The sequence below is a fragment of the Phyllobates terribilis genome, unplaced genomic scaffold (genome assembly GCF_046119375.1).
Source record: "Phyllobates terribilis strain yellow unplaced genomic scaffold, ASM4611937v1 Scaffold_10__3_contigs__length_209671492, whole genome shotgun sequence".
Taxonomy (NCBI): Eukaryota; Metazoa; Chordata; class Amphibia; order Anura; family Dendrobatidae; genus Phyllobates; species Phyllobates terribilis.
Genome location: NW_027362770.1, coordinates 22081061 through 22152663, shown reverse-complemented (window position 1 = coordinate 22152663; position 71603 = coordinate 22081061).

Sequence of the window (71603 nt, the reverse complement as noted above, 5' to 3'; positions counted from 1 at the left end):
GGTAACCCTAGTTGTCCTGACGCTAACCCTAGTTGTCCTGACGCTAACCCTAGTTGTCCTGACGCTAACCCTAGTTGTCGTGACGCTAACCCTAGTTGTCGTGACGCTAACCCGAGTTGTCCTGACGCTAACCCGAGTTGTCCTGACGCTAACCCTAGTTGTCCTGACGCTAACCCTAGTTGTCGTGACGCTAACCCTAGTTGTCCTGACGCTAACCCTAGTTGTCCTGACGCTAACCCTAGTTGTCGTGACGCTAACCCTTGTTGTCGTGACGCTAACCCTAGTTGTCCTGACGCTAACCCTAGTTGTCCTGACGCTAACCCTAGTTGTCCTGACGCTAACCCTAGTTGTCCTGACGCTAACCCTAGTTGTCCTGACGCTAACCCTAGTTGTCCTGACGCTAACCCTAGTTGTCGTGACGCTAACCCTAGTTGTCGTGACGCTAACCCTAGTTGTCGTGACGCTAACCCGAGTTGTCCTGACGCTAACCCTAGTTGTCCTGACGCTAACCCTAGTTGTCCTGACGCTAACCCTAGTTGTCGTGACGCTAACCCTAGTTGTCCTGACGCTAACCCTAGTTGTCCTGACGCTAACCCTAGTTGTCGTGACGCTAACCCTTGTTGTCGTGACGCTAACCCTAGTTGTCCTGACGCTAACCCTAGTTGTCCTGACGCTAACCCTAGTTGTCCTGACGCTAACCCTAGTTGTCCTGACGCTAACCCTAGTTGTCCTGACGCTAACCCTACTTGTCTTGACGCTAACCCTACTTGTCCTGACGCTAACCCTACTTGTCCTGACGCTAACCCTAGTTGTCCTGACGCTAACCCTAGTTGTCCTGACGCTAATCCTAGTTGTCCTGACGCTAACCCTAGTTGTCCTGACGCTAACCCTAGTTGCCCTGACGCTAACCCTAGTTGTCCTGACGCTAACCCTAGTTGTCCTGACGCTAACCCTAGTTGTCCTGACGCTAACCCTAGTTGTCGTGACGCTAACCCGAGTTGTCCTGACGCTAACCCTAGTTGTCCTGACGCTAACCCTAGTTGTCCTGACGCTAACCCTAGTTGTCGTGACGCTAACCCTAGTTGTCCTGACGCTAACCCTAGTTGTCCTGACGCTAAACCTAGTTGTCCTGACGCTAACCCTAGTTGTCGTGACGCTAACCCTAGTTGTTCTAACGCTAACCCTAGTTGTCGTGACGCTAATCCTAGTTGTCCTGACGCTAACCCTAGTTGTCCTGACGCTAACCCTAGTTGCCCTGACGCTAACCCTAGTTGTCCTGACGCTAACCCTAGTTTTTCTGACGCTAACCCTAGTTGTCCTGACGCTAACCCTAGTTGTCCTGACGCTAACCCTAGTTGTCCTGACGCTAACCCTAGTTGTCCTGACTCTAACCCTAGTTGTCCTGACGGTAACTCTAGTTGTCCTGACGCTAACCCTAGTTGTCCTGACGCTAACCCTAGTTGTCCTGACGCTAACCCTAGTTGTCGTGACGCTAACCCTAGTTGTCGTGACGCTAACCCTAGTTGTCGTGACGCTAACCCGAGTTGTCCTGACGCTAACCCTAGTTGTCCTGACGCTAACCCTAGTTGTCCTGACGCTAACCCTAGTTGTCGTGACGCTAACCCTAGTTGTCCTGACGCTAACCCTAGTTGTCCTGACGCTAACCCTAGTTGTCGTGACGCTAACCCTTGTTGTCGTGACGCTAACCCTAGTTGTCCTGACGCTAACCCTAGTTGTCCTGACGCTAACCCTAGTTGTCCTGACGCTAACCCTAGTTGTCCTGATGCTAACCCTAGTTGTCCTGACGCTAACCCTACTTGTCTTGACGCTAACCCTACTTGTCCTGACGCTAACCCTACTTGTCCTGACGCTAACCCTAGTTGTCCTGACGCTAACCCTAGTTGTCCTGACGCTAATCCTAGTTGTCCTGACGCTAACCCTAGTTGTCCTGACGCTAACCCTAGTTGCCCTGACGCTAACCCTAGTTGTCCTGACGCTAACCCTAGTTGTCCTGACGCTAACCCTAGTTGTCCTGACGCTAACCCTAGTTGTCGTGACGCTAACCCGAGTTGTCCTGACGCTAACCCTAGTTGTCCTGACGCTAACCCTAGTTGTCCTGACGCTAACCCTAGTTGTCGTGACGCTAACCCTAGTTGTCCTGACGCTAACCCTAGTTGTCCTGACGCTAAACCTAGTTGTCCTGACGCTAACCCTAGTTGTCGTGACGCTAACCCTAGTTGTTCTAACGCTAACCCTAGTTGTCGTGACGCTAACCCTAGGTGTCCTGACGCTAACCCTAGTTGTCGTGACGCTAACCCTAGTTGTCCTGACGCTAACCCTAGTTGTCCTGACGCTAACCCTAGTTGTCCTGACGCTAACCCTAGTTGTCGTGACGCTAACCCTAGTTGTCGTGACGCTAACCCTAGTTGTCCTGACGCTAACCCTAGTTGTCCTGACGCTAACCCTAGTTGTCCTGACGCAAACCCTAGTTGTCCTGACGCTAACCCTAGTTGTCCTGACTCTAACCCTAGTTGTCCTGACGGTAACCCTAGTTGTCCTGACGCTAACCCTAGTTGTCCTGACGCTAACCCTAGTTGTCCTGACGCTAACCCTAGTTGTCGTGACGCTAACCCTTGTTGTCGTGACGCTAACCCTAGTTGTCCTGACGCTAACCCTAGTTGTCCTGACGCTAACCCTAGTTGTCCTGACGCTAACCCTAGTTGTCCTGACGCTAACCCTAGTTGTCCTGACGCTAACCCTACTTGTCTTGACGCTAACCCTACTTGTCCTGACGCTAACCCTAGTTGTCCTGACGCTAACCCTAGTTGTCCTGACGCTAACCCTAGTTGTCCTGACGCTAATCCTAGTTGTCCTGACGCTAACCCTAGTTGTCCTGACGCTAACCCTAGTTGCCCTGACGCTAACCCTAGTTGTCCTGACGCTAACCCTAGTTGTCCTGACGCTAACCCTAGTTGTCCTGACGCTAACCCTAGTTGTCCTGACGCTAACCCTAGTTGTCCTGACGCTAACCCTAGTTGTCCTGACGCTAACCCTAGTTGTCCTGACTCTAACCCTAGTTGTCCTGACGGTAACCCTAGTTGTCCTGACGCTAACCCTAGTTGTCCTGACGCTAACCCTAGTTGTCCTGACGCTAACCCTAGTTGTCCTGACGCTAACCCTAGTTGTCGTGACGCTAACCCTAGTTGTCGTGACGCTAACCCTAGTTGTCCTGACGCTAACCCGAGTTGTCCTGACGCTAACCCTAGTTGTCCTGACGCTAACCCTAGTTGTCGTGACGCTAACCCTAGTTGTCCTGACGCTAACCCTAGTTGTCCTGACGCTAACCCTAGTTGTCGTGACGCTAACCCTTGTTGTCGTGACGCTAACCCTAGTTGTCCTGACGCTAACCCTAGTTGTCCTGACGCTAACCCTAGTTGTCCTGACGCTAACCCTAGTTGTCCTGACGCTAACCCTACTTGTCTTGACGCTAACCCTACTTGTCCTGACGCTAACCCTACTTGTCCTGACGCTAACCCTAGTTGTCCTGACGCTAACCCTAGTTGTCCTGACGCTAACCCTAGTTGTAATGACGCTAATCCTAGTTGTCCTGACGCTAACCCTAGTTGTCCTGACGCTAACCCTAGTTGCCCTGACGCTAACCCTAGTTGTCCTGACGCTAACCCTAGTTGTCCTGACGCTAACCCTAGTTGTCCTGACGCTAACCCTAGTTGTCCTGACTCTAACCCTAGTTGTCCTGACGGTAACCCTAGTTGTCCTGACGCTAACCCTAGTTGTCCTGACGCTAACCCTAGTTGTCCTGACGCTAACCCTAGTTGTCGTGACGCTAACCCTAGTTGTCGTGACGCTAACCCGAGTTGTCCTGACGCTAACCCGAGTTGTCCTGACGCTAACCCTAGTTGTCCTGACGCTAACCCTAGTTGTCGTGACGCTAACCCTAGTTGTCCTGACGCTAACCCTAGTTGTCCTGACGCTAACCCTAGCTGTCGTGACGCTAACCCTAGTTGTCCTGACGCTAACCCGAGTTGTCCTGACGCTAACCCTAGTTGTCCTGACGCTAACCCTAGTTGTCCTGACGCTAACCCTAGTTGTCCTGACGCTAACCCTAGTTGTCGTGACGCTAACCCTAGTTGTCCTGACGCTAACCCTACTTGTCCTGACGCTAACCCTAGTTGTCCTGACGCTAACCCTAGTTGTCCTGACGCTAACCCTACTTGTCCTGACGCTAACCCTAGTTGTCCTGACGCTAACCCTAGATGTCCTGACGCTAACCCTACTTGTCCTGACGCTAACCCTAGTTGTCCTGACGCTAACCTTACTTGTCCTGACGCTAACCCTAGTTGTCCTGACGCTAACCCTAGATGTCCTGACGCTAACCCTAGTTGTCCTGACGCTAACCCGAGTTGTCCTGACGCTAACCCGAGTTGTCCTGACGCTAACCCGAGTTGTCCTGACGCTAACCCTAGTTGTCCTGACGCTAACCCGAGTTGTCCTGACGCTAACCCGAGTTGTCCTGACGCTAACCCTAGTTGTCCTGACGCTAACCCTAGTTGTCCTGATGCTAACCCTAGTTGTCCTGACGCTAACCCTAGTTGTCCTGACGCTAATCCTAGTTTGTCCTGACGCTAACCCTACTTGTCCTGACGCTAACCCTAGTTGTCCTGACGCTAACCCTAGTTGTCCTGACGCTAACCCTACTTGTCCTGACACTAACCCTAGTTGTCCTGACGCTAACCCTAGTTGTCCTGACGCTAACCCTACTTGTCCTGACGCTAACCCTAGTTGTCCTGACGCTAACCCTAGATGTCCTGACGCTAACCCTACTTGTCCTGACGCTAACCCTAGTTGTCCTGACGCTAACCCGAGTTGTCCTGACGCTAACCCTAGTTGTCCTGACGCTAACCCTAGTTGTCCTGACGCTAACCCTAGTTGTCCTGAATCTAACCCGATTTGTCCTGACGCTAACCGGAGTTGTCCTGACGCTAACCCTAGTTGTCCTGACGCTAACCCGAGTTGTCCTGACGCTATCCCGAGTTGTCCTGACGCTAAACCTAGTTGTCCTGACGCTAACCCTAGTTGTCGTGACGCTAACCCTAGTTGTTCTGACGCTAACCCTAGTTGTCGTGACGCTAACCCTAGGTGTCCTGACGCTAACCCTAGTTGTCGTGACGCTAACCCTAGTTGTCCTGACGCTAACCCTAGTTGTCCTGACGCTAACCCTAGTTGTCCTGACGCTAACCCTAGTTGTCGTGACGCTAACCCTAGTTGTCCTGACGCTAACCCTAGTTGTCCTGACGCTAACCCTAGTTGTCCTGACGCTAACCCTAGTTGTCCTGACTCTAACCCTAGTTGTCCTGACGGTAACCCTAGTTGTCCTGACGCTAACCCTAGTTGTCCTGACGCTAACCCTAGTTGTCCTGACGCTAACCCTAGTTGTCGTGACGCTAACCCTAGTTGTCGTGACGCTAACCCTAGTTGTCCTGACGCTAACCCTAGTTGTCCTGACGCTAACCCTAGTTGTCCTGACGCTAACCCTAGTTGTCCTGACGCTAACCCTAGTTGTCCTGACGCTAACCCTACTTGTCTTGACGCTAACCCTACTTGTCCTGACGCTAACCCTACTTGTCCTGACGCTAACCCTAGTTGTACTGACGCTAACCCTAGTTGTCCTGACGCTAACCCGAGTTGTCCTGACGCTAACCCTAGTTGTCCTGACGCTAACCCTAGTTGTCCTGACGCTAACCCTAGTTGTCGTGACGCTAACCCTAGTTGTCCTGACGCTAACCCTAGTTGTCCTGACGCTAACCCTAGTTGTCCTGACGCTAACCCTAGTTGTCCTGACTCTACCCCTAGTTGTCCTGACGGTAACCCTAGTTGTCCTGACGCTAACCCTAGTTGTCCTGACGCTAACCATAGTTGTCGTGACGCTAACCCTAGTTGTCGTGACGCTAACCCGAGTTGTCCTGACGCTAACCCTAGTTGTCCTGACGCTAACCCTAGTTGTCCTGACGCTAACCCTAGTTGTCGTGACGCTAACCCTAGTTGTCCTGACGCTAACCCTAGTTGTCCTGACGCTAAACCTAGTTGTCCTGACGCTAACCCTAGTTGTCGTGACGCTAACCCTAGGTGTCCTGACGCTAACCCTAGTTGTCGTGACGCTAACCCTAGTTGTCGTGACGCTAACCCGAGTTGTCCTGACGCTAACCCTAGTTGTCCTGACGCTAACCCTAGTTGTCCTGAGGCTAACCCGAGTTGTCCTGACGCTAACCCTAGTTGTCCTGACGCTAACCCTAGTTGTCCTGACGCTAACCCTAGTTGTCGTGACGCTAACCCTCGTTGTCCTGACGCTAACCCTAGTTGTCCTGACGCTAACCCTAGTTGTCCTGACGCTAACCCTAGTTGTCCTGACTCTAACCCTAGTTGTCCTGACGGTAACCCTAGTTGTCCTGACGCTAACCCTAGTTGTCCTGACGCTAACCCTAGTTGTCCTGACGCTAACCCTAGTTGTCCTGATGCTAAACCTAGTTGTCCTGACGCTAACCCTAGTTGTCGTGACGCTAACCTTAGTTGTTCTGACGCTAACCCTAGTTGTCGTGACGCTAACCCTAGGTGTCCTGACGCTAACCCTAGTTGTCGTGACGCTAACCCTAGTTGTCGTGACGCTAACCCGAGTTGTCCTGACGCTAACCCTAGTTGTCCTGATGCTAACCCTAGTTGTCCTGACGCTAACCCTAGTTGTCCTGACTCTAACCCTAGTTGTCCTGACGGTAATCCTAGTTGTCCTGACGCTAACCCTAGTTGTCCTGACGCTAACCCTAGTTGTCCTGACGCTAACCCTAGTTGTCCTGACTCTAACCCTAGTTGTCCTGACGGTAACCCTAGTTGTCCTGACGCTAACCCTAGTTGTCCTGACGCTAACCCTAGTTGTCCTGACGCTAACCCTAGTTGTCGTGACGCTAACCCTAGTTGTCCTGACGCTAACCCTACTTGTCCTGACGCTAACCCTAGTTGTCCTGACGCTAACCCTAGTTGTCCTGACGCTAACCCTACTTGTCCTGACGCTAACCCTAGTTGTCCTGACGCTAACCCTAGATGTCCTGACGCTAACCCTACTTGTCCTGACGCTAACCCTAGTTGTCCTGACACTAACCTTACTTGTCCTGACGCTAACCCTAGTTGTCCTGACGCTAACCCTAGATGTCCTGACGCTAACCCTAGTTGTCCTGACGCTAACCCGAGTTGTCCTGACGCTAACCCGAGTTGTCCTGACGCTAACCCGAGTTGTCCTGACGCTAACCCTAGTTGTCCTGACGCTAACCCGAGTTGTCCTGACGCTAACCCTAGTTGTCCTGACGCTAACCCTAGTTGTCCTGACGCTAACCCTAGTTGTCCTGACGCTAATCCTAGTTGTCCTGACGCTAACCCTACTTGTCCTGACGCTAACCCTAGTTGTCCTGACGCTAACCCTAGTTGTCCTGACGCTAACCCTACTTGTCCTGACACTAACCCTAGTTGTCCTGACGCTAACCCTAGTTGTCCTGACGCTAACCCTACTTGTCCTGACGCTAACCCTAGTTGTCCTGATGCTAACCCTAGATGTCCTGACGCTAACCCTACTTGTCCTGACGCTAACCCTAGTTGTCCTGACGCTAACCCGAGTTGTCCTGACGCTAACCCTAGTTGTCCTGACGCTAACCCTAGTTGTCCTGACGCTAACCCTAGTTGTCCTGAATCTAACCCGATTTGTCCTGACGCTAACCGGAGTTGTCCTGACGCTAACCCTAGTTGTCCTGACGCTAACCCGAGTTGTCCTGACGCTATCCCGAGTTGTCCTGACGCTAAACCTAGTTGTCCTGACGCTAACCCTAGTTGTCGTGACGCTAACCCTAGTTGTTCTGACGCTAACCCTAGTTGTCGTGACGCTAACCCTAGGTGTCCTGACGCTAACCCTAGTTGTCGTGACGCTAACCCTAGTTGTCCTGACGCTAACCCTAGTTGTCCTGACGCTAACCCTAGTTGTCGTGACGCTAACCCTAGTTGTCCTGACGCTAACCCTAGTTGTCCTGATGCTAACCCTAGTTGTCCTGACGCTAACCCTAGTTGTCCTGACTCTAACCCTAGTTGTCCTGACGCTAACCCTAGTTGTCCTGACGCTAACCCTAGTTGTCCTGAATCTAACCCGATTTGTCCTGACGCTAACCCTAGTTGTCCTGACGCTAACCCGAGTTGTCCTGACGCTATCCCGAGTTGTCCTGACGCTAAACCTAGTTGTCCTGACGCTAACCCTAGTTGTCGTGACGCTAACCCTAGTTGTTCTGACGCTAACCCTAGTTGTCGTGACGCTAACCCTAGGTGTCCTGACGCTAACCCTAGTTGTCGTGACGCTAACCCTAGTTGTCCTGACGCTAACCCTAGTTGTCCTGACGCTAACCCTAGTTGTCCTGACGCTAACCCTAGTTGTCCTGACGCTAACCCTAGTTGTCCTGACGCTAACCCTAGTTGTCCTGATGCTAACCCTAGTTGTCCTGACGCTAACCCTAGTTGTCCTGACGCTAACCCTAGTTGTCCTGACTCTAACCCTAGTTGTCCTGACGCTAACCCTAGTTGTCCTGACGCTAACCCTAGTTGTCCTGACGCTAACCCTAGTTGTCGTGACGCTAACCCTAGTTGTCGTGACGCTAACCCTAGTTGTCCTGACGCTAACCCTAGTTGTCCTGACGCTAACCCTAGTTGTCCTGACGCTAACCCTAGTTGTCCTGACGCTAACCCTACTTGTCTTGACTCTAACCCTACTTGTCCTGACGCTAACCCTACTTGTCCTGACGCTAACCCTAGTTGTCCTGACGCTAACCCTAGTTGTCCTGACGCTAACCCTAGTTATCCTGACGCTAACCTGAGTTGTCCTGACGCTAACCCTAGTTGTCCTGACGCTAACCCTAGTTGTCCTGACGCTAACCCTAGTTGTCGTGACGCTAACCCTAGTTGTCCTGACGCTAACCCTAGTTGTCCTGACGCTAACCCTAGTTGTCCTGACGCTAACCCTAGTTGTCCTGACTCTAACCCTAGTTGTCCTGACGGTAACCCTAGTTGTCCTGACGCTAACCCTAGTTGTCTTCACGCTAACCCTAGTTGTCGTGACGCTAACCCTAGTTGTCGTGACGCTAACCCGAGTTATCCTGACGCTAACCCTAGTTGTCCTGACGCTAACCCTAGTTGTCCTGACGCTAACCCTAGTTGTCGTGACGCTAACCCTAGTTGTCCTGACGCTAACCCTAGTTGTCCTGACGCTAAACCTAGTTGTCCTGACGCTAACCCTAGTTGTCGTGACGCTAACCCTAGTTGTTCTGACGCTAACCCTAGTTGTCGTGACGCTAACCCTAGGTGTCCTGACGCTAACCCTAGTTGTCGTGACGCTAACCCTAGTTGTCGTGACGCTAACCCGAGTTGTCCTGACGCTAACCCTAGTTGTCCTGACGCTAACCCTAGTTGTCCTGACGCTAACCCGAGTTGTCCTGACGCTAACCCTAGTTGTCCTGACGCTAACCCTAGTTGTCCTGACGCTAACCCTAGTTGTCCTGACGCTAACCCTAGTTGTCGTGACGCTAACCCTAGTTGTCCTGACGCTAACCCTAGTTGTCCTGACGCTAACCCTAGTTGTCCTGACGCTAACCCTAGTTGTCGTGACGCTAACCCTAGGTGTCCTGACGCTAACCCTAGTTGTCGTGACGCTAACCCTAGTTGTCGTGACGCTAACCCGAGTTGTCCTGACGCTAACCCTAGTTGTCCTGACGCTAACCCTAGTTGTCCTGACGCTAACCCGAGTTGTCCTGACGCTAACCCTAGTTGTCCTGACGCTAACCCTAGTTGTCCTGACGCTAACCCTAGTTGTCCTGACGCTAACCCTAGTTGTCGTGACGCTAACCCTAGTTGTCCTGACGCTAACCCTAGTTGTCCTGACGCTAACCCTAGTTGTCCTGACGCTAACCCTAGTTGTCCTGACGCTAACCCTAGTTGTCCTGACGCTAACCCTAGTTGTCCTGACGCTAACCCTACTTGTCCTGACTCTAACCCTACTTGTCCTGACGCTAACCCTACTTGTCCTGACGCTAACCCTAGTTGTCCTGACGCTAACCCTAGTTGTCCTGACGCTAACCCTAGTTGTCCTGACGCTAACCTGAGTTGTCCTGACGCTAACCCTAGTTGTCCTGACGCTAACCCTAGTTGTCCTGACGCTAACCCTAGTTGTCGTGACGCTAACCCTAGTTGTCCTGACGCTAACCCTAGTTGTCCTGACGCTAACCCTAGTTGTCCTGACTGTAACCCTAGTTGTCCTGACGGTAACCCTAGTTGTCCTGACGCTAACCCTAGTTGTCTTGACGCTAACCCTAGTTGTCGTGACGCTAACCCTAGTTGTCGTGACGCTAACCCGAGTTATCCTGACGCTAACCCTAGTTGTCCTGACGCTAACCCTAGTTGTCCTGACGCTAACCCTAGTTGTCGTGACGCTAACCCTAGTTGTCCTGACGCTAACCCTAGTTGTCCTGACGCTAAACCTAGTTGTCCTGACGCTAACCCTAGTTGTCGTGACGCTAACCCTAGTTGTTCTGACGCTAACCCTAGTTGTCGTGACGCTAACCCTAGGTGTCCTGACGCTAACCCTAGTTGTCGTGACGCTAACCCTAGTTGTCGTGACGCTAACCCGAGTTGTCCTGACGCTAACCCTAGTTGTCCTGACGCTAACCCTAGTTGTCCTGACGCTAACCCGAGTTGTCCTGACGCTAACCCTAGTTGTCCTGACGCTAACCCTAGTTGTCCTGACGCTAACCCTAGTTGTCCTGACGCTAACCCTAGTTGTCGTGACGCTAACCCTAGTTGTCCTGACGCTAACCCTAGTTGTCCTGACGCTAACCCTAGTTGTCCTGACGCTAACCCTAGTTGTCGTGACGCTAACCCTAGGTGTCCTGACGCTAACCCTAGTTGTCGTGACGCTAACCCTAGTTGTCGTGACGCTAACCCGAGTTGTCCTGACGCTAACCCTAGTTGTCCTGACGCTAACCCGAGTTGTCCTGACGCTAACCCTAGTTGTCCTGACGCTAACCCTAGTTGTCCTGACGCTAACCCTAGTTGTCCTGACGCTAACCCTAGTTGTCGTGACGCTAACCCTAGTTGTCCTGACGCTAACCCTAGTTGTCCTGACGCTAACCCTAGTTGTCCTGACGCTAACCCTAGTTGTCCTGACGCTAACCCTAGTTGTCCTGACTCTAACCCTAGTTGTCCTGACGGTAACCCTAGTTGTCCTGACGCTAACCCTAGTTGTCCTGACGCTAACCCTAGTTGTCCTGACGCTAACCCTAGTTGTCGTGACGCTAACCCTAGTTGTCCTGACGCTAACCCTACTTGTCCTGACGCTAACCCTAGTTGTCCTGACGCTAACCCTAGTTGTCCTGACGCTAACCCTACTTGTCCTGACGCTATCCCTAGTTGTCCTGACGCTAACCCTAGATGTCCTGACGCTAACCCTACTTGTCCTGACGCTAACCCTAGTTGTCCTGACGCTAACCTTACTTGTCCTGACGCTAACCCTAGTTGTCCTGACGCTAACCCTAGATGTCCTGACGCTAACCCTAGTTGTCCTGACGCTAACCCGAGTTGTCCTGACGCTAACCCGAGTTGTCCTGACGCTTACCCGAGTTGTCCTGACGCTAACCCTAGTTGTCCTGACGCTAACCCGAGTTGTCCTGACGCTAACCCTAGTTGTCCTGACGCTAACCCTAGTTGTCCTGACGCTAACCCTAGTTGTCCTGACGCTAACCCTAGTTGTCCTGACGCTAACCCTACTTGTCCTGACGCTAACCCTAGTTGTCCTGACGCTAACCCTAGTTGTCCTGACGCTAACCCTACTTGTCCTGACGCTAACCCTAGTTGTCCTGACGCTAACCCTAGTTGTCCTGACGCTAACCCTACTTGTCCTGACGTTAACCCTAGTTGTCCTGACGCTAACCCTAGATGTCCTGACGCTAACCCTACTTGTCCTGACGCTAACCCTAGTTGTCCTGACGCTAACCCGAGTTGTCCTGACGCTAACCCTAGTTGTCCTGACGCTAACCCTAGTTGTCCTGACGCTAACCCTAGTTGTCCTGAATCTAACCCGATTTGTCCTGACGCTAACCGGAGTTGTCCTGACGCTAACCCTAGTTGTCCTGACGCTAACCCGAGTTGTCCTGACGCTATCCCGAGTTGTCCTGACGCTAAACCTAGTTGTCCTGACGCTAACCCTAGTTGTCGTGACGCTAACCCTAGTTGTTCTGACGCTAACCCTAGTTGTCGTGACGCTAACCCTAGGTGTCCTGACGCTAACCCTAGTTGTCGTGACGCTAACCCTAGTTGTCCTGACGCTAACCCTAGTTGTCCTGACGCTAACCCTAGTTGTCCTGACGCTAACCCTAGTTGTCGTGACGCTAACCCTAGTTGTCCTGACGCTAACCCTAGTTGTCCTGACGCTAACCCTAGTTGTCCTGACGCTAACCCTAGTTGTCCTGACTCTAACCCTAGTTGTCCTGACGGTAACCCTAGTTGTCCTGACGCTAACCCTAGTTGTCCTGACGCTAACCCTAGTTGTCCTGACGCTAACCCTAGTTGTCGTGACGCTAACCCTAGTTGTCGTGACGCTAACCCTAGTTGTCCTGACGCTAACCCTAGTTGTCCTGACGCTAACCCTAGTTGTCCTGACGCTAACCCTAGTTGTCCTGACGCTAACCCTACTTGTCTTGACGCTAACCCTACTTGTCCTGACGCTAACCCTAGTTGTCCTGACGCTAACCCTAGTTGTCCTGACGCTAACCCGAGTTGTCCTGACGCTAACCCTAGTTGTCCTGACGCTAACCCTAGTTGTCCTGACGCTAACCCTACTTGTCTTGACGCTAACCCTACTTGTCCTGACGCTAACCCTAGTTGTCCTGACGCTAACCCTAGTTGTCCTGACGCTAACCCGAGTTGTCCTGACGCTAACCCTAGTTGTCCTGACGCTAACCCTAGTTGTCCTGACGCTAACCCTAGTTGTCGTGACGCTAACCCTAGTTGTCCTGACGCTAACCCTAGTTGTCCTGACGCTAACCCTAGTTGTCCTGACGCTAACCCTAGTTGTCCTGACTCTAACCCTAGTTGTCCTGACGGTAACCCTAGTTGTCCTGACGCTAACCCTAGTTGTCCTGACGCTAACCCTAGTTGTCGTAACGCTAACCCTAGTTGTCGTGACGCTAACCCGAGTTGTCCTGACGCTAACCCTAGTTGTCCTGACGCTAACCCTAGTTGTCCTGACGCTAACCCTAGTTGTCGTGACGCTAACCCTAGTTGTCCTGACGCTAACCCTAGTTGTCCTGACGCTAAACCTAGTTGTCCTGACGCTAACCCTAGTTGTCGTGACGCTAACCCTAGTTGTTCTGACGCTAACCCTAGTTGTCGTGACGCTAACCCTAGGTGTCCTGACGCTAACCCTAGTTGTCGTGACGCTAACCCTAGTTGTCGTGACGCTAACCCGAGTTGTCCTGACGCTAACCCTAGTTGTCCTGACGCTAACCCTAGTTGTCCTGACGCTAACCCGAGTTGTCCTGACGCTAACCCTAGTTGTCCTGACGCTAACCCTAGTTGTCCTGACGCTAACCCTAGTTGTCCTGACGCTAACCCTAGTTGTCGTGACGCTAACCCTAGTTGTCCTGACGCTAACCCTAGTTGTCCTGACGCTAACCCTAGTTGTCCTGACGCTAACCCTAGTTGTCCTGACTCTAACCCTAGTTGTCCTGACGGTAACCCTAGTTGTCCTGACGCTAACCCTAGTTGTCCTGACGCTAACCCTAGTTGTCATGACGCTAACCCTAGTTGTCGTGACGCTAACCCTAGTTGTCGTGACGCTAACCCGAGTTGTCCTGATGCTAACCCTAGTTGTCCTGACGCTAACCCTAGTTGTCCTGACGCTAACCCTAGTTGTCGTGACGCTAACCCTAGTTGTCCTGACGCTAACCCTAGTTGTCCTGATGCTAAAGCTAGTTGTCCTGACGCTAACCCTAGTTGTCGTGACGCTAACCTTAGTTGTTCTGACGCTAACCCTAGTTGTCGTGACGCTAACCCTAGGTGTCCTGACGCTAACCCTAGTTGTCGTGACGCTAACCCTAGTTGTCGTGACGCTAACCCGAGTTGTCCTGACGCTAACCCTAGTTGTCCTGACGCTAACCCTAGTTGTCCTGACGCTAACCCTAGTTGTCCTGACTCTAACCCTAGTTGTCCTGACGGTAACCCTAGTTGTCCTGACGCTAACCCTAGTTGTCCTGACGCTAACCCTAGTTGTCCTGACGCTAACCCTAGTTGTCCTGACGCTAACCCTAGTTGTCCTGACTCTAACCCTAGTTGTCGTGACGCTAACCCTAGTTGTCCTGACGCTAACCCTAGTTGTCCTGACGCTAAACCTAGTTGTCCTGACGCTAACCCTAGTTGTCGTGACGCTAACCCTAGTTGTTCTAACGCTAACCCTAGTTGTCGTGACGCTAACCCTAGGTGTCCTGACGCTAACCCTAGTTGTCGTGACGCTAACCCTAGTTGTCCTGACGCTAACCCTAGTTGTCCTGACGCTAACCCTAGTTGTCGTGACGCTAACCCTAGTTGTCCTGACGCTAACCCTAGTTGTCCTGACGCTAACCCTAGTTGTCCTGACGCTAACCCTAGTTGTCCTGATGCTAACCCTAGTTGTCCTGACGCTAACCCTAGTTGTCCTGACGCAAACCCTAGTTGTCCTGACGCTAACCCTAGTTGTCCTGACTCTAACCCTAGTTGTCCTGACGGTAACCCTAGTTGTCCTGACGCTAACCCTAGTTGTCCTGACGCTAACCCTAGTTGTCCTGACGCTAACCCTAGTTGTCGTGACGCTAACCCTTGTTGTCGTGACGCTAACCCTAGTTGTCCTGACGCTAACCCTAGTTGTCCTGACGCTAACCCTAGTTGTCCTGACGCTAACCCTAGTTGTCCTGACGCTAACCCTAGTTGTCCTGACGCTAACCCTACTTGTCTTGACGCTAACCCTACTTGTCCTGACGCTAACCCTACTTGTCCTGACGCTAACCCTAGTTGTCCTGACGCTAACCCTAGTTGTCCTGACTCTAACCCTAGTTGTCCTGACGCTAATCCTAGTTGTCCTGACGCTAACCCTAGTTGTCCTGACGCTAACCCTAGTTGCCCTGACGCTAACCCTAGTTGTCCTGACGCTAACCCGAGTTGTCCTGACGCTAACCCTAGTTGTCCTGACGCTAACCCTAGTTGTCCTGACGCTAACCCTAGTTGTCCTGACGCTAACCCTAGTTGTCCTGACGCTAACCCTAGTTGTCCTGACTCTAACCCTAGTTGTCCTGACGGTAACCCTGGTTGTCCTGACGCTAACCCTAGATGTCCTGACGCTAACCCTAGTTATCCTGACGCTAACCCTAGTTGTCGTGACGCTAACCCGAGTTGTCCTGACGCTAACCCTAGTTGTCCTGACGCTAACCCTAGTTGTCCTGACGCTAACCCTAGTTGTCCTGACTCTAACCCTAGTTGTCCTGACGGTAACCCTAGTTGTCCTGACGCTAACCCTAGTTGTCCTGACGCTAACCCTAGTTGTCCTGACGCTAACCCTAGTTGTCCTGACGCTAACCCTAGTTGTCCTGACTCTAACCCTAGTTGTCGTGACGCTAACCCTAGTTGTCCTGACGCTAACCCTAGTTGTCCTGACGCTAAACCTAGTTGTCCTGACGCTAACCCTAGTTGTCGTGACGCTAACCCTAGTTGTTCTAACGCTAACCCTAGTTGTCGTGACGCTAACCCTAGGTGTCCTGACGCTAACCCTAGTTGTCGTGACGCTAACCCTAGTTGTCCTGACGCTAACCCTAGTTGTCCTGACGCTAACCCTAGTTGTCGTGACGCTAACCCTAGTTGTCCTGACGCTAACCCTAGTTGTCCTGACGCTAACCCTAGTTGTCCTGACGCTAACCCTAGTTGTCCTGACGCTAACCCTAGTTGTCCTGACGCAAACCCTAGTCGTCCTGACGCTAACCCTAGTCGTCCTGACTCTAACCCTAGTTGTCCTGACGGTAACCCTAGTTGTCCTGACGCTAACCCTAGTTGTCCTGACGCTAACCCTAGTTGTCCTGACGCTAACCCTAGTTGTCGTGACGCTAACCCTTGTTGTCGTGACGCTAACCCTAGTTGTCCTGACGCTAACCCTAGTTGTCCTGACGCTAACCCTAGTTGTCCTGACGCTAACCCTAGTTGTCCTGACGCTAACCCTAGTTGTCCTGACGCTAACCCTACTTGTCTTGACGCTAACCCTACTTGTCCTGACGCTAACCCTACTTGTCCTGACGCTAACCCTAGTTGTCCTGACGCTAACCCTAGTTGTCCTGACGCTAACCCTAGTTGTCCTGACGCTAATCCTAGTTGTCCTGACGCTAAACCTAGTTGTCCTGACGCTAACCCTAGTTGCCCTGACGCTAACCCTAGTTGTCCTGACGCTAACCCGAGTTGTCCTGACGCTAACCCTAGTTGTCCTGACGCTAACCCTAGTTGTCCTGACGCTAACCCTAGTTGTCCTGACGCTAACCCTAGTTGTCCTGACGCTAACCCTAGTTGTCCTGACTCTAACCCTAGTTGTCCTGACGGTAACCCTAGTTGTCCTGACGCTAACCCTAGTTGTCCTGACGCTAACCCTAGTTATCCTGACGCTAACCCTAGTTGTCGTGACGCTAACCCTAGTTGTCGTGACGCTAACCCTAGTTGTCGTGACGCTAACCCGAGTTGTCCTGACGCTAACCCTAGTTGTCCTGACGCTAACCCTAGTTGTCCTGACGCTAACCCTAGTTGTCGTGACGCTAACCCTAGTTGTCCTGACGCTAACCCTAGTTGTCCTGACGCTAACCCTAGTTGTCCTGACGCTAACCCTAGTTGTCGTGACGCTAACCCTAGTTGTCCTGACGCTAACCCGAGTTGTCCTGACGCTAACCCTAGTTGTCCTGACGCTAACCCTAGTTGTCCTGACGCTAACCCTAGTTGTCGTGACGCTAACCCTAGTTGTCCTGACTCTAACCCTAGTTGTCCTGACGCTAACCATAGTTGTCCTGACGCTAACCCTAGTTGTCCTGACTCTAACCCTAGTTGTCGTGACGCTAACCCTAGTTGTTCTGACGCTAACCCTAGTTGTCGTGACGCTAACCCTAGGTGTCCTGACGCTAACCCTAGTTGTCGTGACACTAACCCTAGTTGTCCTGATGCTAACCCTAGTTGTCTTGACGCTAACCCTTGTTGTCCTGACGCTAACCCTAGTTGTCGTGACGCTAACCCTAGTTGTCCTGACGCTAACCCTAGTTGTCCTGACGCTAACCCTAGTTGTCCTGACGCTAACCGTAGTTGTCGTGACGCTAACCCTAGTTGTCCTGACGCTAACCCTAGTTGTCCTGACGCTAACCCTAGTTGTCCTGACGCTAACCCTAGTTGTCCTGACTCTAACCCTAGTTGTCCTGACTCTAACCCTAGTTGTCCTGACGCTAACCCTAGTTGTCGTGACGCTAACCCTAGTTGTCCTGACGCTAACCCTAGTTGTCCTGACGCTAACCCTAGTTGTCCTGACGCTAACCCTAGTTGTCCTGACGCTAACCCTACTTGTCTTGACGATAACCCTACTTGTCCTGACGCTAACCCTACTTGTCCTGACGCTAACCCTAGTTGTCCTGACGCTAACCCTAGTTGTCCTGATGCTAACTCTAGTTGTCGTGACGCTAATCCTAGTTGTCCTGACGCTAACCCTAGTTGTCCTGACGCTAACCCTAGTTGTCCTGACGCTAACCCTAGTTGTCCTGACGCTAACCCTAGTTGTCCTGACGCTAACCCGAGTTGTCCTGACGCTAACCCTAGTTGTCCTGACGCTAACCCTAGTTGTCCTGACGCTAACCCTAGTTGTCCTGACGCTAACCCTAGTTGTCGTGACGCTAACCCTAGTTGTCGTGACGCTAACCCTAGTTGTCCTGACGCTAACCCTAGTTGTCCTGACTCTAACCCTAGTTGTCCTGACGGTAACCCTAGTTGTCCTGACGCTAACCCTAGTTGTCCTGACGCTAACCCTAGTTGTCGTGACGCTAACCCTAGTTGTCGTGACGCTAACCCTAGTTGTCCTGACGCTAACCCTAGTTGTCCTGACGCTAACCCTAGTTGTCGTGACGCTAAACCTAGTTGTCCTGACGCTAACCCTAGTTGTCCTGATGCTAACCCTAGTTGTCGTGACGCTAACCCTAGTTGTCCTGACGCTAAACCTAGTTGTCCTGACGCTAACCCTAGTTGTCCTGACGCTAACCCTAGTTGTCCTGACGCTAACCCTAGTTGTCGTGACGCTAACCCTAGTTGTCCTGACGCTAACCCTAGTTGTCCTGACGCTAACCCTAGTTGTCCTGACGCTAACCCTAGTTGTCCTGACGCTAACCCTACTTGTCTTGACGCTAACCCTACTTGTCCTGACGCTAACCCTACTTGTCCTGATGCTAACCCTAGTTGTCCTGACGCTAACTCTAGTTGTCCTGACACTAATCCTAGTTGTCCTGACGCTAACCCTAGTTGTCCTGACGCTAACCCTAGTTGTCCTGACGCTAACCCTAGTTGTCCTGACGCTAACCCTAGTTGTCCTGACGCTAACCCGAGTTGTCCTGACGCTAACCCTAGTTGTCCTGACGCTAACCTTAGTTGTCCTGACGCTAACCCTAGTTGTCGTGACGCTAACCCTAGTTGTCCTGACGCTAACCCTAGTTGTCCTGACGCTAACCCTAGTTGTCCTGACTCTAACCCTAGTTGTCCTGACGGTAACCCTAGTTGTCCTGACGCTAACCCTAGTTGTCCTGACGCTAACCCTAGTTGTCGTGACGCTAACCCTAGTTGTCGTGACGCTAACCCTAGTTGTCGTGACGCTAACCCGAGTTGTCCTGACGCTAACCCTAGTTGTCCTGACGCTAACTCTAGTTGTCCTGACGCTAATCCTAGTTGTCCTGACGCTAACCCTAGTTGTCCTGATGCTAACCCTAGTTGTCGTGACGCTAACCCTAGTTGTCCTGACGCTAACTCTAGTTGTCCTGACGCTAATCCTAGTTGTCCTGACGCTAACCCTAGTTGTCCTGACGCTAACCCTAGTTGTCCTGACGCTAACCCTAGTTGTCCTGACGCTAACCCGAGTTGTCCTGACGCTAACCCTAGTTGTCCTGACGCTAACCTTAGTTGTCCTGACGCTAACCCTAGTTGTCGTGACGCTAACCCTAGTTGTCCTGACGCTAACCCTAGTTGTCCTGACGCTAACCCTAGTTGTCCTGACGCTAACCCTACTTGTCCTGACGCTAACCCTAGTTGTCCTGACGCTAACCCTAGTTGTCCTGACGCTAACTCTAGTTGTCGTGACGCTAATCCTAGTTGTCCTGACGCTAACCCTAGTTGTCCTGATGCTAACCCTAGTTGTCCTGACGCTAACCCTAGTTGTCCTGACGCTAACCCTAGTTTTCCTGACGCTAACCCGAGTTGTCCTGACGCTAACCCTAGTTGTCCTGACGCTAACCCTAGTTGTCCTGATGCTAACCCTAGTTGTCCTGACGCTAACCCTAGTTGTCGTGACGCTAACCCTAGTTGTCCTGACGCTAACCCTAGTTGTCCTGACGCTAACCCTAGTTGTCCTGACTCTAACCCTAGTTGTCCTGACGGTAACCCTAGTTGTCCTGACGCTAACCCTAGTTGTCCTGACGCTAACCCTAGTTGTCGTGACGCTAACCCTAGTTGTCGTGACGCTAACCCTAGTTGTCGTGACGCTAACCCGAGTTGTCCTGACGCTAACACTAGTTGTCCTGACGCTAACTCTAGTTGTCGTGACGCTAACCCTAGTTGTCCTGACGCTAACCCTAGTTGTCCTGATGCTAACCCTAGTTGTCGTGACGCTAACCCTAGTTGTCCTGACGCTAACCCTAGTTGTCCTGACGCTAACCCTAGTTGTCCTGACGCTAACCCTAGTTGTCCTGACGCTAACCCTAGTTGTCGTGACGCTAACCCTAGTTGTCGTGACGCTAACCCTAGTTGTCCTGACGCTAACCCTAGTTGTCCTGACGCTAACCCTAGTTGTCCTGACGCTAACCCTAGTTGTCCTGACGCTAACCCTACTTGTCTTGACGCTAACCCTACTTGTCCTGACGCTAACCCTACTTGTCCTGACGCTAACCCTAGTTGTCCTGACGCTAACTCTAGTTGTCCTGACGCTAATCCTAGTTGTCCTGACGCTAACCCTAGTTGTCCTGACGCTAACCCTAGTTGTCCTGACGCTAACCCTAGTTGTCCTGACGCTAACCCTAGTTGTCCTGACGCTAACCCGAGTTGTCCTGACGCTAACCCTAGTTGTCCTGACGCTAACCTTAGTTGTCCTGACGCTAACCCTAGTTGTCGTGACGCTAACCCTAGTTGTCCTGACGCTAACCCTAGTTGTCCTGACGCTAACCCTAGTTGTCCTGACGCTAACCCTAGTTGTCCTGACTCTAACCCTAGTTGTCCTGACGGTAACCCTAGTTGTCCTGACGCTAACCCTAGTTGTCCTGACGCTAACCCTAGTTGTCGTGACGCTAACCCTAGTTGTCGTGACGCTAACCCTAGTTGTCGTGACGCTAACCCGAGTTGTCCTGACGCTAACCCTAGTTGTCCTGACGCTAACCCTAGTTATCGTGACGCTAACCCTAGTTGTCCTGACGCTAACCCTAGTTGTCCTGATGCTAACCCTAGTTGTCGTGACGCTAACCCTAGTTGTCCTGACGCTAACCCGAGTTGTCCTGACGCTAACCCTAGTTGTCCTGACGCTAACCCTAGTTGTCCTGACGCTAACCCTAGTTGTCCTGACGCTAACCCTAGTTGTCCTGACGCTAACCCTAGTTGTCCTGACTCTAACCCTAGTTGTCCTGACGCTAACCCTAGTTGTCCTGACGCTAACCCTAGTTGTCCTGACGCTAACCCTAGTTGTCGTGACGCTAACCCTAGTTGTCCTGACGCTAACCCTAGTTGTCCTGACGCTAACCCTAGTTGTCCTGACGCTAACCCTACTTGTCTTGATGCTAACCCTACTTGTCCTGACTCTAACCCTACTTGTCCTGACGCTAACCCTAGTTGTCCTGACGCTAACCCTAGTTGTCCTGACGCTAATCCTAGTTGTCCTGACGCTAACCCTAGTTGTCCTGACGCTAACCCTAGTTGTCCTGACGCTAACCCTAGTTGTCCTGACGCTAACCCTAGTTGTCCTGACGGTAACCCTAGTTGTCCTGACGCTAACCCTAGTTGTCCTGACGCTAACCCTAGTTGTCGTGACGCTAACCCTAGTTGTCGTGACGCTAACCCTAGTTGTCGTGACGCTAACCCGAGTTGTCCTGACGCTAACCCTAGTTGTCCTGACGCTAACCCTAGTTGTCGTGACGCTAACCCTAGTTGTCGTGACGCTAACCCTAGTTGTCCTGACGCTAACCCTAGTTGTCGTGACGCTAACCCTAGTTGTCCTGACGCTAACCCGAGTTGTCCTGATGCTAACCCTAGTTGTCCTGACGCTAACCCTAGTTGTCCTGACGCTAACCCTAGTTGTCGTGACGCTAACCCTAGTTGTCCTGACGCTAACCCTAGTTGTCCTGACGCTAACCATAGTTGTCCTGACGCTAACCCTAGTTGTCCTGACGCTAACCCTAGTTGTCGTGACGCTAACCCTAGGTGTCCTGACGCTAACCCTAGTTGTCGTGACGCTAACCCTAGTTGTCCTGACGCTAACCCTAGTTGTCCTGACGCTAACCCTAGTTGTCCTGACGCTAACCCTAGTTGTCGTGACGCTAACCCTAGTTGTCCTGACGCTAACCCTAGTTGTCCTGACGCTAACCCTAGTTGTCCTGACGCTAACCGTAGTTGTCGTGACGCTAACCATAGTTGTCCTGACGCTAACCCTAGTTGTCCTGACGCTAACCCTAGTTGTCGTGACGCTAACCCTAGTTGTTCTGACGCTAACCCTAGTTGTCGTGACGCTAACCCTAGGTGTCCTGACGCTAACCCTAGTTGTCGTGACGCTAACCCTAGTTGTCCTGACGCTAACCCTAGTTGTCCTGACGCTAACCCTAGTTGTCCTGACGCTAACCCTAGTTGTCGTGACGCTAACCCTAGTTGTCCTGACGCTAACCCTAGTTGTCCTGACGCTAACCCTAGTTGTCCTGACGCTAACCGTAGTTGTCGTGACGCTAACCCTAGTTGTCCTGATGCTAACCCTAGTTGTCCTGACGCTAACCCTAGTTGTCCTGACGCTAACCCTAGTTGTCCTGACTCTAACCCTAGTTGTCCTGACGGTAACCCTAGTTGTCCTGACGCTAACCCTAGTTGTCCTGACGCTAACCCTAGTTGTCCTGACGCTAACCCTAGTTGTCCTGACGCTAACCCTAGTTGTCGTGACGCTAACCCTAGTTGTCGTGACGCTAACCCTAGTTGTCCTGACGCTAACCCTAGTTGTCCTGACGCTAACCCTAGTTGTCCTGACGCTAACCCTAGTTGTCCTGACGCTAACCCTACTTGTCTTGACGCTAACCCTACTTGTCCTGACGCTAACCCTACTTGTCCTGACGCTAACCCTAGTTGTCGTGACGCTAACCCGAGTTGTCCTGACGCTAACCCTAGTTGTCCTGACGCTAACCCTAGTTGTCGTGACGCTAACCCTAGTTGTCCTGACGCTAACCCTAGTTGTCCTGATGCTAACCCTAGTTGTCGTGACGCTAACCCTAGTTGTCCTGACGCTAACCCGAGTTGTCCTGACGCTAACCCTAGTTGTCCTGACGCTAACCCTAGTTGTCCTGACGCTAACCCTAGTTGTCGTGACGCTAACCCTAGTTGTCCTGACGCTAACCCTAGTTGTCCTGACGCTAACCCTAGTTGTCCTGACGCTAACCCTAGTTGTTCTGACGCTAACCCTAGTTGTCGTGACGCTAACCCTAGGTGTCCTGACGCTAACCCTAGTTGTCGTGACGCTAACCCTAGTTGTCCTGACGCTAACCCTAGTTGTCCTGACGCTAACCCTAGTTGTCCTGACGCTAACCCTAGTTGTCCTGACGCTAACCCTAGTTGTCCTGACGCTAACCCTAGTTGTCCTGACGCTAAACCTAGTTGTCCTGACGCTAACCCTAGTTGTCCTGACTCTAACCCTAGTTGTCCTGACGGTAACCCTAGTTGTCCTGACGCTAACCCTAGTTGTCCTGATGCTAACCCTAGTTGTCCTGACGCTAACCCTAGTTGTCGTGACGCTAACCCTAGTTGTCGTGACGCTAACCCTAGTTGTCCTGACGCTAACCCTAGTTGTCCTGACGCTAACCCTAGTTGACCTGACGCTAACCCTAGTTGTCCTGACGCTAACCCTACTTGTCTTGACGCTAACCCTACTTGTCCTGACGCTAACCCTAGTTGTCCTGACGCTAACCCTAGTTGTCCTGACGCTAACCCTAGTTGTCCTGACGCTAATCCTAGTTGTCCTGACGCTAACCCTAGTTGTCGTGACGCTAACCCTAGTTGTTCTGACGCTAACCCTAGTTGTCGTGACGCTAACCCTAGGTGTCCTGACGCTAACCCTAGTTGTCGTGACGCTAACCCTAGTTGTCCTGACGCTAACCCTAGTTGTCCTGACGCTAACCCTAGTTGTCCTGACGCTAACCCTAGTTGTCGTGACGCTAACCCTAGTTGTCCTGACGCTAACCCTAGTTGTCCTGACGCTAACCCTAGTTGTCCTGACGCTAACCCTAGTTGTCCTGACGCTAACCCTAGTTGTCCTGACGCTAACCCTAGTTGTCCTGACGCTAACCCTAGTTGTCCTGACTCTAACCCTAGTTGTCCTGACGGTAACCCTAGTTGTCCTGACGCTAACCCTAGTTGTCCTGACGCTAACCCTAGTTGTCCTGACGCTAACCCTAGTTGTCCTGACGCTAACCCTAGTTGTCGTGACGCTAACCCTAGTTGTCCTGACGCTAACCCTAGTTGTCCTGACGCTAACCCTAGTTGTCCTGACGCTAACCCTAGTTGTCCTGACGCTAACCCTACTTGTCTTGACGCTAACCCTACTTGTCCTGACGCTAACCCTAGTTGTCTTGACGCTAACCCTAGTTGTCCTGACGCTAACCCTAGTTGTCCTGACGCTAACCCTAGTTGTCCTGACGCTAACCCTAGTTGTCCTGACGCTAACCCTAGTTGTCCTGACTCTAACCCTAGTTGTCCTGACGGTAACCCTAGTTGTCCTGACGCTAACCCTAGTTGTCCTGACGCTAACCCTAGTTGTCGTGACGCTAACCCTAGTTGTCGTGACGCTAACCCTAGTTGTCGTGACGCTAACCCGAGTTGTCCTGACGCTAACCCTAGTTGTCCTGACGCTAACCCTAGTTGTCGTGACGCTAACCCTAGTTGTCCTGACGCTAACCCTAGTTGTCCTGATGCTAACCCTAGTTGTCGTGATGCTAACCCTAGTTGTCCTGACGCTAACCCGAGTTGTCCTGACGCTAACCCTAGTTGTCCTGACGCTAACCCTAGTTGTCGTGACGCTAACCCTAGTTGTCCTGACGCTAACCCTAGTTGTCCTGACGCTAACCCTAGTTGTCCTGACGCTAACCCTAGTTGTCCTGACGCTAACCCTAGTTGTCCTGACGCTAACCCTAGATGTCCTGACGCTAACCCTAGTTGTCCTGACGCTAACCCTAGATTTCGTGACGCTAACCCTAGTTGTCCTGACGCTAACCCTAGTTGTCCTGACGCTAACCCTAGTTGTCCTGACGCTAAACCTAGTTGTCCTGACGCTAACCCTAGTTGTCCTGACTCTAACCCTAGTTGTCCTGACGGTAACCCTAGTTGTCCTGACGCTAACCCTAGTTGTCCTGACGCTAACCCTAGTTGTCCTGACGCTAACCCTAGTTGTCGTGACGCTAACCCTAGTTGTCGTGACGCTAACCCTAGTTGTCCTGACGCTAACCCTAGTTGTCCTGACGCTAACCCTAGTTGTCCTGACGCTAACCCTAGTTGTCCTGACGCTAACCCTACTTGTCTTGACGCTAACCCTACTTGTCCTGACGCTAACCCTAGTTGTCCTGACGCTAACCCTAGTTGTCCTGATGCTAACCCTAGTTGTCCTGACGCTAATCCTAGTTGTCCTGACGCTAACCCTAGTTGTCCTGACGCTAACCCTAGTTGTCCTGACGCTAACCCTAGTTGTCCTGACGCTAACCCTACTTGTCCTGACGCTAACCCTAGTTGTCCTGACGCTAACCCTAGATGTCCTGACGCTAACCCTACTTGTCCTGACGCTAACCCTAGTTGTCCTGACGCTAACCCGAGTTGTCCTGACGCTAACCCTAGTTGTCCTGACGCTAACCCTAGTTGTCCTGGCGCTAACCCTAGTTGTCCTGACGCTAACCCTAGTTGTCCTGACGCTAACCCTAGTTGTCCTGACGCTAACCCTAGTTGTCCTGACGCTAACCCTAGTTGTCGTGACGCTAACCCTAGTTGTCCTGACGCTAACCCTAGTTGTCCTGATGCTAAACCTAGTTGTCCTGACGCTAACCCTAGTTGTCGTGACGCTAACCTTAGTTGTTCTGACGCTAACCCTAGTTGTCGTGACGCTAACCCTAGGTGTCCTGACGCTAACCCTAGTTGTCGTGACGCTAACCCTAGTTGTCGTGACGCTAACCCGAGTTGTCTTGACGCTAACCCTAGTTGTCCTGACGCTAACCCTAGTTGTCCTGACGCTAACCCTAGTTGTCCTGACTCTAACCCTAGTTGTCCTGACTTTAACCCTAGTTGTCCTGACGCTAACCCTAGTTGTCCTGACGCTAACCCTAGTTGTCCTGACGCTAACCCTAGTTGTCCTGACGCTAACCCTAGTTGTCCTGACTCTAACCCTAGTTGTCCTGACGGTTACCCTAGTTGTCCTGACGCTAACCCTAGTTGTCCTGACGCTAACCCTAGTTGTCGTGACGCTAACCCTAGTTGTCGTGACGCTAACCCTAGTTGTCGTGACGCTAACCCGAGTTGTCCTGACGCTAACCCTAGTTGTCCTGACGCTAACCCTAGTTGTCCTGACGCTAACCCTAGTTGTCGTGACGCTAACCCTAGTTGTCCTGACGCTAACCCTAGTTGTCCTTACGCTAAACCTAGTTGTCCTGACGCTAACCCTAGTTGTCGTGACGCTAACCCTAGTTGTTCTAACGCTAACCCTAGTTGTTCTAACGCTAACCCTAGTTGTCGTGACGCTAACCCTAGGTGTCCTGACGCTAACCCTAGTTGTCGTGACGCTAACCCTAGTTGTCCTGACGCTAACCCTAGTTGTCCTGACGCTAACCCTAGTTGTCCTGACGCTAACCCTAGTTGTCGTGACGCTAACCCTAGATGTCCTGACGCTAACCCTAGTTGTCCTGACGCTAACCCTAGTTGTCCTGACGCTAACCCTAGTTGTCCTGACGCTAACCCTAGTTGTCGTGACGCTAACCCTAGTTGTCGTGACGCTAACCCTAGTTGTCCTGACGCTAACCCTAGTTGTCCTGACTCTAACCCTAGTTGTCCTGACGGTAACCCTAGTTGTCCTGACGCTAACCCTAGTTGTCCTGACGCTAACCCTAGTTGTCCTGACGCTAACCCTAGTTGTCCTGACTCTAACCCTAGTTGTCCTGACGGTTACCCTAGTTGTCCTGACGCTAACCCTAGTTGTCCTGACGCTAACCCTAGTTGTCGTGACGCTAACCCTAGTTGTCGTGACGCTAACCCTAGTTGTCGTGACGCTAACCCGAGTTGTCCTGACGCTAACCCTAGTTGTCCTGACGCTAACCCTAGTTGTCCTGACGCTAACCCTAGTTGTCGTGACGCTAACCCTAGTTGTCCTGACGCTAACCCTAGTTGTCCTTACGCTAAACCTAGTTGTCCTGACGCTAACCCTAGTTGTCGTGACGCTAACCCTAGTTGTTCTAACGCTAACCCTAGTTGTCGTGACGCTAACCCTAGGTGTCCTGACGCTAACCCTAGTTGTCCTGACGCTAACCCTAGTTGTCCTGACGCTAACCCTAGTTGTCGTGACGCTAACCCTAGTTGTCCTGACGCTAACCCTAGTTGTCCTGACGCTAACCCTAGTTGTCCTGACGCTAACCCTAGTTGTCGTGACGCTAACCCTAGTTGTCGTGACGCTAACCCTAGTTGTCCTGATGCTAACCCTAGTTGTCCTGACGCTAACCCTAGTTGTCCTGACGCTAACCCTAGTTGTCCTGACGCTAACCCTACTTGTCTTGACGCTAACCCTACTTGTCCTGACGCTAACCCTAGTTGTCCTGACGCTAACCCTAGTTGTCCTGATGCTAACCCTAGTTGTCCTGACGCTAATCCTAGTTGTCCTGACGCTAACCCTAGTTGTCCTGACGCTAACCCTAGTTGTCCTGACGCTAACCCTACTTGTCCTGACGCTAACCCTACTTGTCCTGACGCTAACCCTAGTTGTCCTGACGCTAACCCTAGATGTCCTGATGCTAACCCTACTTGTCCTGACGCTAACCCTAGTTGTCCTGACGCTAACCCGAGTTGTCCTGACGCTAACCCTAGTTGTCCTGACGCTAACCCTAGTTGTCCTGGCGCTAACCCTAGTTGTCCTGACGCTAACCCTAGTTGTCCTGACGCTAACCCTAGTTGTCCTGACGCTAACCCTAGTTGTCCTGACGCTAACCCTAGTTGTCGTGACGCTAACCCTAGTTGTCCTGACGCTAACCCTAGTTGTCCTGATGCTAAACCTAGTTGTCCTGACGCTAACCCTAGTTGTCGTGACGCTAACCTTAGTTGTTCTGACGCTAACCCTAGTTGTCGTGACGCTAACCCTAGGTGTCCTGACGCTAACCCTAGTTGTCGTGACGCTAACCCTAGTTGTCGTGACGCTAACCCGAGTTGTCTTGACGCTAACCCTAGTTGTCCTGACGCTAACCCTAGTTGTCCTGACGCTAACCCTAGTTGTCCTGACTCTAACCCTAGTTGTCCTGACGGTAACCCTAGTTGTCCTGACGCTAACCCTAGTTGTCCTGACGCTAACCCTAGTTGTCCTGACGCTAACCCTAGTTGTCCTGACGTTAACCCTAGTTGTCCTGACTCTAACCCTAGTTGTCCTGACGGTAACCCTAGTTGTCCTGACGCTAACCCTAGTTGTCCTGACGCTAACCCTAGTTGTCGTGACGCTAACCCTAGTTGTCGTGACGCTAACCCTAGTTGTCGTGACGCTAACCCGAGTTGTCCTGACGCTAACCCTAGTTGTCCTGACGCTAACTCTAGTTGTCCTGACGCTAACCCTAGTTGTCGTGACGCTAACCCTAGTTGTCCTGACGCTAACCCTAGTTGTCCTGACGCTAAACCTAGTTGTCCTGACGCTAACCCTAGTTGTCGTGACGCTAACCCTAGTTGTTCTAACGCTAACCCTAGTTGTCGTGACGCTAACCCTAGGTGTCCTGACGCTAACCCTAGTTGTCGTGACGCTAACCCTAGTTGTCCTGACGCTAACCCTAGTTGTCCTGACGCTAACCCTAGTTGTCCTGACGCTAACCCTAGTTGTCCTGACGCTAACCCTAGTTGTCCTGACGCAAACCCTAGTTGTCCTGACGCTAACCCTAGTTGTCCTGACTCTAACCCTAGTTGTCCTGACGGTAACCCTAGTTGTCCTGACGCTAACCCTAGTTGTCCTGACGCTAACCCTAGTTGTCCTGACGCTAACCCTAGTTGTCGTGACGCTAACCCTTGTTGTCGTGACGCTAACCCTAGTTGTCCTGACGCTAACCCTAGTTGTCCTGACGCTAACCCTAGTTGTCCTGACGCTAACCCTAGTTGTCCTGACGCTAACCCTACTTGTCTTGACGCTAACCCTACTTGTCCTGACGCTAACCCTACTTGTCCTGACGCTAACCCTAGTTGTCCTGACGCTAACCCTAGTTGTCCTGACGCTAACCCTAGTTGTCCTGACGCTAATCCTAGTTGTCCTGACGCTAACCCTAATTGTCCTGACGCTAACCCTAGTTGCCCTGACGCTAACCCTAGTTGTCCTGACGCTAACCCGAGTTGTCCTGACGCTAACCCTAGTTGTCCTGACGCTAACCCTAGTTGTCCTGACGCTAACCCTAGTTGTCCTGACGCTAACCCTAGTTGTCCTGACTCTAACCCTAGTTGTCCTGACGGTAACCCTAGTTGTCCTGACGCTAACCCTAGTTGTCCTGACGCTAACCCTAGTTGTCCTGACGCTAACCCTAGTTGTCGTGACGCTAACCCTAGTTGTCGTGACGCTAACCCTAGTTGTCGTGACGCTAACCCGAGTTGTCCTGACGCTAACCCTAGTTGTCCTGACGCTAACCCTAGTTGTCCTGACGCTAACCCTAGTTGTCCTGACGCTAACCCTATTTGTCGTGACGCTAACCCTAGTTGTCCTGACGCTAACCCGAGTTGTCCTGACGCTAACCCTAGTTGTCCTGACGCTAACCCTAGTTGTCCTGACGCTAACCCTAGTTGTCGTGACGCTAACCCTAGTTGTCCTGACGCTAACCCTAGTTGTCCTGACGCTAACCATAGTTGTCCTGACGCTAACCATAGTTGTCCTGACGCTAACCCTAGTTGTCCTGACGCTAACCCTAGTTGTCGTGACTCTAACCCTAGTTGTCCTGACGCTAACCCTAGTTGTCCTGACGCTAACCCTAGTTGTCCTGACGCTAACCCTACTTGTCTTGACGCTAACCCTACTTGTCCTGATGCTAACCCTACTTGTCCTGACGCTAACCCTAGTTGTCCTGACGCTAACCCTAGTTGTCCTGACGCTAACTCTAGTTGTCGTGACGCTAATCCTAGTTGTCCTGACGCTAACCCTAGTTGTCCTGATGCTAACCCTAGTTGTCCTGACGCTAACCCTAGTTGTCCTGACGCTAACCCTAGTTGTCCTGACGCTAACCCGAGTTGTCCTGATGCTAACCCTAGTTGTCCTGACGCTAACCCTAGTTGTCCTGACGCTAACCCTAGTTGTCCTGACGCTAACCCTAGTTGTCGTGACGCTAACCCTAGTTGTCCTGACGCGAACCCTAGTTGTCCTGACGCTAACCCTAGTTGTCCTGACTCTAACCCTAGTTGTCCTGACGGTAACCCTAGTTGTCCTGACGCTAACCCTAGTTGTCCTGACGCTAACCCTAGTTGTCGTGACGCTAACCCTAGTTGTCGTGACGCTAACCCTAGTTGTCGTGACGCTAACTCGAGTTGTCCTGACGCTAACCCTAGTTGTCCTGACGCTAACCCTAGTTGTCGTGACGCTAACCCTAGTTGTCCTGACGCTAACCCTAGTTGTCCTGATGCTAACCCTAGTTGTCGTGACGCTAACCCTAGTTGTCCTGACGCTAACCCTAGTTGTCCTGACGCTAACCCTAGTTGTCCTGACGCTAACCCTAGTTGTCCTGACTCTAACCCTAGTTGTCCTGACGGTAACCCTAGTTGTCCTGACGCTAACCCTAGTTGTCCTGACGCTAACCCTAGTTGTCGTGACGCTAACCCTAGTTGTCCTGACGCTAACCCTAGTTGTCCTGACGCTAACCCTAGTTGTCCTGACGCTAACCCTAGTTGTCCTGACGCTAACCCTACTTGTCTTGACGCTAACCCTACTTGTCCTGACGCTAACCCTACTTGTCCTGACGCTAACCCTAGTTGTCCTGACGCTAACCCTAGTTGTCCTGACGCTAACTCTAGTTGTCCTGACGCTAATCCTAGTTGTCCTGACGCTAACCCTAGTTGTCCTGATGCTAACCCTAGTTGTCCTGACGCTAACCCTAGTTGTCCTGACGCTAACCCTAGTTGTCCTGACGCTAACCCGAGTTGTCCTGACGCTAACTCTAGTTGTCCTGACGCTAACCCTAGTTGTCCTGACGCTAACCCTAGTTGTCGTGACGCTAACCCTAGTTGTCCTGACGCTAACCCTAGTTGTCCTGACGCTAACCCTAGTTGTCCTGACGCTAACCCTAGTTGTCCTGACTCTAACCCTAGTTGTCCTGACGGTAACCCTAGTTGTCCTGACGCTAACCCTAGTTGTCCTGACGCTAACCCTAGTTGTCGTGACGCTAACCCTAGTTGTCGTGACGCTAACCCTAGTTGTCGTGACGCTAACCCGAGTTGTCCTGACGCTAACCCTAGTTGTCCTGACGCTAACCCTAGTTGTCGTGACGCTAACCCTAGTTGTCCTGACGCTTACCCTAGTTGTCCTGATGCTAACCCTAGTTGTCGTGACGCTAACCCTAGTTGTCCTGACGCTAACCCGAGTTGTCCTGACGCTAACCCTAGTTGTCCTGACGCTAACCCTAGTTGTCCTGACGCTAACCCTAGTTGTCCTGACGCTAACCCTAGTTGTCCTGACGCTAACCCTAGTTGTCCTGACGCTAACCCTAGTTGTCCTGACGCTATGCCTAGTTGTCCTGACGCTAACCCTAGTTGTTCTGACGCTAACCCTAGTTGTCGTGACGCTAACCCTAGTTGTCCTGACGCTAACCCTAGTTGTCCTGACGCTAACCCTAGTTGTCCTGACGCTAACCCTACTTGTCTTGACGCTAACCCTACTTGTCCTGACTCTAATCCTACTTGTCCTGACGCTAACCCTAGTTGTCCTGACGCTAACCCTAGTTGTCCTGACGCTAACCCTAGTTGTCCTGACGCTAATCCTAGTTGTCCTGACGCTAACCCTAGTTGTCCTGACGCTAACCCTAGTTGTCCTGACGCTAACCCGAGTTGTCCTGACGCTAACCCTAGTTGTCCTGACGCTAACCCTAGTTGTCCTGACGCTAACCCTAGTTGTCCTGACGCTAACCCTAGTTGTCCTGACTCTAACCCTAGTTGTCCTGACGGTAACCCTAGTTGTCCTGACGCTAACCCTAGTTGTCCTGACGCTAACCCTAGTTGTCGTGACGCTAACCCTAGTTGTCGTGACGCTAACCCTAGTTGTCGTGACGCTAACCCGAGTTGTCCTGACGCTAACCCTAGTTGTCCTGACGCTAACCCTAGTTGTCGTGACGCTAACCCTAGTTGTCCTGACGCTAACCCTAGTTGTCCTGACGCTAACCCTAGTTGTCCTGACGCTAACCCTAGTTGTCGTGACGCTAACCCTAGTTGTCCTGACGCTAACCCGAGTTGTCCTGACGCTAACCCTAGTTGTCCTGACGCTAACCCTAGTTGTCCTGACGCTAACCCTAGTTGTCGTGACGCTAACGCTAGTTGTCCTGACGCTAACCCTAGTTGTCCTGACGCTAACCATAGTTGTCCTGACGCTAACCCTAGTTGTCCTGACGCTAACCCTAGTTGTCGTGACGCTAACCCTAGTTGTTCTGACGCTAACCCTAGTTGTCGTGACGCTAACCCTAGGTGTCCTGACGCTAACCCTAGTTGTCGTGACGCTAACCCTAGTTGTCCTGACGCTAACCCTAGTTGTCCTGACGCTAACCCTAGTTGTCGTGACGCTAACCCTAGTTGTCCTGACGCTAACCCTAGTTGTCCTGACGCTAACCCTAGTTGTCCTGCCGCTAACCGTAGTTGTCGTGACGCTAACCCTAGTTGTCCTGACGCTAAACCTAGTTGTCCTGACGCTAACCCTAGTTGTCCTGACGCTAACCCTAGTTGTCCTGACGCTAACCCTAGTTGTCCTGACTCTAACCCTAGTTGTCCTGACGGTAACCCTAGTTGTCCTGACGCTAACCCTAGTTGTCCTGACGCTAACCCTAGTTGTCCTGACGCTAACCCTAGTTGTCGTGACGCTAACCCTAGTTGTCGTGACGCTAACCCTAGTTGTCCTGACGCTAACCCTAGTTGTCCTGACGCTAACCCTAGTTGTCCTGACGCTAACCCTACTTGTCTTGACGCTAACCCTACTTGTCCTGACGCTAACCCTACTTGTCCTGACGCTAACCCTAGTTGTCCTGATGCTAACCCTAGTTGTCCTGACGCTAACTCTAGTTGTCGTGACGCTAATCCTAGTTGTCCTGACGCTAACCCTAGTTGTCCTGATGCTAACCCTAGTTGTCCTGACGCTAACCCTAGTTGTCCTGACGCTAACCCTAGTTGTCCTGACGCTAACCCGAGTTGTCCTGACGCTAACCCTAGTTGTCCTGACGCTAACCCTAGTTGTCCTGACGCTAACCCTAGTTGTCGTGACGCTAACCCTAGTTGTCCTGACGCTAACCCTAGTTGTCCTGACGCTAACCCTAGTTGTCCTGACTCTAACCCTAGTTGTCCTGACGGTAACCCTAGTTGTCCTGACGCTAACCCTAGTTGTCCTGACGCTAACCCTAGTTGTCCTGACGCTAACCCTAGTTGTCCTGACGCTAACCCTACTTGTCTTGACGCTAACCCTACTTGTCCTGACGCTAACCCTAGTTGTCCTGACGCTAACCCTAGTTGTCCTGACGCTAACCCTAGTTGTCCTGACGCTAATCCTAGTTGTCCTGACGCTAACCCTAGTTGTCCTGACGCTAACCCTAGTTGTCCTGACGCTAACCCTAGTTGTCCTGACGCTAACCCTACTTGTCCTGACGCTAACCCTAGTTGTCCTGACGCTAACCCAAGATGTCCTGACGCTAACCCTACTTGTCCTGACGCTAACCCTAGTTGTCCTGACACTAACCCGAGTTGTCCTGACGCTAACGCTAGTTGTCCTGACGCTAACCCTAGTTGTCCTGGCGCTAACCCTAGTTGTCCTGACGCTAACCCTAGTTGTCCTGACGCTAACCCTAGTTGTCCTGACGCTAACCCTAGTTGTCCTGACGCTAACCCTATTTGTCGTGACGCTAACCCTAGTTGTCCTGACGCTAACCCTAGTTGTCCTGACGCTAACCCTAGTTGTCCTGACGCTAACCCTAGTTGTCCTGACTCTAACCCTAATTGTCCTGACGGTAACCCTAGTTGTCCTGACGCTAACCCTAGTTGTCCTGACGCTAACCCTAGTTGTCGTGACGCTAACCCTAGTTGTCCTGACGCTAACCCTAGTTGTCCTGACGCTAACCCTAGTTGTCGTGACGCTAACCCTAGTTGTCCTGACGCTAACCCTAGATGTCCTGACGCTAACCCTACTTGTCTTGACGCTAACCCTACTTGTCCTCACGCTAACCCTACTTGTCCTGACGCTAACCCTACTTGTCTTGACGCTAACCCTACTTGTCCTGACGCTAACCCTAGTTGTCCTGACGCTAACCCTCGTTGTCCTGACGCTAACCCTAGATGTCCTGATGCTAACCCTACTTGTCCTGACGCTAACCCTAGTTGTCCTGACGCTAACCCGAGTTGCCCTGACGCTAACCCTAGTTGTCCTGACGCTAACCCTAGTTGTCCTGGCGCTAACCCTAGTTGTCCTGACGCTAACCCTAGTTGTCCTGACGCTAACCCTAGTTGTCCTGACGCTAACCCTAGTTGTCCTGACGCTAACCCTAGTTGTCGTGACGCTAACCCTAGTTGTCCTGACGCTAACCCTAGTTGTCCTGATGCTAAACCTAGTTGTCCTGACGCTAACCCTAGTTGTCGTGACGCTAACCTTAGTTGTTCTGACGCTAACCCTAGTTGTCGTGACGCTAACCCTAGGTGTCCTGACGCTAACCCTAGTTGTCGTGACGCTAACCCTAGTTGTCGTGACGCTAACCCGAGTTGTCTTGACGCTAACCCTAGTTGTCCTGACGCTAACCCTAGTTGTCCTGACGCTAACCCTAGTTGTCCTGACTCTAACCCTAGTTGTCCTGACGGTAACCCTAGTTGTCCTGACGCTAACCCTAGTTGTCCTGACGCTAACCCTAGTTGTCCTGACGCTAACCCTAGTTGTCCTGACGCTAACCCTAGTTGTCCTGACTCTAACCCTAGTTGTCCTGACGGTAACCCTAGTTGTCCTGACGCTAACCCTAGTTGTCCTGACGCTAACCCTAGTTGTCGTGACGCTAACCCTAGTTGTCGTGACGCTAACCCTAGTTGTCGTGACGCTAACCCGAGTTGTCCTGACGCTAACCCTAGTTGTCCTGACGCTAACTCTAGTTGTCCTGACGCTAACCCTAGTTGTCGTGACGCTAACCCTAGTTGTCCTGACGCTAACCCTAGTTGTCCTGACGCTAAACCTAGTTGTCCTGACGCTAACCCTAGATGTCGTGACGCTAACCCTAGTTGTTCTAACGCTAACCCTAGTTGTCGTGACGCTAACCCTAGGTGTCCTGACGCTAACCCTAGTTGTCGTGACGCTAACCCTAGTTGTCCTGACGCTAACCCTAGTTGTCCTGACGCTAACCCTAGTTGTCCTGACGCTAACCCTAGTTGTCCTGACGCTAACCCTAGTTGTCCTGACGCTAACCCTAGTTGTCCTGACGCAAACCCTAGTTGTCCTGACGCTAACCCTAGTTGTCCTGACTCTAACCCTAGTTGTCCTGACGGTAACCCTAGTTGTCCTGACGGTAACCCTAGTTGTCCTGACGCTAACCCTAGTTGTCCTGACGCTAACCCTAGTTGTCGTGACGCTAACCCTTGTTGTCGTGACGCTAACCCTAGTTGTCCTGACGCTAACCCTAGTTGTCCTGACGCTAACCCTAGTTGTCCTGACGCTAACCCTAGTTGTCCTGACGCTAACCCTAATTGTCCTGACGCTAACCCTAGTTGCCCTGACGCTAACCCTAGTTGTCCTGACGCTAACCCGAGTTGTCCTGACGCTAACCCTAGTTGTCCTGACGCTAACCCTAGTTGTCCTGACGCTAACCCTAGTTGTCCTGACGCTAACCCTAGTTGTCCTGACGGTAACCCTAGTTGTCCTGACGGTAACCCTAGTTGTCCTGACGCTAACCCTAGTTGTCCTGACGCTAACCCTAGTTGTCCTGACGCTAACCCTAGTTGTCGTGACGCTAACCCTAGTTGTCGTGACGCTAACCCTAGTTGTCGTGACGCTAACCCGAGTTGTCCTGACGCTAACCCTAGTTGTCCTGACGCTAACCCTAGTTGTCCTGACGCTAACCCTAGTTGTCGTGACGCTAACCCTAGTTGTCCTGACGCTAACCCGAGTTGTCCTGACGCTAACCCTAGTTGTCCTGACGCTAACCCTAGTTGTCGTGACGCTAACCCTAGTTGTCCTGACGCTAACCCTAGTTGTCCTGACGCTAACCATAGTTGTCCTGACGCTAACCATAGTTGTCCTGACGCTAACCCTAGTTGTCCTGACGCTAACCCTAGTTGTCCTGACGCTAACCCTAGTTGTCGTGACTCTAACCCTAGTTGTCCTGACGCTAACCCTAGTTGTCCTGACGCTAACCCTAGTTGTCCTGACGCTAACCCTACTTGTCTTGACGCTAACCCTACTTGTCCTGACGCTAATCCTACTTGTCCTGACGCTAACCCTAGTTGTCCTGACGCTAACCCTAGTTGTCCTGACGCTAACTCTAGTTGTCGTGACGCTAATCCTAGTTGTCCTGACGCTAACCCTAGTTGTCCTGATGCTAACCCTAGTTGTCCTGACGCTAACCCTAGTTGTCCTGACGCTAACCCTAGTTGTCCTGACGCTAACCCGAGTTGTCCTGACGCTAACCCTAGTTGTCCTGACGCTAACCCTAGTTGTCCTGACGCTAACCCTAGTTGTCCTGACGCTAACCCTAGTTGTCGTGACGCTAACCCTAGTTGTCCTGACGCGAACCCTAGTTGTCCTGACGCTAACCCTAGTTGTCCTGACTCTAACCCTAGTTGTCCTGACGGTAACCCTAGTTGTCCTGACGCTAACCCTAGTTGTCCTGACGCTAACCCTAGTTGTCGTGACGCTAACCCTAGTTGTCGTGACGCTAACCCTAGTTGTCGTGACGCTAACTCGAGTTGTCCTGACGCTAACCCTAGTTGTCCTGACGCTAACCCTAGTTGTCGTGACGCTAACCCTAGTTGTCCTGACGCTAACCCTAGTTGTCCTGATGCTAACCCTAGTTGTCGTGACGCTAACCCTAGTTGTCCTGACGCTAACCCTAGTTGTCCTGACGCTAACCCTAGTTGTCCTGACGCTAACCCTAGTTGTCCTGACTCTAACCCTAGTTGTCCTGACGGTAACCATAGTTGTCCTGACGCTAACCCTAGTTGTCCTGACGCTAACCCTAGTTGTCCTGACGCTAACCCTAGTTGTCGTGACGCTAACCCTAGTTGTCGTGACGCTAACCCTAGTTGTCCTGACGCTAACCCTAGTTGTCCTGACGCTAACCCTAGTTGTCCTGACGCTAACCCTAGTTGTCCTGACGCTAACCCTACTTGTCTTGACGCTAACCCTACTTGTCCTGACGCTAACCCTACTTGTCCTGACGCTAACCCTAGTTGTCCTGACGCTAACCCTAGTTGTCCTGACGCTAACTCTAGTTGTCCTGACGCTAATCCTAGTTGTCCTGACGCTAACCCTAGTTGTCCTGACGCTAACCCTAGTTGTCCTGACGCTAACCCTAGTTGTCCTGACGCTAACCCTAGTTGTCCTGACGCTAACCCGAGTTGTCCTGACGCTAACCCTAGTTGTCCTGACGCTAACCCTAGTTGTCCTGACGCTAACCCTAGTTGTCGTGACGCTAACCCTAGTTGTCCTGACGCTAACCCTAGTTGTCCTGACGCTAACCCTAGTTGTCCTGACTCTAACCCTAGTTGTCCTGACGGTAACCCTAGTTGTCCTGACGCTAACCCTAGTTGTCCTGACGCTAACCCTAGTTGTCGTGACGCTAACCCTAGTTGTCGTGACGCTAACCCTAGTTGTCGTGACGCTAACCCGAGTTGTCCTGACGCTAACCCTAGTTGTCCTGACGCTAACCCTAGTTGTCGTGACGCTAACCCTAGTTGTCCTGACGCTTACCCTAGTTGTCCTGATGCTAACCCTAGTTGTCGTGACGCTAACCCTAGTTGTCCTGACGCTAACCCGAGTTGTCCTGACGCTAACCCTAGTTGTCCTGACGCTAACCCTAGTTGTCCTGACGCTAACCCTAGTTGTCCTGACGCTAACCCTAGTTGTCCTGACGCTAACCCTAGTTGTCCTGACGCTAACCCTAGTTGTCCTGACGCTAACCCTAGTTGTCCTGACGCTATGCCTAGTTGTCCTGACGCTAACCCTAGTTGTTCTGACGCTAACCCTAGTTGTCCTGACGCTAACCCTAGTTGTCCTGACGCTAACCCTAGTTGTCCTGACGCTAACCCTACTTGTCTTGACGCTAACCCTACTTGTCCTGACTCTAATCCTACTTGTCCTGACGCTAACCCTAGTTGTCCTGACGCTAACCCTAGTTGTCCTGACGCTAACCCTAGTTGTCCTGACGCTAATCCTAGTTGTCCTGACGCTAACCCTAGTTGTCCTGACGCTAACCCTAGTTGTCCTGACGCTAACCCTAGTTGTCCTGACGCTTACCCGAGTTGTCCTGACGCTAACCCTAGTTGTCCTGACGCTAACCCTAGTTGTCCTGACGCTAACCCTAGTTGTCCTGACGCTAACCCTAGTTGTACTGACGCTAACCCTAGTTGTCCTGACTCTAACCCTAGTTGTCCTGACGGTAACCCTAGTTGTCCTGACGCTAACCCTAGTTGTCCTGACGCTAACCCTAGTTGTCGTGACGCTAACCCTAGTTGTCGTGACGCTAACCCTAGTTGTCGTGACGCTAACCCGAGTTGTCCTGACGCTAACCCTAGTTGTCCTGACGCTAACCCTAGTTGTCGTGACGCTAACCCTAGTTGTCCTGACGCTAACCCTAGTTGTCCTGACGCTAACCCTAGTTGTCCTGACGCTAACCCTAGTTGTCCTGACGCTAACCCGAGTTGTCCTGACGCTAACCCTAGTTGTCCTGACGCTAACCCTAGTTGTCCTGACGCTAACCCTAGTTGTCGTGACGCTAACCCTAGTTGTCCTGACGCTAACCCTAGTTGTCCTGACGCTAACCATAGTTGTCCTGACGCTAACCCTAGTTGTCCTGACGCTAACCCTAGTTGTCGTGACGCTAACCCTAGTTGTTCTGACGCTAACCCTAGTTGTCGTGACGCTAACCCTAGGTGTCCTGACGCTAACCCTAGTTGTCGTGACGCTAACCCTAGTTGTCCTGACGCTAACCCTAGTTGTCCTGACGCTAACCCTAGTTGTCGTGACGCTAACCCTAGTTGTCCTGACGCTAACCCTAGTTGTCCTGACGCTAACCCTAGTTGTCCTGCCGCTAACCGTAGTTGTCGTGACGCTAACCCTAGTTGTCCTGACGCTAAACCTAGTTGTCCTGACGCTAACCCTAGTTGTCCTGACGCTAACCCTAGTTGTCCTGACGCTAACCCTAGTTGTCCTGACTCTAACCCTAGTTGTCCTGACGGTAACCCTAGTTGTCCTGACGCTAACCCTAGTTGTCCTGACGCTAACCCTAGTTGTCGTGACGCTAACCCTAGTTGTCGTGACGCTAACCCTAGTTGTCCTGACGCTAACCCTAGTTGTCCTGACGCTAACCCTAGTTGTCCTGACGCTAACCCTAGTTGTCCTGACGCTAACCCTAGTTGTCCTGACGCTAACCCTACTTGTCTTGACGCTAACCCTACTTGTCCTGACGCTAACCCTACTTGTCCTGACGCTAACCCTAGTTGTCCTGACGCTAACCCTAGTTGTCCTGACGCTAACTCTAGTTGTCGTGACGCTAATCCTAGTTGTCCTGACGCTAACCCTAGTTGTCCTGATGCTAACCCTAGTTGTCCTGACGCTAACCCTAGTTGTCCTGACGCTAACCCTAGTTGTCCTGACGCTAACCCGAGTTGTCCTGACGCTAACCCTAGTTGTCCTGACGCTAACCCTAGTTGTCCTGACGCTAACCCTAGTTGTCGTGACGCTAACCCTAGTTGTCCTGACGCTAACCCTAGTTGTCGTGACGCTAACCCTAGTTGTCCTGACTCTAACCCTAGTTGTCCTGACGGTAACCCTAGTTGTCCTGACGCTAACCCTAGTTGTCCTGACGCTAACCCTAGTTGTCCTGACGCTAACCCTAGTTGTCCTGACGCTAACCCTACTTGTCTTGACGCTAACCCTACTTGTCCTGACGCTAACCCTAGTTGTCCTGACGCTAACCCTAGTTGTCCTGACGCTAACCCTAGTTGTCCTGACGCTAATCCTAGTTGTCCTGACGCTAACCCTAGTTGTCCTGACGCTAACCCTAGTTGTCCTGACGCTAACCCTAGTTGTCCTGACGCTAACCCTACTTGTCCTGACGCTAACCCTAGTTGTCCTGACGCTAACCCAAGATGTCCTGACGCTAACCCTACTTGTCCTGACGCTAACCCTAGTTGTCCTGACGCTAACCCGAGTTGTCCTGACGCTAACGCTAGTTGTCCTGACGCTAACCCTAGTTGTCCTGGCGCTAACCCTAGTTGTCCTGACGCTAACCCTAGTTGTCCTGACGCTAACCCTAGTTGTCCTGACGCTAACCCTATTTGTCGTGACGCTAACCCTAGTTGTCCTGACGCTAACCCTAGTTGTCCTGACGCTAACCCTAGTTGTCCTGACGCTAACCCTAGTTGTCCTGACTCTAACCCTAATTGTCCTGACGGTAACCCTAGTTGTCCTGACGCTAACCCTAGTTGTCCTGACGCTAACCCTAGTTGTCGTGACGCTAACCCTAGTTGTCCTGACGCTAACCCTAGTTGTCCTGACGCTAACCCTAGTTGTCGTGACGCTAACCCTAGTTGTCCTGACGCTAACCCTAGATGTCCTGACGCTAACCCTACTTGTCTTGACGCTAACCCTACTTGTCCTGACGCTAACCCTACTTGTCCTGACGCTAACCCTACTTGTCTTGACGCTAACCCTACTTGTCCTGACGCTAACCCTAGTTGTCCTGACGCTAACCCTCGTTGTCCTGACGCTAACCCTAGTTGTCCTGACGCTAATCCTAGTTGTCCTGACGCTAACCCTAGTTGTCCTGACGCTAACCCTAGTTGTCCTGACGCTAACCCTAGTTGTCCTGACGCTAACCCTACTTGTCCTGACGCTAACCCTAGTTGTCCTGACGCTAACCCAAGATGTCCTGACGCTAACCCTACTTGTCCTGATGCTAACCCTAGTTGTCCTGACGCTAACCCGAGTTGTCCTGACGCTAACCCTAGTTGTCCTGACGCTAACCCTAGTTGTCCTGGCGCTAACCCTAGTTGTCCTGACGCTAACCCTAGTTGTCCTGACGCTAACCCTAGTTGTCCTGACGCTAACCCTAGTTGTCCTGACGCTAACCCTATTTGTCGTGACGCTAACCCTAGTTGTCCTGACGCTAACCCTAGTTGTCCTGACGCTAACCCTAGTTGTCCTGACGCTAACCCTAGTTGTCCTGACTCTAACCCTAATTGTCCTGACGGTAACCCTAGTTGTCCTGACGCTAACCCTAGTTGTCCTGACGCTAACCCTAGTTGTCGTGACGCTAACCCTAGTTGTCCTGACGCTAACCCTAGTTGTCCTGACGCTAACCCTAGTTGTCGTGACGCTAACCCTAGTTGTCCTGACGCTAACCCTAGATGTCCTGACGCTAACCCTACTTGTCTTGACGCTAACCCTACTTGTCCTGACGCTAACCCTACTTGTCCTGAAGCTAACCCTACTTGTCCTGACGCTAACCCTAGTTGTCCTGACGCTAACCCTAGATGTCCTGACGCTAACCCTACTTGTCTTGACGCTAACCCTACTTGTCCTGACGCTAACCCTACTTGTCCTGAAGCTAACCCTACTTGTCCTGACGCTAACCCTAGTTGTCCTGACGCTAACCCTTGTTGTCCTGACGCTAACCCTAGTTGTCCTGACGCTAACCCTAGTTGTCCTGACGCTAATCCTAGTTGTCCTGACGCTAACCCTACTTGTCCTGACGCTAACCCTAGTTGTCCTGACGCTAACCCTAGTTGTCCTGACGCTAACCCTAGTTGTCGTGACGCTAACCCTAGTTGTCCTGACGCTAACCCTAGTTGTCCTGACGCTAACCCTAGTTGTCCTGACGCTAACCCTAGTTGTCGTGACGCTAACCCTAGTTGTCCTGACGCTAACCCTAGTTGTCCTGACGCTAAACCTAGTTGTCCTGACGCTAACCCTAGTTGTCCTGACGCTAACCCTAGTTGTCCTGACGGTAACCCTAGTTGTCCTGACGCTAACCCTAGTTGTCCTGACGCTAACCCTAGTTGTCCTGACGCTAACCCTAGTTGTCGTGACGCTAACCCTTGTTGTCCTGACGCTAACCCTAGTTGTCCTGACGCTAACCCTAGTTGTCCTGACGCTAATCCTAGTTGTCCTGACGCTAACCCTACTTGTCCTGACGCTAACCCTAGTTGTCCTGACGCTAACCCTAGTTGTCCTGACGCTAACCCTAGTTGTCCTGACGCTAACCCTACTTGTCCTGACGCTAACCCTACTTGTCCTGACGCTAACCCTAGTTGTCCTGACGCTAACGCTAGTTGTCCTGATGCTAACCCTAGTTGTCCTGACGCTAACCCTAGTTGTCCTGACGCTAACCCTACTTGTCTTGAGGCTAACCCTACTTGTCCTGACGCTAACCCTACTTGTCCTGACGCTAACCCTACTTGTCCTGACGCTAACCCTAGTTGTCCTGACGCTAACCCTAGTTGTCCTGACGCTAATCCTAGTTGTCCTGACGCTAACCCTAGTTGTCCTGACGCTAACCCTAGTTGTCATGACGCTAACCCTAGTTGTCCTGACGCTAACGCTACTTGTCCTGACGCTAACCCAAGTTGTCCTGACGCTAACCCTAGATGTCCTGACGCTAACCCTACTTGTCCTGACGCTAACCCTAGTTGTCCTGACACTAACCCGAGTTGTCCTGACGCTAACCCTAGTTGTCCTGACGCTAACCCTAGTTGTCCTGGCGCTAACCCTAGTTGTCCTGACGCTAACCCTAGTTGTCCTGACGCTAACCCTAGTTGTCCTGACGCTAACCCTAGTTGTCCTGACGCTAACCCTAGTTGTCCTGACGCTAACCCTAGTTGTCCTGACGCTAACCCTATTTGTCGTGACGCTAACCCTAGTTGTCCTGACGCTAACCCTAGTTGTCCTGACGCTAACCCTAGTTGTCCTGACGCTAACCCTAGTTGTCCTGACTCTAACCCTAATTGTCCTGACGGTAACCCTAGTTGTCCTGACGCTAACCCTAGTTGTCCTGACGCTAACCCTAGTTGTCGTGACGCTAACCCTAGTTGTCCTGACGCTAACCCTAGTTGTCCTGACTCTAACCCTAGTTGTCGTGAGGCTAACCCTAGTTGTCCTGACGCTAACCCTAGATGTCCTGACGCTAACCCTACTTGTCTTGACGCTAACCCTACTTGTCCTGACGCTAACCCTACTTGTCCTGAAGCTAACCCTACTTGTCCTGACGCTAACCCTAGTTGTCCTGACGCTAACCCTTGTTGTCCTGACGCTAACCCTAGTTGTCCTGACGCTAACCCTAGTTGTCCTGACGCTAATCCTAGTTGTCCTGACGCTAACCCTACTTGTCCTGACGCTAACCCTAGTTGTCCTGACGCTAACCCTAGTTGTCCTGACGCTAACCCTACTTGTCCTGAAGCTAACCCTAGTTGTCCTGACGCTAACCCTAGATATCCTGACGCTAACCCTACTTGTCCTGACGCTAACCCTACTTGTCCTGACGCTAACCCTAGTTGTCCTGACGCTAACCCGAGTTGTCCTGACGCTAACCCGAGTTGTCCTGACTCTAACCCGAGTTGTCCTGACGCTAACCCTAGTTGTCCTGACGCTAACCCTAGTTGTCCTGACGCTAACCCTAGTTGTCCTGACGCTAACCCTAGTTGTCCTGACGCTAACCCTAGTTGTCCTGACGGTAACCCTAGTTGTCCTGACGCTAACCCTAGTTGTCCTGACGCAAACCCTAGTTGTCGTGACGCTAACCCTAGTTGTCGTGACGCTAACCCTAGTTGTCCTGACGCTAACCCGAGTTGTCCTGACGCTAACCCTAGTTGTCCTGACGCTAACCCTAGTTGTCCTGACGCTAACCCTAGTTGTCGTGACGCTAACCCTAGTTGTCCTGACGCTAAACCTAGTTGTCCTGACGCTAACCCTAGTTGTCGTGACGCTAACCCTAGTTGTTCTGACGCTAACCCTAGATGTCGTGACGCTAACCCTAGGTGTCCTGACGCTAACCCTAGTTGTCGTGACGCTAACCCTAGTTGTCCTGACGCTAACCCTAGTTGTCCTGACGCTAACCCTAGTTGTCGTGACGCTAACCCTAGTTGTCCTGACGCTAACCCTAGTTGTCCTGACGCTAACCCTAGTTGTCCTGACGCTAACCCTAGTTGTCCTGACTCTAACCCTAGTTGTCCTGACGGTAACCCTAGTTGTCCTGACGCTAACCCTAGTTGTCCTGACGCTAACCCTAGTTGTCCTGACGCTAACCCTAGTTGTCGTGACGCTAACCCTAGTTGTCCTGACGCTAACCCTAGTTGTCCTGACGCTAACCCTAGTTGTCCTGACGCTAACCCTAGTTGTCCTGACGCTAACCCTACTTGTCTTGACGCTAACCCTACTTGTCCTGACGCTAACCCTACTTGTCCTGACGCTAACCCTAGTTGTCCTGACGCTAACCCTAGTTGTCCTGACGCTAATCCTAGTTGTCCTGACGCTAACCCTAGTTGTCCTGACGCTAACCCTAGTTGTCCTGACGCTAACCCTAGTTGTCCTGACGCTAACCCGAGTTGTCCTGACGCTAACCCTAGTTGTCCTGACGCTAACCCTAGTTGTCCTGACGCTAACCCTAGTTGTCCTGACGCTAACCCTAGTTGTCCTGACGCTAACCCTAGTTGTCCTGACGCTAACCCTAGTTGTCGTGACGCTAACCCTAGTTGTCCTGACGCTAACCCTAGTTGTTCTGACGCTAACCCTAGTTGTCCTGACGCTAACCCTAGTTGTCCTGATGCTAACCCTAGTTGTTCTGACGCTAACCGTAGTTGTCGTGACGCTAACCCTAGTTGTCCTGACGCTAACCCTAGTTGTCCTGACGCTAACCCTAGTTGTCCTGACGCTAACCCTAGTTGTCCTGACGCTAACCCTAGTTGTCCTGACTCTAACCCTAGTTGTCCTGACGGTAACCCTAGTTGTCCTGACGCTAACCCTAGTTGTCCTGACGCTAACCCTAGTTGTCCTGACGCTAACCCTAGTTGTCGTGATGCTAACCCTAGTTGTCGTGACGCTAACCCTAGTTGTCCTGACGCTAACCCTAGTTGTCCTGACGCTAACCCTAGTTGTCCTGACGCTAACCCTAGTTGTCCTGACGCTAACCCTAGTTGTCCTGACGCTAACCCTACTTGTCTTGACGCTAACCCTACTTGTCCTGACGCTAACCCCAGTTGTCCTGACGCTAACCCTAGTTGTCCTGACGCTAATCCTAGTTGTCCTGACGCTAATCCTAGTTGTCCTGACGCTAACCCTAGTTGTCCTGACGCTAACCCTAGTTGTCCTGACGCTAACCCGAGTTGTCCTGACGCTAACCCGAGTTGTCCTGATGCTAACCCTAGTTGTCCTGACGCTAACCCTAGTTGTCCTGACGCTAACCCTAGTTGTCGTGACGCTAACCCTAGTTGTCCTGACGCTAACCCTAGTTGTCCTGACGCTAACCCTAGTTGTCCTGACGCTAACCCTAGTTGTCCTGACTCTAACCCTAGTTGTCCTGACGGTAACCCTAGTTGTCCTGACGCTAACCCTAGTTGTCCTGACGCTAACCCTAGTTGTCGTGACGCTAACCCTAGTTGTCGTGACGCTAACCCTAGTTGTCGTGACGCTAACCCGAGTTGTCCTGACGCTAACCCTAGTTGTCCTGACGCTAACCCTAGTTGTCGTGACGCTAACCCTAGTTGTCCTGACGCTAACCCTAGTTGTCCTGATGCTAACCCTAGTTGTCGTGACGCTAACCCTAGTTGTCCTGACGCTAACCCGAGTTGTCCTGACGCTAACCCTAGTTGTCCTGACGCTAACCCTAGTTGTCCTGACGCTAACCCTAGTTGTCGTGACGCTAACCCTAGTTGTCCTGACGCTAACCATAGTTGTCCTGACGCTAACCCTAGTTGTCCTGACGCTAACCCTATGTAACATACCTGGCGGCGTCCTTGCATAGTGGTCCATCTCCCACTGTGCAGGAGCGCGCACTTGATCCCCTGTCCAGAATGTCTCTCTGGCTTCCCTCCATGCTGTCTGTTTGTGTCTGTCTCTGCTGCTTAAGGGCGGCGCCCGATCACTTCCTGTCTTTTGTACCTGCTGTGGGTCACACCCCTTGTGCGTCCTCAGCCTATTGCTGTCTGTCACTTGGTATATAGCTCAGCAGCTCCCTTCTATCCCTGCCTGTGCATAGTGTTTCCTTCAGTGTGTGCTTGCACTCTGAAGGTGCCAGGTCCCGTCTTTGTTTCCTTGTCTGCCTTTCCTGGAGGCTGTATTTCCAGGCCTGTCTGAATTAAGTCCTGTATGTCTCCTGCCTTGCGGTGTCAGCTCCCGTGTCTGAACTGTGTCCTGTATGTCTCCTGCTTTACGGTATTAGTTCCCGTGTCTGAACTAAGTCCTGTATGTCTCCTGCTTTACGGTATTAGTTCCCGTGTCTGAACTAAGTCCTGTATGTCTCCTGCTTTACGGTATTAGTTCCCGTGTCTGAACTAAGTCCTGTATCTCTCCTGCCTTGCGGTGTCAGCTCCCGTGTCTGAACTGTGTCCAGTATGTCTCCTGCCTTTCGGTATTAGTTCCCGAGTCTGAACTGAGTCCTTTCTGTGTTCTTTAGTCTGTCCTGTCTGAACACGCTCCTTGCCTGTTCGTTCCGCCTCTCTGGGGCAGTATTCCCAGACCCGCTCCTGTATCCCGCTGCAGTGTCGGTCTCCTCCGTACACTCAGTTCCAGTCTGAACTCTCTCCTATCCTTTACCTGTTTTGCCTCTATGCCCGTTTCCTTCCTTTTTCTGCAGAGTCTGAACTCGTACCTATCTCCTGCCAGTTGTCTCTGTACTCCCGTTTGTGAGTTTGTGGTCCACTCGCTACTTCACTGCAAGTACCCTGTGGGTGTCTGGCTCTGCCTTTCCCTTCCTGTCTGTTCAGTGTGAACAGAGCCCTGTCCTCCCTGCTCAGTCTTCTGCACTCTAGCTGTGCTTACCTTTACCCCCCGGCCTGCATACCCGCCTGCCTGCATACCCGCCTGCCTGCATACCCGCCTGCCTGCATACCCGCCTGCCTGCATACCAGTCTGTTCCTGTATTCCCCTGTGTGGGTCAACAGCCGTGTCCGGGGTCTGTCCTGGAGTAGCACCTGGTCCCTCTGCTCGGTTCCTCCTTGGTGCACTGGCGTCGTATGCCGTCGTGCGACCCTGGTCGGATCGGGTGAATACTTAGTCACGCCCCTCCAGGCATACACTCTCCGGCACGGTCCAGTGGAATCACTACCAATCACACGCACACGCCGCTTAGCCCGGGCGTGTGCATAACACCCTAGTTGTCCTGACGCTAACCCTAGTTGTTCTGACGCTAACCCTAGTTGTCGTGACGCTAACCCTAGGTGTCCTGACGCTAACCCTAGTTGTCGCGACGCTAACCCTAGTTGTCCTGACGCTAACCCTAGTTGTCCTGACGCTAACTCTAGTTGTCCTGACTCTAACCCTAGTTGTCCTGACGGTAACCCTAGTTGTCCTGACGCTAACCCTAGTTGTCCTGACGCTAACCCTAGTTGTCCTGACGCTAACCCTAGTTGTCGTGACGCTAACCCTAGTTGTCCTGACGCTAACCCTAGTTGTCCTGACGCTAACCCTAGTTGTCCTGACGCTAACCCTAGTTGTCCTGACGCTAACCCTAGTTGTCCTGACTCTAACCCTAGTTGTCCTGACGGTAACCCTAGTTGTCCTGACGCTAACCCTAGTTGTCCTGACGCTAACCCTAGTTGTCCTGACGCTAACCCGAGTTGTCCTGACGCTAACCCTAGTTGTCCTGACGCTAACCCTAGTTGTCCTGATGCTAACCCTAGTTGTCGTGACGCTAACCCTAGTTGTCCTGACGCTAACCCTAGTTGTCCTGACGCTAACCATAGTTGTCCTGACGCTAACCCTAGTTGTCCTGACGCTAACCCTAGTTGTCGTGACGCTAACCCTAGTTGTTCTGACGCTAACCCTAGTTGTCGTGACGCTAACCCGAGTTGTCCTGACGCTAACCCTAGTTGTCCTGACGCTAACCCTAGTTGTCCTGACGCTAACCCTAGTTGTCATGACGCTAACCCTAGTTGTCCTGACGCTAACCCTAGTTGTCCTGACGCTAACCCTAGTTGTCCTGACGCTAACCCTAGTTGTCCTGACGCTAACCCTAGTTGTCCTGAAGCTAACCCTACTTGTCCTGACGCTAACCCTAGTTGTCCTGACGCTAACCCTAGTTGTCCTGACGCTAACCCTAGTTGTCCTGACGCTAACCCTAGATGTCCTGACGCTAACCCTACTTGTCCTGACGCTAACCCTAGTTGTCCTGACGCTAACCCGAGTTGTCCTGACGCTAACCCTAGTTGTCCTGACGCTAACCCTAGTTGTCCTGGCGCTAACCCTAGTTGTCCTGACGCTAACCCTAGTTGTCCTGACGCTAACCCTAGTTGTCCTGACGCTAACCCTAGTTGTCCTGACGCTAACCCTATTTGTCGTGACGCTAACCCTAGTTGTCCTGACTCTAACCCTAGTTGTCCTGACGCTAACCCTAGTTGTCCTGACTCTAACCCTAATTGTCCTGATGGTAACCCTAGTTGTCCTGACGCTAACCCTAGTTGTCGTGACGCTAACCCTAGTTGTCGTGACGCTAACCCGAGTTGTCCTGACGCTAACCCTAGTTGTCCTGACGCTAACCCTAGTTGTCGTGACGCTAACCCTAGTTGTCCTGACGCTAACCCTAGTTGTCCTGATGCTAACCCTAGTTGTCGTGACGCTAACCCTAGTTGTCCTGACGCTAACCCGAGTTGTCCTGACGCTAACCCTAGTTGTCCTGACGCTAACCCTAGTTGTCCTGACGCTAACCCTAGTTGTCGTGACGCTAACCCTAGTTGTCCTGACGCTAACCATAGTTGTCCTGACGCTAACCCTAGTTGTCCTGACGCTAACCCTAGTTGTCCTGACGCTAACCCTAGTTGTTCTGACGCTAACCCTAGTTGTCGTGACGCTAACCCTAGGTGTCCTGACGCTAACCCTAGGTGTCCTGACGCTAACCCTAGTTGTCGTGACGCTAACCCTAGTTGTCCTGACGCTAACCCTAGTTGTCCTGACGCTAACCCTAGTTGTCCTGACGCTAACCCTAGTTGTCCTGACGCTAACCCTAGTTGTCCTGACGCTAACCCTAGTTGTCCTGACGCTAACCCTAGTTGTCCTGACGCTAACCCTAGTTGTCCTGACGCTAACCCTAGTTGTCCTGACGCTAACCCTAGTTGTCCTGACGCTAACCCTAGTTGTCCTGACTCTAACCCTAGTTGTCCTGACGGTAACCCTAGTTGTGCTGACGCTAACCCTAGTTGTCGTGACGCTAACCCTAGTTGTCGTGACGCTAACCCGAGTTGTCCTGACGCTAACCCTAGTTGTCCTGACGCTAACCCTAGTTGTCCTGACGCTAACCATAGTTGTCCTGACGCTAACCCTAGTTGTCCTGACGCTAACCCTAGTTGTCGTGACGCTAACCCTAGTTGTTCTGACGCTAACCCTAGTTGTCGTGACGCTAACCCTAGGTGTCCTGACGCTAACCCTAGTTGTCGTGACGCTAACCCTAGTTGTCCTGACGCTAACCCTAGTTGTCCTGACGCTAACCCTAGTTGTCCTGACGCTAACCCTAGTTGTCCTGACGCTAACCCTAGTTGTCGTGACGCTAACCCTAGTTGTCCTGACGCTAACCCTAGTTGTCCTGACGCTAACCCTAGTTGTCCTGATGCTAACCCTAGTTGTTCTGACGCTAACCGTAGTTGTCGTGACGCTAACCCTAGTTGTCCTGACGCTAACCCTAGTTGTCCTGACGCTAACCCTAGTTGTCCTGACGCTAACCCTAGTTGTCCTGACGCTAACCCTAGTTGTCCTGACTCTAACCCTAGTTGTCCTGACGGTAACCCTAGTTGTCCTGACGCTAACCCTAGTTGTCCTGACGCTAACCCTAGTTGTCCTGACGCTAACCCTAGTTGTCCTGACGCTAACCCTAGTTGTCGTGATGCTAACCCTAGTTGTCATGACGCTAACCCTAGTTGTCCTGACGCTAACCCTAGTTGTCCTGACGCTAACCCTAGTTGTCCTGACGCTAACCCTAGTTGTCCTGACGCTAACCCTAGTTGTCCTGACGCTAACCCTACTTGTCTTGACGCTAACCCTACTTGTCCTGACGCTAACCCCAGTTGTCCTGACGCTAACCCTAGTTGTCCTGACGCTAATCCTAGTTGTCCTGACGCTAATCCTAGTTGTCCTGACGCTAACCCTAGTTGTCCTGACGCTAACCCTAGTTGTCCTGACGCTAACCCGAGTTGTCCTGACGCTAACCCTAGTTGTCCTGACGCTAACCCTAGTTGTCCTGACGCTAACCCTAGTTGTCGTGACGCTAACCCTAGTTGTCCTGACGCTAACCCTAGTTGTCCTGACGCTAACCCTAGTTGTCCTGACGCTAACCCTAGTTGTCCTGACTCTAACCCTAGTTGTCCTGACGGTAACCCTAGTTGTCCTGACGCTAACCCTAGTTGTCCTGACGCTAACCCTAGTTGTCGTGACGCTAACCCTAGTTGTCGTGACGCTAACCCTAGTTGTCGTGACGCTAACCCGAGTTGTCCTGACGCTAACCCTAGTTGTCCTGACGCTAACCCTAGTTGTCGTGACGCTAACCCTAGTTGTCCTGACGCTAACCCTAGTTGTCCTGATGCTAACCCTAGTTGTCGTGACGCTAACCCTAGTTGTCCTGACGCTAACCCGAGTTGTCCTGACGCTAACCCTAGTTGTCCTGACGCTAACCCTAGTTGTCCTGACGCTAACCCTAGTTGTCGTGACGCTAACCCTAGTTGTCCTGACGCTAACCATAGTTGTCCTGACGCTAACCCTAGTTGTCCTGACGCTAACCCTGTGTAACATACCTGGCGGCGTCCTTGCATAGTGGTCCATCTCCCACTGTGCAGGAGCGCGCACTTGATCCCCTGTCCAGAATGTCTCTCTGGCTTCCCTCCATGCTGTCTGTTTGTGTCTGTCTCTGCTGCTTAAGGGCGGCGCCCGATCACTTCCTGTCTTTTGTACCTGCTGTGGGTCACACCCCTTGTGCGTCCTCAGCCTATTGCTGTCTGTCACTTGGTATATAGCTCAGCAGCTCCCTTCTATCCCTGCCTGTGCATAGTGTTTCCTTCAGTGTGTGCTTGCACTCTGAAGGTGCCAGGTCCCGTCTTTGTTTCCTTGTCTGCCTTTCCTGGAGGCTGTATTTCCAGGCCTGTCTGAATTAAGTCCTGTATGTCTCCTGCCTTGCGGTGTCAGCTCCCGTGTCTGAACTGTGTCCTGTATGTCTCCTGCTTTACGGTATTAGTTCCCGTGTCTGAACTAAGTCCTGTATGTCTCCTGCTTTACGGTATTAGTTCCCGTGTCTGAACTAAGTCCTGTATCTCTCCTGCCTTGCGGTGTCAGCTCCCGTGTCTGAACTGTGTCCAGTATGTCTCCTGCCTTTCGGTATTAGTTCCCGAGTCTGAACTGAGTCCTTTCTGTGTTCTTTAGTCTGTCCTGTCTGAACACGCTCCTTGCCTGTTCGTTCCGCCTCTCTGGGGCAGTATTCCCAGACCCGCTCCTGTATCCCGCTGCAGTGTCGGTCTCCTCCGTACACTCAGTTCCAGTCTGAACTCTCTCCTATCCTTTACCTGTTTTGCCTCTATGCCCGTTTCCTTCCTTTTTCTGCAGAGTCTGAACTCGTACCTATCTCCTGCCAGTTGTCTCTGTACTCCCGTTTGTGAGTTTGTGGTCCACTCGCTACTTCACTGCAAGTACCCTGTGGGTGTCTGGCTCTGCCTTTCCCTTCCTGTCTGTTCAGTGTGAACAGAGCCCTGTCCTCCCTGCTCAGTCTTCTGCACTCTAGCTGTGCTTACCTTTACCCCCCGGCCTGCATACCCGCCTGCCTGCATACCCGCCTGCCTGCATACCCGCCTGCCTGCATACCCGCCTGCCTGCATACCAGTCTGTTCCTGTATTCCCCTGTGTGGGTCAACAGCCGTGTCCGGGGTCTGTCCTGGAGTAGCACCTGGTCCCTCTGCTCGGTTCCTCCTTGGTGCACTGGCGTCGTATGCCGTCGTGCGACCCTGGTCGGATCGGGTGAATACTTAGTCACGCCCCTCCAGGCATACACTCTCCGGCACGGTCCAGTGGAATCACTACCAATCACACGCACACGCCGCTTAGCCCGGGCGTGTGCATAACACCCTAGTTGTCCTGACGCTAACCCTAGTTGTTCTGACGCTAACCCTAGTTGTCGTGACGCTAACCCTAGGTGTCCTGACGCTAACCCTAGTTGTCGTGACGCTAACCCTAGTTGTCCTGACGCTAACCCTAGTTGTCCTGACGCTAACTCTAGTTGTCCTGACTCTAACCCTAGTTGTCCTGACGGTAACCCTAGTTGTCCTGACGCTAACCCTAGTTGTCCTGACGCTAACCCTAGTTGTCCTGACGCTAACCCTAGTTGTCGTGACGCTAACCCTAGTTGTCGTGACGCTAACCCTAGTTGTCGTGACGCTAACCCTAGTTGTCGTGACGCTAACCCTAGTTGTCCTGACGCTAACCCTAGTTGTCCTGACGCTAACCCTAGTTGTCCTGACGCTAACCCTAGTTGTCCTGACGCTAACCCTAGTTGTCCTGACTCTAACCCTAGTTGTCCTGACGGTAACCCTAGTTGTCCTGACGCTAACCCTAGTTGTCCTGACGCTAACCCGAGTTGTCCTGACGCTAACCCTAGTTGTCCTGATGCTAACCCTAGTTGTCGTGACGCTAACCCTAGTTGTCCTGACGCTAACCCTAGTTGTCCTGACGCTAACCATAGTTGTCCTGACGCTAACCCTAGTTGTCCTGACGCTAACCCTAGTTGTCGTGACGCTAACCCTAGTTGTTCTGACGCTAACCCTAGTTGTCGTGACGCTAACCCGAGTTGTCCTGACGCTAACCCTAGTTGTCCTGACGCTAACCCTAGTTGTCCTGACGCTAACCCTAGTTGTCATGACGCTAACCCTAGTTGTCCTGACGCTAACCCTAGTTGTCCTGACGCTAACCCTAGTTGTCCTGACGCTAACCCTAGTTGTCCTGACGCTAACCCTAGTTGTCCTGAAGCTAACCCTACTTGTCCTGACGTTAACCCTAGTTGTCCTGACGCTAACCCTAGTTGTCCTGACGCTAACCCTAGTTGTCCTGACGCTAACCCTAGATGTCCTGACGCTAACCCTCCTTGTCCTGACGCTAACCCTAGTTGTCCTGACACTAACCCGAGTTGTCCTGACGCTAACCCTAATTGTCCTGATGGTAACCCTAGTTGTCCTGACGCTAACCCTAGTTGTCGTGACGCTAACCCTAGTTGTCGTGACGCTAACCCGAGTTGTCCTGACGCTAACCCTAGTTGTCCTGACGCTAACCCTAGTTGTCGTGACGCTAACCCTAGTTGTCCTGACGCTAACCCTAGTTGTCCTGATGCTAACCCTAGTTGTCGTGACGCTAACCCTAGTTGTCCTGACGCTAACCCGAGTTGTCCTGACGCTAACCCTAGTTGTCCTGACGCTAACCCTAGTTGTCCTGACGCTAACCCTAGTTGTCGTGACGCTAACCCTAGTTGTCCTGACGCTAACCATAGTTGTCCTGACGCTAACCCTAGTTGTCCTGACGCTAACCCTAGTTGTCCTGACGCTAACCCTAGTTGTTCTGACGCTAACCCTAGTTGTCGTGACGCTAACCCTAGGTGTCCTGACGCTAACCCTAGTTGTCGTGACGCTAACCCTAGTTGTCCTGACGCTAACCCTAGTTGTCCTGACGCTAACCCTAGTTGTCCTGACGCTAACCCTAGTTGTCCTGACGCTAACCCTAGTTGTCGTGACGCTAACCCTAGTTGTCCTGACGCTAACCCTAGTTGTCCTGACGCTAACCCTAGTTGTCCTGACGCTAACCCTAGTTGTCCTGACGCTAACCCTAGTTGTCCTGACGCTAACCCTAGTTGTCCTGACGGTAACCCTAGTTGTCCTGACGCTAACCCTAGTTGTCCTGACGCTAACCCTAGTTGTCCTGACGCTAACCCTAGTTGTCCTGACGCTAACCCTAGTTGTCGTGACGCTAACCCTAGTTGTCGTGACGCTAACCCTAGTTGTCGTGACGCTAACCCGAGTTGTCCTGACGCTAACCCTAGTTGTCCTGACGCTAACCCTATTTGTCCTGACGCTAACCCTAGTTGTCGTGACGCTAACCCTAGTTGTCCTGACGCTAACCCTAGTTGTCCTGACGCTAACCCTAGTTGTCCTGACGCTAACCCTAGTTGTCCTGACGCTAACCCGAGTTGTCCTGACGCTAACCCTAGTTGTCCTGACGCTAACCCTAGTTGTCCTGATGCTAACCCTAGTTGTCGTGACGCTAACCCTAGTTGTCCTGACGCTAACCCTAGATGTCCTGACGCTAACCCTAGTTGTCCTGACGCTAACCCTAGTTGTCGTGACGCTAACCCTAGTTGTTCTGACGCTAACCCTAGTTGTCGTGACGCTAACCCGAGTTGTCCTGACGCTAACCCTAGTTGTCCTGACGCTAACCCTAGTTGTCCTGACGCTAACCCTAGTTGTCATGACGCTAACCCTAGTTGTCCTGACGCTAACCCTAGTTGTCCTGACGCTAACCCTAGTTGTCCTGACGCTAACCCTAGTTGTCCTGAAGCTAACCCTACTTGTCCTGACGCTAACCCTAGTTGTCCTGACGCTAACCCTTGTCCTGACGCTAACCCTAGTTGTCCTGACGCTAACCCTAGTTGTCCTGACGCTAACCCTAGATGTCCTGACGCTAACCCTACTTGTCCTGACGCTAACCCTAGTTGTCCTGACACTAACCCGAGTTGTCCTGACGCTAACCCTAGTTGTCCTGACGCTAACCCTAGTTGTCCTGGCGCTAACCCTAGTTGTCCTGACGCTAACCCTAGTTGTCCTGACGCTAACCCTAGTTGTCCTGACGCTAACCCTAGTTGTCCTGACGCTAACCCTATTTGTCGTGACGCTAACCCTAGTTGTCCTGACTCTAACCCTAGTTGTCCTGACGCTAACCCTAGTTGTCCTGACTCTAACCCTAATTGTCCTGATGGTAACCCTAGTTGTCCTGACGCTAACCCTAGTTGTCGTGACGCTAACCCTAGTTGTCGTGACGCTAACCCGAGTTGTCCTGACGCTAACCCTAGTTGTCCTGACGCTAACCCTAGTTGTCGTGACGCTAACCCTAGTTGTCCTGACGCTAACCCTAGTTGTCCTGATGCTAACCCTAGTTGTCGTGACGCTAACCCTAGTTGTCCTGACGCTAACCCGAGTTGTCCTGACGCTAACCCTAGTTGTCCTGACGCTAACCCTAGTTGTCCTGACGCTAACCCTAGTTGTCGTGACGCTAACCCTAGTTGTCCTGACGCTAACCATAGTTGTCCTGACGCTAACCCTAGTTGTCCTGACGCTAACCCTAGTTTTCCTGACGCTAACCCTAGTTGTTCTGACGCTAACCCTAGTTGTCGTGACGCTAACCCTAGGTGTCCTGACGCTAACCCTAGTTGTCGTGACGCTAACCCTAGTTGTCCTGACGCTAACCCTAGTTGTCCTGACGCTAACCCTAGTTGTCCTGACGCTAACCCTAGTTGTCGTGACGCTAAACCTAGTTGTCCTGACGCTAACCCTAGTTGTCCTGACGCTAACCCTAGTTGTCCTGACGCTAACCCTAGTTGTCCTGACGCTAACCCTAGTTGTCCTGACGCTAACCCTAGTTGTCCTGACTCTAACCCTAGTTGTCCTGACGGTAACCCTAGTTGTCCTGACGCTAACCCTAGTTGTCCTGGCGCTAACCCTAGTTGTCCTGACGCTAACCCTACTTGTCCTGACGCTAACCCTAGTTGTCCTGATGGTAACCCTAGTTGTCCTGACGCTAACCCTAGTTGTCGTGACGCTAACCCTAGTTGTCGTGACGCTAACCCGAGTTGTCCTGACGCTAACCCTAGTTGTCCTGACGCTAACCCTAGTTGTCGTGACGCTAACCCTAGTTGTCCTGACGCTAACCCTCGTTGTCCTGATGCTAACCCTAGTTGTCGTGACGCTAACCCTAGTTGTCCTGACGCTAACCCGAGTTGTCCTGACGCTAACCCGAGTTGTCCTGACGCTAACCCTAGTTGTCCTGACGCTAACCCTAGTTGTCGTGACGCTAACCCTAGTTGTCCTGACGCTAACCATAGTTGTCCTGACGCTAACCCTAGTTGTCCTGACGCTAACCCTAGTTGTCCTGACGCTAACCCTAGTTGTCCTGACGCTAACCCTAGTTGTCGTGACGCTAACCCTAGGTGTCCTGACGCTAACCCTAGTTGTCGTGACGCTAACCCTAGTTGTCCTGACGCTAACCCTAGTTGTCCTGACGCTAACCCTAGTTGTCCTGACGCTAACCCTAGTTGTCCTGACGCTAACCCTAGTTGTCGTGACGCTAACCCTAGTTGTCCTGACGCTAACCCTAGTTGTCCTGACGCTAACCCTAGTTGTCCTGACGCTAACCCTAGTTGTCCTGACGCTAACCCTAGTTGTCCTGACTCTAACCCTAGTTGTCCTGACGGTAACCCTAGTTGTCCTGACGCTAACCCTAGTTGTCCTGACGCTAACCCTAGTTGTCCTGACGCTAACCCTAGTTGTCCTGACGCTAACCCTAGTTGTCGTGACGCTAACCCTAGTTGTCGTGACGCTAACCCTAGTTGTCGTGACGCTAACCCGAGTTGTCCTGACGCTAACCCTAGTTGTCCTGACGCTAACCCTATTTGTCCTGACGCTAACCCTAGTTGTCGTGACGCTAACCCTAGTTGTCCTGACGCTAACCCTAGTTGTCCTGACGCTAACCCTAGTTGTCCTGACGCTAACCCTAGTTGTCCTGACGCTAACCCGAGTTGTCCTGACGCTAACCCTAGTTGTCCTGACGCTAACCCTAGTTGTCCTGATGCTAACCCTAGTTGTCGTGACGCTAACCCTAGTTGTCCTGACGCTAACCCTAGATGTCCTGACGCTAACCCTAGTTGTCCTGACGCTAACCCTAGTTGTCGTGACGCTAACCCTAGTTGTTCTGACGCTAACCCTAGTTGTCGTGACGCTAACCCGAGTTGTCCTGACGCTAACCCTAGTTGTCCTGACGCTAACCCTAGTTGTCCTGACGCTAACCCTAGTTGTCATGACGCTAACCCTAGTTGTCCTGACGCTAACCCTAGTTGTCCTGACGCTAACCCTAGTTGTCCTGACGCTAACCCTAGTTGTCCTGAAGCTAACCCTACTTGTCCTGACGCTAACCCTAGTTGTCCTGACGCTAACCCTTGTCCTGACGCTAACCCTAGTTGTCCTGACGCTAACCCTAGTTGTCCTGACGCTAACCCTAGATGTCCTGACGCTAACCCTACTTGTCCTGACGCTAACCCTAGTTGTCCTGACACTAACCCGAGTTGTCCTGACGCTAACCCTAGTTGTCCTGACGCTAACCCTAGTTGTCCTGGCGCTAACCCTAGTTGTCCTGACGCTAACCCTAGTTGTCCTGACGCTAACCCTAGTTGTCCTGACGCTAACCCTAGTTGTCCTGACGCTAACCCTATTTGTCGTGACGCTAACCCTAGTTGTCCTGACTCTAACCCTAGTTGTCCTGACGCTAACCCTAGTTGTCCTGACTCTAACCCTAATTGTCCTGATGGTAACCCTAGTTGTCCTGACGCTAACCCTAGTTGTCGTGACGCTAACCCTAGTTGTCGTGACGCTAACCCGAGTTGTCCTGACGCTAACCCTAGTTGTCCTGACGCTAACCCTAGTTGTCGTGACGCTAACCCTAGTTGTCCTGACGCTAACCCTAGTTGTCCTGATGCTAACCCTAGTTGTCGTGACGCTAACCCTAGTTGTCCTGACGCTAACCCGAGTTGTCCTGACGCTAACCCTAGTTGTCCTGACGCTAACCCTAGTTGTCCTGACGCTAACCCTAGTTGTCGTGACGCTAACCCTAGTTGTCCTGACGCTAACCATAGTTGTCCTGACGCTAACCCTAGTTGTCCTGACGCTAACCCTAGTTTTCCTGACGCTAACCCTAGTTGTTCTGACGCTAACCCTAGTTGTCGTGACGCTAACCCTAGGTGTCCTGACGCTAACCCTAGTTGTCGTGACGCTAACCCTAGTTGTCCTGACGCTAACCCTAGTTGTCCTGACGCTAACCCTAGTTGTCCTGACGCTAACCCTAGTTGTCGTGACGCTAACCCTAGTTGTCCTGACGCTAACCCTAGTTGTCCTGACGCTAACCCTAGTTGTCCTGACGCTAACCCTAGTTGTCCTGACGCTAACCCTAGTTGTCCTGACGCTAACCCTAGTTGTCCTGACTCTAACCCTAGTTGTCCTGACGGTAACCCTAGTTGTCCTGACGCTAACCCTAGTTGTCCTGGCGCTAACCCTAGTTGTCCTGGCGCTAACCCTAGTTGTCCTGACGCTAACCCTAGTTGTCCTGACGCTAACCCTAGTTGTCCTGACGCTAACCCTAGTTGTCCTGACGCTAACCCTATTTGTCGTGACGCTAACCCTAGTTGTCCTGGCGCTAACCCTAGTTGTCCTGACGCTAACCCTAGTTGTCCTGACGCTAACCCTAATTGTCCTGACGCTAACCCTAGTTGTCCTGACTCTAACCCTAATTGTCCTGACGGTAACCCTAGTTGTCCTGACGCTAACCCTAGTTGTCCTGACGCTAACCCTAGTTGTCGTGACGCTAACCCTAGTTGTCCTGACGCTAACCCTAGTTGTCCTGACGCTAACCCTAGTTGTCGTGACGCTAACCCTAGTTGTCCTGACGCTAACCCTAGATGTCCTGACGCTAACCCTACTTGTCTTGACGGTAACCCTACTTGTCCTGACGCTAACCCTACTTGTCCTGAAGCTAACCCTACTTGTCCTGAAGCTAACCCTACTTGTCCTGACGCTAACCCTAGTTGTCCTGACGCTAACCCTAGTTGTCCTGATGCTAACCCTAGTTGTCCTGACGCTAACCCTAGTTGTCCTGACGCTAACCCTAGTTGTCCTGACACTAACCCTAGTTGTCGTGACGCTAACCCTAGTTGTCCTGACGCTAACCCTAGTTGTCCTGACGCTAACCCTAGTTGTCCTGACGCTAACCCTAGTTGTCCTGACTCTAACCCTAGTTGTCCTGACGGTAACCCTAGTTGTCCTGACGCTAACCCTAGTTGTCCTGACGCTAACCCTAGTTGTCGTGACGCTAACCCTAGTTGTCATGACGCTAACCCGAGTTTTCCTGACGCTAACCCTAGTTGTCCTGACGCTAACCCTAGTTGTCCTGACGCTAACCCTAGTTGTCGTGACGCTAACCCTAGTTGTCGTGACGCTAACCCTAGTTGTCCTGACGCTAACCCTAGTTGTCCTGACGCTAACCCGAGTTGTCCTGACGCTAACCCTAGTTGTCCTGACGCTAACCCTAGTTGTCGTGACGCTAACCCTAGTTGTCCTGACGCTAACCCTAGTTGTCCTGACGCTAACCCTAGTTGTCCTGACGCTAACCCTAGTTGTCCTGACGCTAACCCTAGTTGTCGTGACGCTAACCCTAGTTGTCGTGACGCTAACCCTAGTTGTCCTGACGCTAACCCTAGTTGTCCTGACGCTAACCCTAGTTGTTCTGACGCTAACCCTAGTTGTCGTGACGCTAACCCTAGGTGTCCTGACGCTAACCCTAGTTGTCGTGACGCTAACCCTAGTTGTCCTGACGCTAACCCTAGTTGTCCTGACGCTAACCCTAGTTGTCGTGACGCTAACCCTAGTTGTCCTGACGCTAACCCTAGTTGTCCTGACGCTAACCCTAGTTGTCCTGACGCTAACCGTAGTTGTCGTGACGCTAACCCTAGTTGTCCTGAAGCTAACCCTAGTTGTCCTGACGCTAACCCTAGTTGTCCTGACGCTAACCCTAGTTGTCCTGACTCTAACCCTAGTTGTCCTGACTGTAACCCTAGTTGTCCTGACGCTAACCCTAGTTGTCCTGACGCTAACCCTAGTTGTCCTGACGCTAACCCTAGTTGTCGTGACGCTAACCCTAGTTGTCGTGACGCTAACCCTAGTTGTCCTGACGCTAACCCTAGTTGTCCTGACGCTAACCCTAGTTGTCCTGACGCTAACCCTAGTTGTCCTGACGCTAACCCTACTTGTCTTGACGCTAACCCTACTTGTCCTGACGCTAACCCTACTTGTCCTGACGCTAACCCTAGTTGTCCTGATGCTAACCCTAGTTGTCCTGACGCTAACCCTAGTTGTCCTGACGCTAATCCTAGTTGTCCTTACGCTAACCCTAGTTGTCCGGACGCTAACCCTAGTTGTCCTGACGCTAACCCGAGTTGTCCTGACGCTAACCCTAGTTGTCCTGACGCTAACCCTAGTTGTCCTGACGCTAACCCTAGTTGTCCTGACGCTAACCCTAGTTGTTGTGACGGTAACCCTAGTTGTCCTGACGCTAACCCTAGTTGTCCTGTCGCTAACCCTAGTTGTCCTGACTCTAACCCTAGTTGTCCTGACGGTAACCCTAGTTGTCCTGACGCTAACCCTAGGTGTCCTGACGCTAACCCTAGTTGTCGTGACGCTAACCCTAGTTGTCCTGACGGTAACCCTAGTTGTCCTGACGCTAACCCTAGTTGTCCTGACGCTAACCCTAGTTGTCGTGACGCTAACCCTAGTTGTCCTGACGCTAACCCTAGTTGTCCTGACGCTAACCCTAGTTGTCCTGACGCTAACCCTAGTTGTTCTGACGCTAACCCTAGTTGTCGTGACGCTAACCCTAGGTGTCCTGACGCTAACCCTAGTTGTCGTGACGCTAACCCTAGTTGTCCTGACGCTAACCCTAGTTGTCCTGACGCTAACCCTAGTTGTCCTGACGCTAACCCTAGTTGTCCTGACGCTAACCCTAGTTGTCCTGACGCTAACCCTAGTTGTCCTGACGCTAACCCTAGTTGTCGTGACGCTAACCCTAGTTGTCGTGACGCTAACCCTAGTTGTCCTGACGCTAACCCTAGTTGTCCTGACGCTAACCCTAGTTGTCCTGACGCTAACCCTACTTGTCTTGACGCTAACCCTACTTGTCCTGACGCTAACCCTACTTGTCCTGACGCTAACCCTACTTGTCCTGACGCTAACCCTAGTTGTCCTGACGCTAATCCTAGTTGTCCTGACGCTAACCCTAGTTGTCCTGACGCTAACCCTAGTTGTCCTGACGCTAACCCTAGTTGTCCTGACGCTAACCCTAGTTGTCCTGACGCTAACCCTAGATGTCCTGACGCTAACCCTACTTGTCCTGACGCTAACCCTACTTGTCCTGACGCTAACCCTAGTTGTCCTGACACTAACCCGAGTTGTCCTGACGCTAACCCTAGTTGTCCTGACGCTAACCCTAGTTGTCCTGGCGCTAACCCTAGTTGTCCTGACGCTAACCCTAGTTGTCCTGACGCTAACCCTAGTTGTCCTGACGCTAACCCTAGTTGTCCTGACGCTAACCCTATTTGTCGTGACGCTAACCCTAGTTGTCGTGACGCTAACCCTAGTTGTCCTGACGCTAACCCTAGTTGTCCTGACGCTAACCCTAGTTGTCCTGACTCTAACCCTAATTGTCCTGACGGTAACCCTAGTTGTCCTGACGCTAACCCTAGTTGTCCTGACGCTAACCCTAGTTGTCGTGACGCTAACCCTAGTTGTCCTGACGCTAACCCTAGTTGTCCTGACGCTAACCCTAGTTGTCGTGACGCTAACCCTAGTTGTCCTGACGCTAACCCTAGATGTCCTGACGCTAACCCTACTTGTCTTGACGCTAACCCTACTTGTCCTGACGCTAACCCTACTTGTCCTGACGCTAACCCTACTTGTCCTGAAGCTAACCCTACTTGTCCTGACGCTAACCCTAGTTGTCCTGACGCTAACCCTTGTCCTGACGCTAACCCTAGTTGTCCTGACGCTAACCCTAGTTGTCCTGACGCTAACCCTAGATGTCCTGACGCTAACCCTACTTGTCCTGACGCTAACCCTAGTTGTCCTGACACTAACCCGAGTTGTCCTGACGCTAACCCTAGTTGTCCTGACGCTAACCCTAGTTGTCCTGGCGCTAACCCTAGTTGTCCTGACGCTAACCCTAGTTGTCCTGACGCTAACCCTAGTTGTCCTGACGCTAACCATAGTTGTCCTGACTCTAACCCTATTTGTCGTGACGCTAACCCTAGTTGTCCTGACTCTAACCCTAGTTGTCCTGACGCTAACCCTAGTTGTCCTGACGCTAACCCTAGTTGTCGTGACGCTAACCCTAGTTGTCCTGACGCTAACCCTACTTGTCCTGACGCTAACCCTAGTTGTCCTGACACTAACCCGAGTTGTCCTGACGCTAACCCTAGTTGTCCTGACGCTAACCCTAGTTGTCCTGGCGCTAACCCTAGTTGTCCTGACGCTAACCCTAGTTGTCCTGACGCTAACCCTAGTTGTCCTAACGCTAACCATAGTTGTCTTGACGCTAACCCTACTTGTCCTGACACTAACCCTACTTGTCCTGAAGCTAACCCTACTTGTCCTGACGCTAACCCTAGTTGTCCTGACGCTAACCCTTGTTGTCCTGACGCTAACCCTAGTTGTCCTGACGCTAATCCTAGATGTCCTGACGCTAACCCTACTTGTCCTGACGCTAACCCTAGTTGTCCTGACGCTAACCCTAGTTGTCCTGACGCTAACCCTAGTTGTCCTGACGCTAACCCTACTTGTCCTGACGCTAACCCTAGTTGTCCTGACGCTAACCCTAGTTGTCCTGACGCTAACCCTAGTTGTCCTGACGCTAACCCTAGTTGTCCTGACGCTAACCCTAGTTGTCCTGACGCTAACCCTACTTGTCTTGACGCTAACCCTACTTGTCCTGACGCTAACCCTACTTGTCCTGACGCTAACCCTAGTTGTCCTGACGCTAACCCTAGTTGTCCTGATGCTAACCCTAGTTGTCCTGACGCTAACCCTAGTTGTCCTGACGCTAATCCTAGTTGTCCTGACGCTAACCCTAGTTGTCCTGACGCTAACCCTAGTTGTCCTGACGCTAACCCTACTTGTCCTGACGCTAACCCAAGTTGTCCTGACGCTAACCCTAGATGTCCTGACGCTAACCCTACTTGTCCTGACGCTAACCCTAGTTGTCCTGACACTAACCCGAGTTGTCCTGACGCTAACCCTAGTTGTCCTGACGCTAACCCTAGTTGTCCTGGCGCTAACCCTAGTTGTCCTGACGCTAACCCTAGTTGTCCTGACGCTAACCCTAGTTGTCCTGACGCTAACCCTATTTGTCGTGACGCTAACCCTAGTTGTCCTGACTCTAACCCTAGTTGTCCTGACGCTAACCCTAGTTGTCCTGACTCTAACCCTAATTGTCCTGATGGTAACCCTAGTTGTCCTGACGCTAACCCTAGTTGTCGTGACGCTAACCCTAGTTGTCGTGACGCTAACCCGAGTTGTCCTGACGCTAACCCTAGTTGTCCTGACGCTAACCCTAGTTGTCGTGACGCTAACCCTAGTTGTCCTGACGCTAACCCTAGTTGTCCTGATGCTAACCCTAGTTGTCGTGACGCTAACCCTAGTTGTCCTGACGCTAACCCGAGTTGTCCTGACGCTAACCCTAGTTGTCCTGACGCTAACCCTAGTTGTCCTGACGCTAACCCTAGTTGTCGTGACGCTAACCCTAGTTGTCCTGACGCTAACCATAGTTGTCCTGACGCTAACCCTAGTTGTCCTGACGCTAACCCTAGTTTTCCTGACGCTAACCCTAGTTGTTCTGACGCTAACCCTAGTTGTCGTGACGCTAACCCTAGGTGTCCTGACGCTAACCCTAGTTGTCCTGACGCTAACCCTAGTTGTCCTGACTCTAACCATAGTTGTCCTGACGCTAACCCTAGTTGTCCTGACGCTAACCCTAGTTGTCGTGACGCTAACCCTAGTTGTCGTGACGCTAACCCTAGTTGTCGTGACGCTAACCCGAGTTGTCCTGACGCTAACCCTAGTTGTCCTGACGCTAACCCTAGTTGTCCTGACGCTAACCCTAGTTGTCCTGACGCTAACCCTAGTTGTCCTGACGCTAACCCGAGTTGTCCTGACGCTAACCCTAGTTGTCCTGACGCTAACCCTAGTTGTCCTGACGCTAACCCTAGTTGTCGTAACGCTAACCCTAGTTGTCCTGACGCTAACCCTAGTTGTCCTGACGCTAACCATAGTTGTCCTGACGCTAACCCTAGTTGTCCTGACGCTAACCCTAGTTGTCGTGACGCTAACCCTAGTTGTTCTGACGCTAACCCTAGTTGTCGTGACGCTAACCCTAGGTGTCCTGACGCTAACCCTAGTTGTCGTGACGCTAACCCTAGTTGTCCTGACGCTAACCCTAGTTGTCCTGACGCTAACCCTAGTTGTCCTGACGCTAACCCTAGTTGTCGTGACGCTAACCCTAGTTGTCCTGACGCTAACCCTAGTTGTCCTGACGCTAACCCTAGTTGTCCTGACGCTAACCCTAGTTGTCGTGACGCTAACCCTAGTTGTCCTGACGCTAACCCTAGTTGTCCTGGCGCTAACCCTAGTTGTCCTGACGCTAACCCTAGTTGTCCTGACTCTAACCCTAGTTGTCCTGACTGTAACCCTAGTTGTCCTGACGCTAACCCTTGTTGTCCTGACGCTAACCCTTGTTGTCGTGACGCTAACCCTAGTTGTCGTGACGCTAACCCTAGTTGTCGTGACGCTAACCCTAGTTGTCCTGACGCTAACCCTAGTTGTCCTGACGCTAACCCTAGTTGTCCTGACGCTAACCGTAGTTGTCGTGACGCTAACCCTAGTTGTCCTGAAGCTAACCCTAGTTGTCCTGACGCTAACCCTAGTTGTCCTGACGCTAACCCTAGTTGTCCTGACTCTAACCCTAGTTGTCCTGACTGTAACCCTAGTTGTCCTGACGCTAACCCTAGTTGTCCTGACGCTAACCCTAGTTGTCCTGACGCTAACCCTAGTTGTCGTGACGCTAACCCTAGTTGTCGTGACGCTAACCCTAGTTGTCCTGACACTAACCCTAGTTGTCCTGACGCTAACCCTAGTTGTCCTGACGCTAACCCTAGTTGTCCTGACGCTAACCCTACTTGTCTTGACGCTAACCCTACTTGTCCTGACGCTAACCCTAGTTGTCCTGACGCTAACCCTAGTTGTCCTGACGCTAACCCTAGTTGTTCTGACGCTAACCCTAGTTGTCGTGACGCTAACCCTAGGTGTCCTGACGCTAACCCTAGTTGTCGTGACGCTAACCCTAGTTGTCCTGACGCTAACCCTAGTTGTCCTGACGCTAACCCTAGTTGTCCTGACGCTAACCCTAGTTGTCCTGACGCTAACCCTAGTTGTCCTGACGCTATCCCTAGTTGTCCTGACGCTAACCCTAGTTGTCCTGACGCTAACCCTAGTTGTCCTGACTCTACCCCTAGTTGTCCTGACGGTAACCCTAGTTGTCCTGACGCTAACCCTAGTTGTCCTGACGCTAACCCTAGTTGTCCTGACGCTAACCCTAGTTGTCGTGACGCTAACCCTAGTTGTCGTGACGCTAACCCTAGTTGTCCTGACGCTAACCCTAGTTGTCCTGACGCTAACCCTAGTTGTCCTGACGCTAACCCTACTTGTCTTGACGCTAACCCTACTTGTCCTGACGCTAACCCTACTTGTCCTGACGCTAACCCTAGTTGTCCTGACACTAACCCGAGTTGTCCTGACGCTAACCCTAGTTGTCCTGACGCTAACCCTAGTTGTCCTGGCGCTAACCCTAGTTGTCCTGACGCTAACCCTAGTTGTCGTGACGCTAACCCTAGTTGTCCTGACGCTAACCCTAGTTGTCCTGATGCTAACCCTAGTTGTCGTGACGCTAACCCTAGTTGTCCTGACGCTAACCCGAGTTGTCCTGACGCTAACCCTAGTTGTCCTGACGCTAACCCAAGTTGTCCTGACGCTAACCCTAGATGTCCTGACGCTAACCCTACTTGTCCTGACGCTAACCCTAGTTGTCCTGACACTAACCCGAGTTGTCCTGACGCTAACCCTAGTTGTCCTGACGCTAACCCTAGTTGTCCTGGCGCTAACCCTAGTTGTCCTGACGCTAACCCTAGTTGTCCTGACGCTAACCCTAGTTGTCCTGACGCTAACCCTATTTGTCGTGACGCTAACCCTAGTTGTCCTGACTCTAACCCTAGTTGTCCTGACGCTAACCCTAGTTGTCCTGACTCTAACCCTAATTGTCCTGATGGTAACCCTAGTTGTCCTGACGCTAACCCTAGTTGTCGTGACGCTAACCCTAGTTGTCGTGACGCTAACCCGAGTTGTCCTGACGCTAACCCTAGTTGTCCTGACGCTAACCCTAGTTGTCGTGACGCTAACCCTAGTTGTCCTGACGCTAACCCTAGTTGTCCTGATGCTAACCCTAGTTGTCGTGACGCTAACCCTAGTTGTCCTGACGCTAACCCGAGTTGTCCTGACGCTAACCCTAGTTGTCCTGACGCTAACCCTAGTTGTCCTGACGCTAACCCTAGTTGTCGTGACGCTAACCCTAGTTGTCCTGACGCTAACCATAGTTGTCCTGACGCTAACCCTAGTTGTCCTGACGCTAACCCTAGTTTTCCTGACGCTAACCCTAGTTGTTCTGACGCTAACCCTAGTTGTCGTGACGCTAACCCTAGGTGTCCTGACGCTAACCCTAGTTGTCCTGACGCTAACCCTAGTTGTCCTGACTCTAACCCTAATTGTCCTGACGGTAACCCTAGTTGTCCTGACGCTAACCCTAGTTGTCCTGACGCTAACCCTAGTTGTCGTGACGCTAACCCTAGTTGTCCTGACGCTAACCCTAGTTGTCCTGACGCTAACCCTAGTTGTCGTGACGCTAACCCTAGTTGTCCTGACGCTAACCCTAGATGTCCTGACGCTAACCCTACTTGTCTTGACGGTAACCCTACTTGTCCTGACGCTAACCCTACTTGTCCTGAAGCTAACCCTACTTGTCCTGACGCTAACCCTAGTTGTCCTGACGCTAACCCTTGTTGTCCTGACGCTAACCCTAGTTGTCCTGACGCTAACCCTAGTTGTCCTGACGCTAACCCTAGTTGTCCTGACGCTAACCCTAGTTGTCCTGACGCTAACCCTAGTTGTCCTGACACTAACCCTAGTTGTCGTGACGCTAACCCTAGTTGTCCTGACGCTAACCCTAGTTGTCCTGACGCTAACCCTAGTTGTCCTGATGCTAACCCTAGTTATCCTGACGCTAACCCTAGTTGTCCTGACGCTAATCCTAGTTGTCCTTACGCTAACCCTAGTTGTCCTTACGCTAACCCTAGTTGTCCTGACGCTAACCCTAGTTGTCCTGACGCTAACCCGAGTTGTCCTGACGCTAACCCTAGTTGTCCTGACGCTAACCCTAGTTGTCCTGACGCTAACCCTAGTTGTCCTGACGCTAACCCTAGTTGTTGTGACGGTAACCCTAGTTGTCCTGACGCTAACCCTAGTTGTCCTGTCGCTAACCCTAGTTGTCCTGACTCTAACCCTAGTTGTCCTGACGGTAACCCTAGTTGTCCTGACGCTAACCCTAGTTGTCCTGACGCTAACCCTAGTTGTCGTGACGCTAACCCTAGTTGTCCTGACGCTAACCCTAGTTGTCCTGACGCTAACCCTAGTTGTCCTGACGCTAACCCTAGTTGTTCTGACGCTAACCCTAGTTATCGTGACGCTAACCCTAGGTGTCCTGACGCTAACCCTAGTTGTCGTGACGCTAACCCTAGTTGTCCTGACGCTAACCCTAGTTGTCCTGACGCTAACCCTAGTTGTCCTGACGCTAACCCTAGTTGTCCTGACGCTAACCCTAGTTGTCCTGACGCTATCCCTAGTTGTCCTGACGCTAACCCTAGTTGTCCTGACGCTAACCCTAGTTGTCCTGACTCTACCCCTAGTTGTCCTGACGGTAACCCTAGTTGTCCTGACGCTAACCCTAGTTGTCCTGACGCTAACCCTAGTTGTCCTGACGCTAACCCTAGTTGTCGTGACGCTAACCCTAGTTGTCGTGACGCTAACCCTAGTTGTCGTGACGCTAACCCTAGTTGTCCTGACGCTAACCCTAGTTGTCCTGACGCTAACCCTACTTGTCTTGACGCTAACCCTACTTGTCCTGACGCTAACCCTACTTGTCCTGACGCTAACCCTAGTTGTCCTGACGCTAACCCTAGTTGTCCTGACGCTAATCCTAGTTGTCCTGACGCTAACCCTAGTTGTCCTGACGCTAACCCTAGTTGTCCTGACGCTAACCCTAGTTGTCCTGACGCTAACCCTACTTGTCCTGACGCTAACCCTAGTTGTCCTGACGCTAACCCTAGATGTCCTGACGCTAACCCTACTTGTCCTGACGCTAACCCTAGTTGTCCTGACACTAACCCGAGTTGTCCTGACGCTAACCCTAGTTGTCCTGACGCTAACCCTAGTTGTCCTGGCGCTAACCCTAGTTGTCCTGACGCTAACCCTAGTTGTCCTGACGCTAACCCTAGTTGTCCTGACGCTAACCCTAGTTGTCCTGACGCTAACCCTATTTGTCGTGACGCTAACCCTAGTTGTCGTGACGCTAACCCTAGTTGTCCTGACGCTAACCCTAGTTGTCCTGACGCTAACCCTAGTTGTCCTGACTCTAACCCTAATTGTCCTGACGGTAACCCTAGTTGTCCTGACGCTAACCCTAGTTGTCGTGACGCTAACCCTAGTTGTCCTGACGCTAACCCTAGTTGTCCTGACGCTAACCCTAGTTGTCGTGACGCTAACCCTAGTTGTCCTGACGCTAACCCTAGATGTCCTGACGCTAACCCTACTTGTCTTGACGCTAACCCTACTTGTCCTGACGCTAACCCTACTTGTCCTGACGCTAACCCTACTTGTCCTGAAGCTAACCCTACTTGTCCTGACGCTAACCCTAGTTGTCCTGACGCTAACCCTTGTCCTGACGCTAACCCTAGTTGTCCTGACGCTAACCCTAGTTGTCCTGACGCTAACCCTAGATGTCCTGACGCTAACCCTACTTGTCCTGACGCTAACCCTCGTTGTCCTGACACTAACCCGAGTTGTCCTGACGCTAACCCTAGTTGTCCTGACGCTAACCCTAGTTGTCCTGGCGCTAACCCTAGTTGTCCTGACGCTAACCCTAGTTGTCCTGACGCTAACCCTAGTTGTCCTGACGCTAACCATAGTTGTCCTGACTCTAACCCTATTTGTCGTGACGCTAACCCTAGTTGTCCTGACTCTAACCCTAGTTGTCCTGACGCTAACCCTAGTTGTCCTGACGCTAACCCTAGTTGTCGTGACGCTAACCCTAGTTGTCCTGACGCTAACCCTACTTGTCCTGACGCTAACCCTAGTTGTCCTGACACTAACCCGAGTTGTCCTGACGCTAACCCTAGTTGTCCTGACGCTAACCCTAGTTGTCCTGGCGCTAACCCTAGTTGTCCTGACGCTAACCCTAGTTGTCCTGACGCTAACCCTAGTTGTCCTGACGCTAACCATAGTTGTCTTGACGCTAACCCTACTTGTCCTGACACTAACCCTACTTGTCCTGAAGCTAACCCTACTTGTCCTGACGCTAACCCTAGTTGTCCTGACGCTAACCCTTGTTGTCCTGACGCTAACCCTAGTTGTCCTGACGCTAATCCTAGATGTCCTGACGCTAACCCTACTTGTCCTGACGCTAACCCTAGTTGTCCTGACGCTAACCCTAGTTGTCCTGACGCTAACCCTAGTTGTCCTGACGCTAACCCTACTTGTCCTGACGCTAACCCTAGTTGTCCTGACGCTAACCCTAGTTGTCCTGACGCTAACCCTAGTTGTCCTGACGCTAACCCTAGTTGTCCTGACGCTAACCCTACTTGTCTTGACGCTAACCCTACTTGTCCTGACGCTAACCCTACTTGTCCTGACGCTAACCCTAGTTGTCCTGACGCTAACCCTAGTTGTCCTGATGCTAACCCTAGTTGTCCTGACGCTAACCCTAGTTGTCCTGACGCTAATCCTAGTTGTCCTGACGCTAACCCTAGTTGTCCTGACGCTAACCCTAGTTGTCCTGACGCTAACCCTACTTGTCCTGACGCTAACCCAAGTTGTCCTGACGCTAACCCTAGATGTCCTGACGCTAACCCTACTTGTCCTGACGCTAACCCTAGTTGTCCTGACGCTAACCCGAGTTGTCCTGACGCTAACCCTAGTTGTCCTGACGCTAACCCTAGTTGTCCTGGCGCTAACCCTAGTTGTCCTGACGCTAACCCTAGTTGTCCTGACGCTAACCCTAGTTGTCCTGACGCTAACCCTATTTGTCGTGACGCTAACCCTAGTTGTCCTGACTCTAACCCTAGTTGTCCTGACGCTAACCCTAGTTGTCCTGACTCTAACCCTAATTGTCCTGATGGTAACCCTAGTTGTCCTGACGCTAACCCTAGTTGTCGTGACGCTAACCCTAGTTGTCGTGACGCTAACCCGAGTTGTCCTGACGCTAACCCTAGTTGTCCTGACGCTAACCCTAGTTGTCGTGACGCTAACCCTAGTTGTCCTGACGCTAACCCTAGTTGTCCTGATGCTAACCCTAGTTGTCGTGACGCTAACCCTAGTTGTCCTGACGCTAACCCGAGTTGTCCTGACGCTAACCCTAGTTGTCCTGACGCTAACCCTAGTTGTCCTGATGCTAACCCTAGTTGTCGTGACGCTAACCCTAGTTGTCCTGACGCTAACCATAGTTGTCCTGACGCTAACCCTAGTTGTCCTGACGCTAACCCTAGTTTTCCTGACGCTAACCCTAGTTGTTCTGACGCTAACCCTAGTTGTCGTGACGCTAACCCTAGGTGTCCTGACGCTAACCCTAGTTGTCCTGACGCTAACCCTAGTTGTCCTGACTCTAACCCTAATTGTCCTGACGGTAACCCTAGTTGTCCTGAAGCTAACCCTAGTTGTCCTGACGCTAACCCTAGTTGTCGTGACGCTAACCCTAGTTGTCCTGACGCTAACCCTAGTTGTCCTGACGCTAACCCTAGTTGTCGTGACGCTAACCCTAGTTGTCCTGACGCTAACCCTAGATGTCCTGACGCTAACCCTACTTGTCTTGACGGTAACCCTACTTGTCCTGACGCTAACCCTACTTGTCCTGAAGCTAACCCTACTTGTCCTGACGCTAACCCTAGTTGTCCTGACGCTAACCCTAGTTGTCCTGACGCTAACCCTAGTTGTCCTGACGCTAACCCTAGTTGTCCTGACGC